The sequence below is a fragment of the Phyllostomus discolor genome, chromosome 7, assembly GCF_004126475.2.
Source record: "Phyllostomus discolor isolate MPI-MPIP mPhyDis1 chromosome 7, mPhyDis1.pri.v3, whole genome shotgun sequence".
Taxonomy (NCBI): Eukaryota; Metazoa; Chordata; class Mammalia; order Chiroptera; family Phyllostomidae; genus Phyllostomus; species Phyllostomus discolor.
In genome coordinates, this window is record NC_040909.2 from 104,054,577 (window position 1) to 104,126,665 (window position 72,089).

The window sequence follows — 72,089 nt, forward strand, 5'->3', positions numbered from 1 at the left end:
ATGGTTATGATTTTAAGCCACAAAATTTTGGAGTCGTTTGTTATGTAGCAGTAGTTATTGGAACATACATGTTTCCAGTTCCATGCGTGTAGTAACTATGTGTTGTTTACTACTCAGTCTTTGTCAGCTAGCAATAAGTAGTCCCCAGCTATTTGTTGAACAGTGCCCTATATTTTAAACATTTTTGGATTGTGGGGCAACTAGTTAGTTTTCTATTATTCTCAATGAATCCACCTACCACTTAAAGACCTGTAAGTAGAATTACTGAACCATAGGAGATTGTTAATGGTTTTGGTATGGAGATATTGAAACATTCAATTGCTATTATTGTCCACAAAGAATCAATCATTCAGAGAGAACCTGTCAAAGTTACATCATTAGCATGTATCTTAAAGAATTAACATATGCTAACTTAATGTACATGACTGATTTGTAAACCAGAATGGTGACGTTTGAACAGAATGCTAATATACTGACTTTAAAACAGGAGGTTTGCTAGCCTCGTGTTTCCCTACTTGATGTCTAGTAGCCCAAGAAAGTTGTAGAATGAGGTTTATAAACTGTGTCAAATATCCCTGCAAACCTAACTGATCTTATGTGTTCTTGAATTAAGGCAAGACGTTAACAAGGACAATGAGTTTTACTTCCTTTTGACAAACTTGTAAGGTATCTAGTGTTGCTCAGGCATTCTGATATTGAAGTCATAGCAATTTGGAGGCATTGTTGCTATAGCGTATACTGTCTGTGAGATATATATCAGATAGTTTATGAATTGAACACATCCCATCTGTCATTTGACCAACTTTGACAAGATAGCGTGGTAGCCAAAATTAAAAGTGCAGGAGCAGCAAATAGTACTTGAGTGTCCAAATACTTATATAAATCAATTGCTATTTAGCATCATAGCCATACCAGATTTATATGATTTCATAATATTACCGTGAGCACTTGCTGATTTTGGATCTTTGGGTAAAACTTAGATTTTGTAATGGATAACACATTACTTAATGTAACTTTTTTGGTCATCAAAAATCTTTCAAATGATGTGACTATAGGGACAAAATAATATAAAATGATAAAGACAGAAGTCTGAAAAATATGTATGTGGCAAGTATCCTTTGCAATTGCTCTAACACTGAAGAACCAATGAAGATGTTTAGAAGCATAAATTTATAACAAAGGGACATTGATTACTTTTTTCAAGTCTAGGGTAGCTAGAGAAAACTTTTTTAATCAGTGAAGAGTAAACATCATGGAATGCAAAAGCATTGGGACTCGGGGTCAGAGAACAAGGGGATTAAATTCTAGGAAGGTGATCTGGGCAGTTCCTGGGCATCTGTGCACCTCATCTGTGATATTGGGATAATACTGTCTACTAAGGTTTTGTGAAAAGTAAATTAGTTACCATCTGAAAGATTCAGTTGTAATGGGCATCTCACCAGTGTTCACTCTAAGTTGGAGTCCAAATTTATCTTTCTAGATATCTGTCACCGGCTTCAAAATTGGGACATCTTCTTCATTGGATAGTACTGTAAACATAATAATTCTATATTTTTCTAGCCATCAGATAATTCAACCTTATGTTGACTTGTAATTTTCTCTGTCAGGCAAGATTATATCTTTCTTTACATTTGTTGTATTACTGATGATAACAAGGCAACACCATATTTGAGAACTACCTTGTAACATGAGGTTACTAGATAAATGATGAATCATATCTGTTTTACCCTATGTTAGTGTCAACTTCAAAAGGTGGCTTTTTTCTGATTCTCTTCTTAACCTCTGACATTATATCACATCTTTTGGAACTTGCTGATTTTTATGCATTTAAAATACCCATGAATGAAAATGTACTTATGATATTGAAAGTCAAGTTTGAATTTATTTGGTTTTATTATAATTTCTACTGAATTGATTAGGAAACTGAAGTCCAAATAGGTCAAGGGAAGAACCAGAAGCAAATTTAGTGATAGTCTAATAAGGTACTTTTATTTTATATATTTAGAGGGCTAGAGCTTCAATGGTGTAAGACACAGAGACTAGCTCTCATGAATGTCATCTTTTAGTCTAGTGCTTTCCCCAGTAACTTCCCTGTAGTTTTGTGTCATGAACTTGATATTACCAAATTAATAATGAAAATGTAGATACCCAATTGCTAATTTAGAAAATGCCTCGTACTAGGTTTGAATAAGGTTCTTATTAAGACATTGGGCAAGACTGAGATCTTTTGCTATAAAATGAGTTATGAAGTTAAGACATTTTGAGTTGGAGTATAAGTGACTTTACAGGGGCAAATCATCACATGACTGCAGTAATCTTAGTGTCCTTTCGTATATCTTTCATTTTGTCTTGAGTGTTAAATCCATACAAAGTGACTGGAATACAAAAGAATGAAATATGTTCCTGGATAGAGTTGAAGCTCAGTTTGCCTGCTTATATGGATAAACCATATTAAAGCTCACATCTGCCTTTGGACAACAGGAACATAAAAATATACATTAAATGCTGATAAAAATTTGCTTATTTTTGCAAGAAAGATTTCATATTTTCTTGCTTACTTAGGCACTGAAAGCAAGTAGGCATTTAAATGTGCAGAGTTTATACCTTTCATCCTTATCCTAGAAGTGAATTACTTAAATAAAACTCCCCTTTTTGAGCTTCTCTTACAAAATGTCATTAAATCAGAACAACTTATCAATTAACTTTTGTTAACTCAATAACAGGACAGAATGTATTGTAAACTTACTGCTGACTCTTCACAGTGAATTAAAATCAACTAATTTCTTTGGTCATCTCACATTTTTATTATTCTCTTTTGGTTGTAGAATCTTATCATAAAACCAAAGGAAACTTACGTTATTTTTTTACTCCAGCAGTTCTCATTAATAACTTTCCTAGCACCCGTCCTGTTTGCAACAGTGAATGAGGCAAGTGTCCCCTTTTGGCTGCTAATGTTAACAACTGTAACTCTGAAAAGAGCTGAGATAGAAATGAGAATTTTACAAAGATACTTAGTTATGTATTTATTCTTTGTAGTAAAGGAACTAAAAAAGAAAAATACAAAAAAGATAGATTATATGCTAAAAAATGTTTGCCAGTAGAATGTTGCTGAAGAGCTGTCCGTGATATTGGAAATATTGCTTGATTGTTTTGAATCTGTTTCAAGTGTCCTTAGGTTGATTTCCCCCAACCCCCATCCCCAGGCTCCCTGTGATGTTTGCTGCATATTAATTCCTTGAGAGTGGGGAAGGGGGCTGTGGTGAGAAGAAGGAATAGAAATGAAAATGCTTTCTTTGCAAAATAAGGAACTTCCATTCAGTATTTCCCATTGTACGCATGTGAAAGGAAATGAATAAGACCACAAGAAGGTCTCAGGATATTGAAGAGGAATCACTCATTATTTCTAATAGAAAAGCCCCTATATCTATCTATCTATTTATTTATTTATTATTGTTATTCAATTACAGTAGTTCCCATTTTCCCCCATTACTCTCCCCTGCCCTACCCACCCCCCTCTCCCACATTCAGTCCTCCCCCCCCCCCCCCCCCCCCCCCCGCCATTGTCTTTGTCCATGGGTCCTTTAGACATGTTCCTTGGTGACCCTTCCCCTTCTTTTCCCCCTTATCCCGCCCCTTCCTTTCCTCTGGGCACTGTCAGTTTGTTCTTTATTTCAACATCTCTGGTTCTATTTTTCTTGCTTGTTTGTTTTGTTGACTAGGTTCCACTTACAGGTGAGATCATATGGTATTTGTCTTTTGCTCCCTGGCTTATATCTTTTTTTTTTTTTTTACAAATCCCTATATCTTTTAAATTATCTGGTAATTTTCTCTTTAGGTGGCCAGGTGTAGTTATTATCTAGTGTCTTTTATCCCAAGTTGCCATGGCATGATATACAAAGAAAGCTTAAGAATCAGGACTTTCTCCTACTTAAGCCCTAAAATATGTCAACATGATGACAGCAAATTGGGGAAAAGTCAGAGACAGGTGTTATTTTAATTTTTTTGCAATATTGTTTCAAATGTTTAATTGGGCTTCCTTTAGTCTGATTATTTGATTATTATGGGGTGAAAGGAAGGGAGAATGAGAAGGAAGGAGGCAGTGACCGCTGGGAGGTATAGAATGTTTCACCCTGATTTGTGTAACATGTCGTGGTAGAGGCTCAGTAACTCTGATTGAATCACACGAAATTGCTCTTTTAATTGGCCCAAGTGGTTACATATCAGCAATTTCATATGCTGTAACATAGTAAGTGAACATATTAGTGAACACTTATGCTCTCATTATTCATTAATATAACAAGTATTTATTGAGTCCCCTTTGCCTGAGACTAGTAGACTCTTATATTTTTCCTTTTTGATTGAGTCCTACTAGTCTTATAAGACTAGGCTCTAAATTACTTTCTCTGGTAGTTAATGTGTTTCTTCCATTATTATTATTATTATTATTATTTTTGCTCAACAGACTTCTTGATATTTGTATAAGGGTGACTTACTTGTATATATAATTTTTGTCTTACTTTCCTGTTTAACATATATTTATATATTTATAACATGAAAAAATAGTTTGTTATACAATTTTCATAACTATGTTTCAATAGTATGAAATATTTCTTTAAGTAGACAGTTTATTATCCATTCTTGTATTTGGAGAACACTTAAGTATTTGGGTTACTGTCTTTGTGCAGAGAGTTCTTTCCTATTATTTCAGGTTATTTCTCTAGGATAGAGTCCCCAAAGTGGAATTACTTGGTCAAAGGGTATGAACATAGAAAAATCTCTTGATACATGTCAACTGGAAATAGCTGCATTTTTAATACTGCTTGATATATGAAGTTTGACTCCTCATCAGTCACAGGATATGTTAAAAACTGTTTCAAACGACTTGCTTACATGGTGGTCCAAAGCCATATTCAATGACAATGTCCTAGTCTGGATAAAGGAAAAGGTTTGGAGTTGCTGGTATCAGGAGAACCACTAGCTTTTCTCCAAGGGCGTGGCCTCTGAATAAACTGATACTGAAAAGAAAGACCAAGCTCCCGATGCGTACAAAATTTCTTCAGGTTCTGTTTGTAATTATTTTGCCTGGAGGAAATGAGAAAAAAGGAGACCTAGTGTTAGACTATGTCTAAGAATTTTCTAAGGAATAAGTTACAATTTTTTACACTTTGGGAAAGAGGATATAAAAGAATATGCTGAGGTTTAGATTGCATGTTTTGGCTTAAAAATTTGATAAATCAGAGACAATTTAGTAATGGTTAGTAGTATCTATCAAACCTATTTTTAGATTCCCAGGTGTTTACTATAATGTATCTCCCTAAGATAAAACAATTGAGTAATTCTAATTAGATCCTAACTTCTCTGGGTCTGAGGAGAAACTAAGCCAATGAGGAATGAGTGCCTATATCCAATGTCATAGCAGTGGGTGAGACAGGCAGTGAGGAGCTTGGGGAGGGTAAGGGGACCACGGAGCCAAGGGATGACTGCAGTGGATGTTGCTCTCTGCTTTTCAGATGATGCTCTGAGACTAGCTTACCTGAAATCCAGAAACAGGGGCCAGCAATAATCAAGCCATGAGTTAAACCATTAGCTTCACGTGGGTCACAGTCACATCCAGCAAGGAAAAGTGCTTGGACCATAAGAGAAGAGGTGGTTGTCAGGGCCTCTCAGAACCATTTCCATGGCAGGCACTGGTGGTTTGGAGCATGGCCTGTGGATCCAGACAATTTATATTAGAAACTAGTTGCTACCCTGTACTAGCTGTGTGACCTTGAATGAGTTACTTAACCTCTCTGGGCTTTAGTTTATTCATCTGTAAGATGGGGATAATAATAGTCCATACCTCAGTATGGCTATGAAGATTATGTGATTTGATACACACTAAGTGCTCTGAATGGTGCTTGGTGTGTTGTTAGTGCTGTTTATCTTTTTCTTTCTCATATATTAAAATAAACACTCAAACAGGGTTACAAAAATCTTTTAGTATATTTATATGTGCACGTTTAACAAATTCACTGTTTACACACACAGTACATTTATTGTGTGGATAGCTTCACGGGGGGGGGGGATCAAGTCAAAATTTAAATTCAAGGTTCTTCATGATGTGAGCTATGACAAATGGGCCTCCTGGTGTGTCTCATGCAAGACCTGTGGTTATGCCACTTTTTTCCTTGATCACTGCACTGATTAAATAGGTGTCTTTTCCTGTTTTAAGTAGCTCACACTGAGAGTGCTCCACTCAACCAAACCATTTGTTGATAAAGTGTCTCTGCTTCTCCAACTTTTCTAGCAATTTCGGACCAGCCATTTAGTGCAGAAAACATATTGTTGAGATTTCACACATTAGCAATCTTGAGATCTGGGTGCACTGAGCCCAGAACCAGGGAGGACGCAGTCAGACTGGGGTCATTCATGGACAATCGTGCTTTTCCTGTTTCCCTGACCCTGTGCTGTGGAATGGAAAATTTGACGCTGGTAATAGAAAATACGCAGAACAGGCAGAGGGTTTCTTTTGTTTCTCCTCTGGCCGGAGGCAAATGAAGAATCCACAACTTATCAGTACCAGTCACCCTACACTTTGGAAGGGGATATGGAGTAGCTAATCTTGAAAATCAACTCTAGGTTAACCAACTCTAGGTTAAAAGTAGGAGGAATTATGGGTCCTTCATTATAATTAGACGTTGGAAAGAATACTGTAAAATGTTCACACCTGTCTACGAGGTCTTTATAGAGGACTATAAGACTTTAAGTGTTGGTCAGACTTGCAAAAATCCTTGTGCGTTAAGAAGAATGGTGCCCGAAATATGGACCAAAGAGTGCTGGCACTTTCAATATTCCAGAGAGCAGACAGCGAGGGAAGGTGTGTTATTGCATCTCCGAAACAGGAACACCCCAAGTTTGGGCAAAGAATGGCTATTGAGTTGAGGCCACTTGGATGCGCCTGTAGTACTTAAGACCTTTTGCCTCTTTTGACAATTCGAGTTAGCTATTATGTAAGCCGTTTCCATAGCTTTCCCCTCTCTTGGATAATCATTTTTCCGTGTTGCTCAGTATCAGTGTCTCACAATAAAGCATCTACTTACAAGATGCCAAAAGTAACTTATCTTTTGTTTTTCTTTAATATATACTGATATATAAAAAGATAAAATTTATAAACAGTGTTGGCTTTTACTTAAATTATATCCTTTGACCAAAAATGAACTCTACTAGACCTGAAAGATGTAATTACTTAAAAATTGACTTAAGGTTAAACAAAAATTTAACTATCTGATTCCAGGGCTATTAGCTATGTGTGAAAGAAAAACTGCAAAATGTTGAGTTGAAAAGATTCATTAAAATTCATGGCAAAACTCACTGGGAATGAGTCAAATTGGAAAATATTGTTAAAACCATAGCAGAATGTGTGCTCTGCCTCTAGGGTCATTTATTTGAAATCTTTCTCTCACACACATGCCATATACATAAATTTCTATCTGCTCCAACTGTACTTAAGCTTACAGAAAGCATATTAAATCTCTCAAAAGAGAATTTCTCCATTGTTCTGGAGAGTTATTTCTACTTTTGCCTCACATGTGTTCCCGCCAGGTAGTTCTCTCAGCTGTCGAGATCACTCAGTTGGTGCGCTGCTTTGTGTCTGAGGGGAAGAGGAGCCAAACAACCCCACAGATAGGGCCCAGGTCGAGCGACTGTGGAAGATGAAAGACAACTGGAGACTCGCTGCAGCGGCGTGAAAAACAGATTACCCTAGTGAAATAATGATTAATGAAGACACTCCTAGAAACTCCTGAAATTTGTAGAGAGTGTTCTGAAATACTTTTAAAAGTGCTTCTCTTTTTTGGTTTGTTATATGCAGAGAAATATAGTGTAACCTAACTTATACTTTAAATCACCAATTTAGAAATAAATTTTTATTATACTTAAGAAAATTGGAATATACTCTCTCACCATTGCAAGATTCTGACTTCGTTTTTTTATGTCTTGCCAACAGCTTTTTGAAGTATGTCAGTTTCATCATGATGTAAAGGATAATTTACTGTATTGTCAAAATTTATTCCTGGCATTAGTAATTAAAATAAATTGGTGTGCATTAATAACTTTCCTCTGTGGATTATATTGTTCACATAAATAAACACAATCAGCATATTTTTTTTCAGCTGATCAATGGAAAGCTTTGCTCATGGGGAGATGTAAGCAAAAATTTTGTAAGCTGAAAATATTTAACTTAAGTACATTTATGGAAAATGGAATTTCTAAGACAAAGTTCTTAGATCAATATCATATATTTCAATTTTGATGAGGACAGAAGCAGAGGATGGCTAAATTTAGGTGTATAAGTTGGGAGGAGGAGTTAGTGGTTTTAGGAAAAAAAAATACCCTTCCATTCCCAAATACCATGATTCATATTAAAGTAATTTATCAGGAAACTATAAGTTATACATATTCAGCTTATAGTTACAGCAAGGGCCTCAGCCTGAACATGACTTATGTCCTCTCTGAGATTCCAGTACATCTGAAAGGTTTGTCATGTGCCTGTCTGGGGACTATTTGAGAAAGGTCCAAGGAGTCTCTGGAGGAGCATTGAGTCATCTTAAGAAAAAGTCATCCTAAAGCAGCAAAGAAGTAGAGGAACAAGGGACTATATGAATGAGAGGCAGTTTTCATGTGTTACTCATCTTTGTCTTCCATGGGCCCTTATTTTTCCTAGGGGTTGTTCCAGATCCTGGTGGACAAGTCTCAACAAGAACTCAGAGAGCTTTTTCAGTTTTTTACTGAAATGTCTGAGATACCAGGGAGCAGAAGGTGGCTCCACCTCTGTGAGTGAGGTAGCAGTGAGGAGGGGGAAGTGGGGCTCTATATACAACTGAGCAGGTGGTGTGCAGTGCGCAGCTCTGGGGGTGGGAGTCATTTGCTGAGCTTTAGGCAAGGGCCCTCAGAAGAGGTATCCCTCCACTTCATTTTAGTGGAGGGGTCTCTGGTTTAGGGTGACATCACGAACACTTGAGACTGCTACAGCTTTGGCAAGATGCAGCTCTGATGTAGTACATGCCTGGGGCGTGGATGGCTTGAGAGGTTGGAGTGGCTCTGGACAGTTAATAGCCTCATACATGGTAGGAGGTGTCACTGATCCAAGTAGCAGGAGAAGAAGAAGAAGAGGAAGAACGTAATGTGGGAGCTGGCAGGAGTGTGGATTGCCAGCCCACTGCAGCCATCCGCCAGGACTCCCAAACTGGTAGGAAGTCACGCTGGGGGAAGGAGAGAGAGTGTGTAAAACTAAAGAAGAAACAGTGTTTTGTGGCTTGTGCTCATAGAAATACCCCTTCAAGTTCACATGCTTTCTGGAAAAGTGGATACTCTGGCTTATAGTCATTTTATATTTCTGAAAAGAAAAACCAATAACCCATTACATGGTAATAATGACTGTAACTGTTACTACTTATGTCATTAAGTGTTAGGAAATATCAACAGTCCCTGAAATGGAAGTGCATAGACTATTAGTCGAGTTTCTTCCTCAAGGCTGACAGCAGCCCAGGTCTGGGGGGTGGTGGGAGCAGAGGAGATTCTCGGGGTTGTCCAGGGAGGCCCTCCTTTGTGTGGACAGTGTTTCAGGCGGCTGTGTCCCTTCTGTGTGTGCACTTCCGCTCTGCACAGCCACCTCATTTCTACTAGAGTTGCTTTACAAATCCAAGGCTTAATCTGCTCTCAGAGTGGTTGTATGTCATCTCTCCCCCCTAGTCTTTTACTCTTTGAAATGACTCAGTAAGTGTCTTCATACTCATCTGGTAGATGGCAAACCTGAGCTTCATAAGAGTCAAACAGATACTAACGTGAGCAACAAGTAGAAGGAAGATCTTAATTTAGGCCCAGATCAAGGTCTTGCTACAACCAAGGATCTGTAAGGGGGTCTCAAACTCCTGCATCTCATACTGGGTAGGGGTAAAATACCTTACACATTAGAGATTTTCTTTGTAGTGAAATTGCTGCATTAAATGGTAGAACGTACCATGGTGTTTTCTCAGATATAAGAAGCATGATTGCAAGAATAGTCAGATAACTAAATCATCAATCTAATATTCCAGTTTGACAAATCTTTAAGTCACAGTTGATTCCTTTGGTTTAACCCCACATCTAACATTGTAAGAAAGTTATAATGATGACTTTGTGGCCTGAGAAAGAACACAGGCTCTAACTGAGGTCTGTTCCTTTGCGAAGCTAGACTACATAGGATTCATCACAACTCTGAAAAAATGTGAACCCAAACCTGGTTTCTTTCTGTGGTCATCTATTAGGACAATTGCTTTGTTCTGGATGTTGTTATATTTCATCAAAAATAAACAAATGGAAAAACTTAACAAGAATTATACATGGGTATTGTCTCTTGTGTAAATACACCGTTAACAAGAAGAGTTGCAGAAAAGAAAACTGGGTAAGAACAGAAGAGTGATTCATAGTTGGTTTGGAAAAGCTAGAGATTCTAGCACTGACCCTAATTCTGCCCTGTCTTTTTATTTAGCTGTCATGTATGTGATTTTTACTGTCTAATTAAATTATAGTTTCCCTGAAGATAAACACCATCACTTCTTCTTTGTACTCTCTGCAGTGCTCGAGTGTGGTGCAAGCAGAGTAGACAACCGGAAAATTGTTTTTGTGTTGAAATACAGACTTACAATGAACCCAGATCTCAATTCCTGCTAGGGCTTATGTTCTAAAACCACCTCCTCTGCATCCATTTTATTTGAGCTACAAAGTGGCCATGTGCAGGAAATGAAGTTACCATTTCATTCTGCAAGGCTCAGTCCAAATGTGAGCTTTTCCAGGAAGCCTTTCCAGGCTCCTCGCTTTGGGTTAGATGTATTTCTTTTCTGTTTTCTGTACATGCTGAGTATGAAGCACTTCTCTCACTATTTTAAAATTGACTTGATTTGTTCATTTTCCCTCTGGGTCTGCAAGCTTCTTGAAGGTAAGGGCCACAGATGTCTCCATATCCAGTGCACTTGCCCCAAGTCCTACCACTGCATAATACGTGCTCAATAAATGTGTGTGACCGATCGGTCCTCACAGTCCTTTTTAAAATGACAATTTATTTGTATATAGAAATATAGTCATTTACATATGGAAACATTTATTTTTGAATGACCCAACTAGTTTTGTACTAATTTGGAATCACTAAGAGCCATTAGCTTTGATTTAAATAAAGGGTGAGACAACTCTTAAAGTGAAAACCATAGAAATTAAATCTAAGTCTTCAGCATGACCACGTCACTAGAGTATCACATATTCCCATCTCTACTGGCTTCTTCCATCCTAGGAGGCATTGGGAAATGTTCCCATTCAGTATGTATGAGGAGTGATTGGAAAAAATCAGAAGTTAACAGCTCTCTCCACGATGTATAAATGTGATTTTATTTATTTGATTCTCATCCAAATATGATATTATTTATTTATACAGCTGCTGTATAAAAGTGCTAGCAGTGGACCACAGGTCAGAGCCCAGTGAGTCTCCCCTGACTAAGATGGTGGCAGGTGGAGGTTCTTACACTGAGCATGCGTGAAGCTAGCGAGATAGCTGGGTAGAGGGACAAAGCCTTCCTTTCCACTTCTAGTACCAGATTTGGAGTGGGACCAGGGGAAGGCAGGAACATGTGCCATGGCAGTCAAAATGGCAGTAGGGTGAGGTGCTGGACCAAAGAGACCTGTCAGTCATGCCTGGGGAAAGAAAGGATTGGTTGGAAGATGGACTCCCTGGAAGCACTCAAAAGCACCTGGTCTGTTTTACACACAAAGTAATATAGTCCCAGGTGAAAAAAAGAAACTATTTTTTTTCTCTCCCTCTCTTCTGCTCCTTGCTCTTGCTTGTGACCTCAACGTGCAAGTGAGTACACTTGTTCTCTCCATGGTCCATGTGGGCCATGGCCTTCAGGAGGAAGCCTCTCTGGCTCTTTTGCCTACCTGGTGATACATTGACCAGGACGTTCGAGCACTCTGCAGCTCTGGAGTATGCCACCTTGCAGCCCCAGCTGCCATATGGCCCAGTGCCACACAGGCTCCACACACAGACTCCAGGGGGGAGTCTGAAACGGACTGTAGCCAGGAACAAGTTCAGCTACAGGGATGACTACGTAGCAGCCGCCTGTGGGCTCTGACTTTAAATTGGAGCCAGAACTCTGGACACTGGTCTTCATGTTGGCCTTGCTGAGAATGGCTGGACTTTCTCCATGGTTTTGCAGAGGAGATGGACTTTGACATGGGGAGTGTGCCACTCTTCCAGATTGCACAGCATCTGAATAAAAACACTTTCCTATTTTACCAGGACCTGTCATCTCGAGTTCGGCTTTTGTGGCAGCAGGCAAATGGCCCCCCTTTTTTGTTTGGTAACAAAAGAACTGTTGAATTTTCTTTATACATCTAACTTAAGTGATAAGACTACTTGAAAAATGCATTTCTTTTTTTTATTCACCTCTCTATTGCTCAGCGGGTTGCCCTTAGCACCCGTGGTTTTCTGTTTGTTCTGATACCACTTTGATTAGGGCTGTAGCTCCCTGAGTCCTTGAAAGGTTACTTCTCTCCTCCCCTGTTCAATTTTAAGATAATAGAAATGTACCTACTTATTTCTTAACATTATGAAAGTACTTTCAATGGGTCCATTGTTTGGTCCTGTTTTTAACAGTTATGAGACATTTGATAACTATATTATCAGGTCTTTGTTTTCAAGTATCTGGATGTTACTGTTGAATTGTCAAAATGATTTTCTGAATTTGTACATAGTTTTGGCCTTTGGCCTACAAATCACAATATCACCATACAATTTTGGTTTTTAGTATAAGTAAAATGTATGTTTCTACAGCCACATTCTATGCATTTAGAGAAGGGATTTTTCTTCTTCATTTGTAATAATCACCATAGGTGCTAGTATGTTTCTGAAGCATGGCAATGGGAAAAGAGCTGAAGGGTTGTGTTGGTACAACTTACTGTAGCTGAGTTTATGAGTTACAACTGCTAATCCAAATGAAATACAATTTTATTTGAGGTATATCTACAAGTGGGAGAATGACTATTAATTCTGCAAATTCCAAAATAACTAATGTACTTGGTTTGAAGCCAGGTACACTGTGAGTTCTGGATTTAAGTGCTCTTGTGGGAAATACAGAGAGAGACTTTAACATATGGATTCTCAGAAGAAAATGCAACTGTTCCATACAAGAAATATTGAGTTATTCTTAGTACTTTTTAATGTGTGGTTGACTATATATTTTTGAGCGGTGCCATTTTTAACACTTGGAAATTCAAGCCAAAGATCTTCATTTCCTGGGGGTAATTTTAGTAACTTACCCATTTATATAGCAAGCATTTAGTGAGGATTGATGGGATATCCCTGTACTTGATTTGATGAGAAATGCAAGGAAAGTAGAAGCGAGATCTGTCTTCATTGAATTTAAAGTATTGTTAGAAAATAAAACTGATACATGAATACATGTGTGTATATTTACACACACACATTAGTGGAAAGCAAAATGGTACTGCATGTTAATGTATTAAAAAATACACTGCGACTCTTTGCTCTGCTATGATTTAGGCAGAGCTTTTGCAGCACTGCCTTTGAGGAGCTCGTAACCTGGGGGCATGTCGGGGAGAGTAGATGGGTGGGGTGATGGTCAGGGGACCGGCCAACGATCTGAGTTGTCAGGAGAATGCTGTTGACACAGCTACAGGTGCTGCCTTTCAGACCTGGGGAGGCTTCAGAGAAGAAGAGGAGTTTGAGGAGGTTCTTGGAAGAAAGTGCAGGCAAGCTGTGTGGTGTATACGCACACACTGAGAGAGGGCAGGGGAGAGAGTCCCGTGAGGTCAGAAAGCCTCCTGTGAGAAGGGACCGTGAGAAGTTTATATACTGCAATGATAAATATTTATAATTTACATTATTTGATGTATACATGTGAAAGAGAAAAGTGGGAAGGGAGCCCAGGTAGGAAAATTGTCATGGACAAAGGAGCAAGATGTGGAGATATGTACATACAAGGGGAAGATTCCGCTGGAATGGGTGCTTTTAGTAAAAAGAGATCAAATTAGGTGGATTTAGGGGTGAAAAGTATCTGACTAAAGGGTTCAGTCAGATAAAAGCTGTTTAAAAAATAAAATCTTACATGGGTGTTAGTTGTTGTGGGGTGCGGCCGCATGGTGTATTTGTTAAATGCGCAGACTGGGCTCCATTCATGACTCCATCAGTCTCTGGCTCTGTGACCTAGGGCGAATCATTCATCCTCTCTGTGTCAGACACACGCACACACACACACTGAGTGATAGAAAACTATTATGGGATCTTAAGCAAGGCAGTGATAAAATAATGTGTGAGGAAGATTATCCAGGTAATGACATACAGGGTAGATTTAAATGAGGGATATTTCTGGAGGCTGGAAGATAAGATGGGGAGATTGCCTGGATATAAGGGAAAAAACAGTGGGGGATTGGAGCAGGGCAGAGAAAAACTAATAGATTTGAAGAGAAGACATATTTCAAAGAAAGAAAGCACTGTTACAACTTGAGGGGTGTATGTGGAGACGTGAGTGGTTGTAGCCAAAGATGACTCTAATGTTGAGGTTTGAGAGGCTGGGAAAAGAGTGGTGCCATAGACAACAAATGGGGAAGTTATGCATGGATGGACCTCAAAGCTTAGTAAATGAAATCTACTGCACTTAGCCCGAATTTGCTTGAATAATAATAATCATTAGCTAGAATTTCATCTTCCTTTGTGCTCTGGTGCAATTCTTTTGCCATCTGTTCTAGGAACAATTCAGGATGTCAGTGCTTTTCAAATGGAAAGCAAATTCTAAAAGAAGAGGTTTTTATTTGAAAACATGTACTTTGAAAGCATTTACTTAAAATAAAAATAAGAGAAAAATAAGGAAAAATGTAACTTTTCAACCTCTTGGAACTTTACAGAATAAAGTTGAAAAATTATTTCAGTTGGGGATAAAAAAAAAACCAGTGAAACAAAATAAAACAAAACAAAAACTAGGTTAAGAAATGACCCTGAGGCAAAGTCTTAAATCTTGAAGGTCAACAGGTCAGTATACTTTAAAAACTGTAATTATAGCTCTTAATTCTTCAATGGGCTTACTGTGTCATGTTAAGGTTATTCACTCCCATAAACCATAGCCCATAATGTCAATCGAGGTATCCTTATTGCTTCTCCAGGTATTAAAGAAGCTTGATATGTTTTTGTTTCATTAATCTTTTTGCAGAGGCCAGTGATGAGTTCATCTGACTCTTTTCCATCAAGTTGAAAATTCTTTTCAATTAAAAACTCATCTCTGCAGATGGTATTAGCATTAGGAGTGGCCTATTCTGTCTAAAATAACCAATATTGAGATATTTCAGGATTTTCTCTATAAATCATTGGAAATAGAATTGACTAAAGGGTTTCAGTTGTGTGTGTGTGTGTGTGTGTGTGTGTGTTTAAAGCGAGTAGAAGTTGAGTTGATGGGAATTTGGCTTGTGTGCTTTATTGTTGCTAGAATGGATCAGTTTCATCTCAGTGTCTGGACAATTTTGTTGCACGTTAGTGTGAAATATTGTGAATGTTTTAACCAAGTTATCAACTATGAAATAGTTTATCCAAAACATTATGATTACAAAAGCGATAATAGAAACAGTTTAAACTAGGAGAGAATGCTCTGTTAAAGAGGATTAGAAAGACCATTTATTGAATAGTATGGATTTCTTCCAAGCCCCTGTGTGCAGAAAGCATGCAATGCGTGAATAATTCATCTAGAAATTCTATCATGAAGTTGTATCAGTTTCCACAGTAAAACCTGGCCATGGAGGAGGAAAATACATCAACATCTGTGACAAGCTCTATGAAGAGACAGTGGCAAAGCCTTTCAGGCACCAGGAGCAAAGCAAAATATAATAAATTCACTTAAGTGTCAAATTTGTGTCGGCTGAATAATGACACCATATGTCTGGGTTGCTATGTCACTGTAGGCTGCTCTGAAAAAAACACATGGCTTTATAGAAACGGCTGTCAGCCTGGGGAAAAAAACCTTGCTGGCTACTGCCTTTCTGTCAAAGAAAACAGAGATTGTCGAATAAGTGCAGTGTCCAATTCTCAGAAATAATAGGAATTTTTCATTTGTTTTAACTAATCTGTCAGCATCGAGGTTAGCTTGCTGTTTAGAAATGGGTGTGTATAGTTAGGCTGTCTTAGGAGTGTTTCTTCAAATCCTTCAAATGATTCGTTGCAAGGCTTTGAAACTCATCAGTTGGCCTGCTCTGCATGGGTTTAATGATACACCTTGTCATCATATAGCTCTCTGAGTAACTCTCCTCACAGGACTTTATAAGCATTGTCTCACTAATCATCACAGCATCCCTTGGAGGAATCAAGGACTCAGATGTTGTTTTGCTCCAGAGCAAACTGAGGCACAGAAAGGTTATGGTCACATTAGTACTTAGAAAGCATGATTCTGGAGACAACTCAACATTCTTTACGTCAGGTAGTTGGCATTCAACCAGGCGTACCAGACACTCTTTATGTGAAGGGGGATTTGTCTTTCCCTCCTGGGCCTCTTCCTCCTTTCTGCGGACATACACAGTGCTGGCCTGGTGCCTGCTTCCTGGCTGCTCGGCCACTGCAAAGGCGCTGTGCCTGGGTTCAGCAGCCATGTGAGTGAGGGTTCTACAGATTGTGCAATGGGGTGCTGTTACCAGAGGGTTCATGCTTGGACACAAACTCTGTTGTATGATGATTATGTCCTGAGTAACTGCTCTAAACAGGCTGGGGCTCTGCAGAGTTCACAGTCCCACCGTACACTGGAATCAGCAGTACCATCTCAGCTGTACACAGTTGGCTTTGTGTGTGCTGTGCTTGTCCATCACAATCAGTCCAACGGTACTTAAAGTAGATTGTGGCAAAGATAAAGCATTTGGAATGGGTTATAGTTAATTTTGATCATAAGGGCATAGGAAGGACAGATTGTGTGAATCAATCTGTTATAAGGAAAATTACATATATAGTATATTAACTTTTCCACATAAGAGCCTTCCCCCCAAAGAATTTAAAAGCACTAAATTAAGTTTTAACCAATGGCCATTTTAAGAGAGGTTCCCACCAAAATGGTGAATATCTGGATCACTTGGAGAGCTGTCCTGCGTGTGCGCATGTGTGCACTCTCAGAGACGTGGATTCATCGGACCTGGAGTACAGCCTGGGGCTAGAAAACCCCTCCCTCGGGGAAGCTGATGTGAAGTCAATGATTTTTCAGAGGGCCTCACATTTCCAGTTCTTATAGCCTTGCCACTTGGGAGCATGAAACATCAAGTGTGAAGTGAAACAGATAAAATAGATTTGTGGTTTCCTGACTAGACAGAGGTGTTTCCCTTTCAGCAGTGCAATGTAAAGAAATGGAGAAGACACTGGAAATGCACCAGGTCTGACCGAATCTGAAGGATGGAGTAGGAGGCATGTAAAGGAAGCCTGGGGAGCAGCCAGAGTCCGTGTGTTTCTGCTCATTTCTCTGTCCTACCACCATGCTAGTCCCATCCCAGTGGTTTGTGGTAACAACCCAGTTCTCTGTCGGCTGTTTTACCCTCTCTTCCAAATCAAAGGACAGAGCTTATTCAGAGAAAAGATAACCACAATTTCAGAAGTGGAGCCTGTTTCTCCACCCCTTAAGCCTGGGTTCAGCCTATGCCTGCTTTAATCAATAGAACATGTCAGAAATAATGCTGTGTCAGTTTTCAGACTATACATTTGGAAGCACTGGCAGCTTAGGCTTCTTCTCTCTTGTAGCACTAGCTCTGGGGTTGCTCCCTCTTGAAACCCAACTGCCATGCTCATGAGTAGCCCAGATAACATGGAGAGGCTGCATTCAAGAATTTCATCCAACAGTCTTAGCTAAGCTCCTGGCGAAGAACCAAGGTAAACTGTCTGCCATCAGAGCAAGCCATCTTGGACATTCCAGCCTAACTGCACCCCAGGTAACGGCAGCCCCAGTCATCCCCATGTGGAGTGGAAGTACCACCCAACTGAGCCCAGTGAAACCACAGATTCACAGGAATTAACAAAATGGTTGGTGTTTTATGCCTCTATGTATTGGGGTGGTTTGTCATGTACCTATAGATACGTGAAAAAAGTGTTGATATATTCCCCAGTCCATACCAGTATGAAAGTAAAAAATTGAATCACAATTATAATTTTAATCTAGTATTTTTGGCTGTACCTTCACCTACTTTGTGGTAACTTCCTTCCCCGTGTATTCTTCCCTCATGAGTTCTGTAAGGGATATCTAGAACGTATTATCTGTGAACAGTCCTTTTGCCACCATGTGGCATTTGCTATTTTCTTTTATTCTTGTGCTGATGACACATCTGCTGTGAAGTGATGTCGCTTTTACCTGCTGGCACGAAGAGTAGGAGGCTAGTGCCTGATGTTTCTAGAGCAGTACTGCTGTCGATGGCCATGGTGACTGTAAAGATGACCATGGACCTGTCAAGGCCCGAAGGTGAAGGTCCTGGTATCTCTGTCAAGGTGACATCTTCATTACTAATTACTGACACAATTGTGGTTGATGTTTTGAATTTGGAAGGTCCCATGGGATATTTTAGGAAGTAGTTTATTATTATAATTGTTGACATGAGTGCCCATATGCTCATACTTCATAATTGTTTAATTGAAATAAAAAGTTAAGTCATACTGCTCAGAATCTTTATTATTTTTGGTAGGGAGGATTCAAATCATCTAAATGAAGGAACTTAGATCATTGTTGCTAAAGTGGAAACAGCCTACAAAGAGACTGACTAGACAAAATGTTATAATAGGGTCCCATTGGGGATGCTTCTTTTAAAAAATTTTTAAAATTAAATTTATTGGGGTAACACTGGTTAATAGAATCACATAGGCTTCAGCTGTACATTTCTATGGTACAAGATCTGTATGCCCACCACGCAAAGTCAAATCATCTTCCATCACTATATATTAGTCCCTTCTACCACCCCACGCCCTTCCATCTGGTAACCACCACAATGTTGTCTGTGTCCATATGTTTCAGTTTTATATCCCACATATGAGTGAAATCATATGGTTCTTAGCTTTTTCTGGCTAATTTCATTTAGCATAACATTCTCAAGGTCCATCCATGTTCTTGCCAATGGCAGTATTCTGTCTTATGGCTGAGTAGTATTTCATTGGATATATGTACCACATCTTCTTTATCCAGTCTTCCACTGATTCACACTCTGGTTGTCTCCATGTCTTGACCACGTGAATAATGCTGCGATGTGTGTAGAGGTGCTCATATTTTTGTGAATACATGTTTCTGAATTTTTTGGGTAGTGGAGATGCTTTTCATTCAGGTTTTCCTTAAAAGGAATTCATATTTTATTTGGGTAAGCAAAGAATTTGACTTGTTTTTTTATTCTTTAAATAATATGAATAGAAGAAACATTCCTTCTTTAGAGTTCAGTGATAACCTTAATAGCATCCTAGCCTAACAAATAGGAAATATTTAAGAAACAAAGATAGGCAATCCAGAGGAGAATAGATTTTCATCTCTAAGGTACTGATTAGGTAAATCTTTAGTATCACATGTATTATTTCAACATTTTGGGTTTGTTTCTTAGATATGGTTATATGTTATATATATTTCCTTTCTGTCTGTTCTAAAGGGACTGTATCTCCCTCCAGGATTAAAGTTGAATCAGATGGAAGATATTTGAAGTATAGGGTCACTGATTAAAAATAGGAAAATAAATACAAATTAATGAGTTGGAAAAATGGGAGAACAAGAGAGAATAAGTAAACAATGAGCAAGAAGGTATCAAAATGGAATTGTCATCTGAGATTATGTTCCTCAAACATCTTGATTCTCTTGTTACTTTGGAAAATTGGAGGGGAGAAGAGAGTTCTTGTTTCCTGAGCATCTAGGCATCGAGAGATTAATGGGAAAATGAGGGGACCTTTATGGTTGAAACAGAACCCTCTTTGATGTTCTCCTTTGAGATCCTGAGAGAAATAGGATCAGAAAAGCATTCTACTAACTGATTAGGCTAGTTCCTACAGTAATGCGGTGATTGGACAAAGATTAATCTCATGTGACATTGATGCATTTTCAGTGTCATGAAATATCTTAGAAAAATGGAAAAGTTGGAAAGAATGTACTTCCATACTTTTTAAATCAAAAAATAAAGTTTTGGGATACATCTTCAAAAAATTAAATACTAATGTTTGAGAATTATTGCTAAATAGTTCTTAATGTAAACTGAGTTCATCTGAGTTATGTTAAAGTTGCTAATTTTCATAGTGCAGTATAAATAGGCCCTTGCTTAGTGACTTGGCTGTTTTTCCTCATAATGCACATCTGCTTAAATTCTTATACACCACTGTGAAGGAATTATGTTTTCTGGAGGTACAGCTCTAAGAGTCCATTTGACACTTGGAACACTCTATAGCCTGCCCAGAGATGCTCTGATAACTTCCAAATTTGAGACTCACTTTGTCAGACGTGTTGGCAAGAGGTCTACATTTGTGGGGTAGCACTTTTAGAAGTAGGACCCATTAGCCAATTTGGAAGATTGTGAATTTTTGTTGGAACAATGAAGTTGAGTTCTAAACCCTTTCACCACATGTTATAAATATTAACAATGAAGGTACTGTGGGTGGTGGAGATGTTTTCTGAAATGGGGATTTCAATAGTGGCTCAGATGATAATAAAGTCATTCACTGAGAAATAGAACAGGAGGTTGCTTTAAATTTTATACTTTCCTTATTTTTCATGAAGGAAAAAGGAGTAAGAGACAGTTTCAGCATAGTAATCAAGTTTATAGTCAATACTAATGGATATAATGGGTTAGACCAAATTATACAAGTATTTATAGTTTGAAATTTTGAGAAGGTACATTGCTTAGGAGCTAAGCAGGCAAGTGTTATGGCCAGATTCCTTGGGCTTAAGCAATAGTCCTGCCACTGATAAGCTATGTGAACTTGAAGCATGCAGAAATTAAGCAATTTGCCTAATTTTATCACCCTAGTGATTAATTGTAGACTAGAGTTAATAATGGGACTGAACTCATAAAATAGTTGTAAAGATTTATTTTTGTTCTTGGCACAATATCTAGGGGAAAAACACTAAGTACTCAATAAATATTAGGTGTTGCTATTACTAATTTTGAAGAGAAAAAATTACACAAATAAATTTATTCACTCAGGGAGAAAAAGAACAATAATTGGTTAGAATTCTATAGTATCTTTCAGGGACTGGGAAAGACTGTGAGGTAAATGAGCGAATTTCCACAATTATGCATGTGACTTTAATGAATTATTTCTAAATGAAAGTCTTATTTATACTCCTTAATATGTTGGTTTTTGGGTTTAACCCCTTTTATACCATTCCTTGAATAGATACTGTTCTCCTACCTTGTTGGACTTGGAAGATCCTCTAGTGTCCCCTTCATTTTATTATTGAACAAAATTATTTCAATGAGAAAGATGTTCCAGGGGCACAAGAAGCATTGGTGGCTCCAGAGCATCTTGCCTTTGCCACTTGGCTGGTATCCTGGGGTACCACACTGATGTAGCAGTCAGGAACAACAGAACACAGCCCCAAATTTGATGACTATGAGAAGAGAAAACATTATGGATGAGTTTGTCATTTGCTCATCTGCAGAGGTAAGCCCTTCCACTGGAGTCTAAGTTGTGTGCTGCCCGTGGAGCTAGTATATTTCCAAGTTCTCATAGAGGTAATGCAAAATTTTCAACCAAAGGCCCTGGACCTTTTCCCTGAGTCTTGTCAAAGTCACCAGGGCATTTAGTTATTTTTTTTGTTTGTTTTTTTTTCAGGGACCATATCTACTCAATACATATGTATTACATATTAAAAGGGATTATTGCCTTAACATTAAGGGATGGTAGTGGTTTACCTGAATTCTAGGAAAGCATTGAGAGGCTAATTTATCAGGGTGTCAGCACTGACCACAAGATGGTCCCTCCTGTCCTCCTTGAGAACTATTCCTGGCAGTGGAGTTGGGTAGCACAGGTTATCACCCCTTGGTGGTACTTCCCCTTAGTGTAACTTTGACACTATACTCAGCGAGCTGCCTTTTAAATGTAATTTAGATGCCAGTGTAACTTTTCTTTTAAAGGAAAGTATTATCTGATCATGCTAAAGAGCCACTCTGTGCCTTTAGGAGTTATGTTTATCCCTGTGAATTAATACATCGGTGTTTTAAATCAGTCTCCTGTCAATCTCTAGAAGCCAATTGCCCTGGGTCAGTAGAAAAACAATGACACATAAAACATCACAGAACTGGACCCAGCATGGGCTGTAGTGGACCTTTTCAAGATTTTCAGGATGCAGCAAGGAAAGGCAGTCTTGCACAATTGTCACCCCTGTTTGATCTTGTTCATCTGCCACAAGCAACAAGAAGATCAGGGAAATCAAGTCTCTCTTTCTTCTATCTTCTGTCTACAGAGACATATATTACCACATTCCCTACTTTTTCCTTCTTTACAAATTGGCGAGAGTAGGAGGAAAGTAGTTAGATTGACTGTGGAATTAGCAAGTATAACAGCTGAGATCCAGTGAGGTTTCCTAAAATCAGCCCTAATTATGACGTCATTGGTGCATCCTCGGAGAAGACACTTGATTTATTCTCTACATATTTTTGGCCCTGATCCAATTCTGTTAAAAACTGAAGGTGAGTTATTATTTCTTCCATCTCAAATTCTTGGCAAATATCCAGAGAAGTACACTATCAAAAAGTAGTCACTGTGTTTGAAGCCTGTCTTACTTAGGGGGGCGATACAGGCCGCCTACTAAGGTGACATGTCTGATAGCTGCAGAAAGCTGAAAATCTGTGATAAAAACATGGCTAATATTGACACTTGTTCTCACCCCCATGCCGTTTGTTACTTAACATTTTGAATTTTAATGTGGTTACACAAATTCTTATCCTACAAGAAATAAACTGACTGCCAAAGTTGTTAGAGCCCAGAGAACAAAAGTTTTTTAATTAGACATATCTTGTTTGCTCTCATAAAATCTAAAAAAAAAATCAGCTATTTTTCCCTTTCCCATGTGACTTAATTCATTGAGAAATATTGTTAAAGAGAATCCATATACCTTTTGAAAACCAGTTTTAAATGAGTCATACTTTTCCCCGACTTCAAAAAAAAAAGCGTCAACCAAACAAAACCTTGGTACGTCAACCCTTCCCTGAAAGAATCTGCCCTCTGCTTTACCTGAGGAAAGAACTTCAAGGCCCTGTGCGCCAGCCCAGGAAATGCCTTCAGGCACCAAACCTGCAGTCTCAGAAACCACTAACAAGGTGATTTCTTTTCACTGACACTCCCTTACCCTTTGCCAGAAATGTAAGGAAGATGAGCTACCTCATAAACTCCTGGCTACCTTTGCTCCTCCTGAAGTCACAAGTTCTTTGTTTATCTTTTCTTTTTGAACCCTGGGAAAATTATATCAAGGTGATTTGTTCTGCCAAAAGTGTGTGCACTTAGGAACTGGCGCTGTGACAAATGCCTGCAGAGAAGAGAAAAGATTTCTGTGTTTCTTAGTGTTATTTTCTCCCTTGAGATGTTTCCAGAGACTTGAAAGGAGGGCTGTGCCGAAGAACTGACTAAAGTTGCTCGTATTAAAACTGAAAGTCAGAGTGAACAGCCGGCTCCCTCTGCCCCTGCCTTTGGCCCAGCGGCCCAGTGGCCCAGGTAACTGGGATTCCTTGTCACAGAAATCAGAGCTGGAAACCCCCAGCGCAGCCCTTGGACCCTTTTACCTGGCAGGGGAGGTCTGTGCCCTGTGGTCTCCATTGTTTAGTCTGCTTGAATCTTAAAACGTGCTCCAGGAAGAGAGTGCCTCAAATTCCCTTCGAGAGTTTTTCCCTAGATGAGAACTTGGAAAACTTGTTCAGCTAATAAGTTGAAGGTTTCTTGGGGTTAGGCTCATCCCTTTATTTTGAGAAGTCCTTGCCTCCTCTGTGCTTTGTGGTCTCATGAAATTATTCAGTTCTCTCGTTTCTCCACATCTGAAGGGGGGGGATTGTATCATCATTCAAATACGGTTTGGAAGAGACTAGAGAGCTGGGGCCATAAAGTGTGTTTAACCCATCCTCTCCATGACTAGTTATATATATGTGGCCACAACATTTCTTCAGAAAATTCGAGTTTTTCCAAAATCTAGAATCTTGAAGTTGTCTTGCTGTGTTATGGAAATGCTGTGCCCAGAACCTAGGGAGTGACCTGCACTCTTCGGCCCATGCTGGACCCTGAGCCTAATGCGGCTGTCTGACGTGAATGCTTGGCCAAATGGAGGTCAATAACGTTTTCAGGGGACACCCAAGGCTATTCTCTGACTTTTCTTACAGCCTCCCCCAAGTTTTATTGACATCACTCCACAGCAACTCTGTGTAGGGCTCTCACCTTCATTCGTCATCCCTAAAATTGTCATTTGGGAAAGCATTTGCTAAACAAATGCAACTTCTGAGCATTTGGCTCGGCACCCCTTCTCCTGGCTACCCCAGGGCATTACAGTCAGCAGTGCACACCGCCTTTAAAGTGAAGGAGGACTTTTCTAACTCCGGAATTCCAGATGCGTGGGATTTTCCCCTTATGGAGATATTGAGGAGAAGGGTGCTTATCAGAATACTTCAAATGGCATCCCACATAAATGAAATGGTAGACAACATCTGAGAGTTAGCTGATACATTTATTTAAGTTACTCTTTACTCTCTGCCCCTGTTTGCAATACTATTATCATTCCTATTTTATGATAAAGTAAAATAAGTCTTGGAGAGTTCAAGTAACTTGCCCAACTAAGAGATGGAATTGGGTTTGCACTTATGCAGTCTATGTTTGTAAATTACATGAAGTGTTAGCAGTGGTAATGGTGGTGGCACTAATCATAGCCATGAACATTTATGGAGGGTTCATGTACCAGGCATTGCGATAAGTCCTTCCTATGTGTTGTCTTATGTAATCCTCACCACCCCATGAGGTGGGTAGTTTAATATATCCTCACTTTTTTATATACAAGGAAAATAAAGCACAGAGAGGCGAAGTTTACATCCATTTAAAGTTATGTCATTCAAGAGTGTATTCCGGGTTACATTATTTAATAAGCTGCAGAGTTGTGGATTTAAACTCAAGCACACTGACTCTAGAGTCTGTGTTTTCCCTATATCCCTGCCTTCCTCCATGACTCCATTCTCACCTTCATAGAGACAGAAGTGTCCCTGCCATCGTAGTGGCTGTTATGGCATGCAGGCCTTCAGACATTGCTTTAGAAACTGATTCACTCCTCCCTTACCCAGGAACTCCTGCACCTGCTGAGGACAGAGCTGGCACCCACAGGAGGCAGGAGGATGGCAGAGTGAAATTCTAGTCTCACTCATCCATTCCCAGTATCCTCTCTGTGCTCTCTCATATAATTGTCTATATTTCAGGCAGAACCAAATTTACCTCCCTTTAGTTTCTTGCCCCCACTACATATGTAAAACAATGATCTCAAAGCCAACCCAATGCTGTCTTTAAAAAGGTCCTCTGAATTGACATGACACTGGGCGATGCTTAGAAGGAAGAATTTAGTTCTAGACAGAAGAGAAAAGAGAGAGCAAGAGCATAGCAGGGAAGATTCTAGCCTAAAGACAGCTGGGATATGGATGCCAGGTGTCTACATTCCAAGGGAACAAGAACAACTCAGAAGAACCACTGGCCTGAGGGAAAAAGGAGCGAGGCAAGATACCCCTCAGTAACAAAGCCTGGCCATTAGTTGAGAAGATGAGGTGACAATTCTGAGAACAGCCTCGTGTACTTACAGGACTGTGAGTAAAAATTTAAAGAACTCTTACTCATAATCTGTAACACTGTAGCATACACAACACGGCACGATACTCACTGTCAGAGATGAAAGAGGCATTCTTCCCCGTCTCCCCATTTCCCAGGCATTTAGCATCCCTGAGCTCACTGTGCTCCCGTGGCCAAAGTGGTTACTTCAGGGATGACCACACAACCAACTGGAACAAGTGCCTGGTCTTCTGCAAAAGCAAATGGCAGGAAGGGAAGCTTATTTCTCCAGAAATTTAAATATGGGAGAACATAATTTCTTGCTACCAGTGACCATCTTTTCATCATAGCACGTCTGCGAATGAAGCCATCATGAAGGACGGCAGATCTGAGAGACAGGGAGAGACATCACTGGAGCCTCTGGATTACTATCCCTTCCAGCTTAAGCCAGTCAAAGGTGGATTTTCTGAATTTTGCCACCCAAACTTTCCACATGGGGATTGATTATGATGGATTGGGTCATTTTTAACTTTATATTTGTCAGGAAAAACCTCTCTGAGCATCTGGAGGTCTGAGGATCAAGGTGTTAACAGTGCACCATTTCCCCAGGATGGGATTAGAGGTGATTTTTAAAAAAGAAACAATTATTTCTTTGTTAATGGAAAAATATTGTATATACCAATTTCGACATTTCCTAATATTCTGTGACGGTCAACTGATCACACTGCTTCTTTGTCTGCAGTCACTCAGTATTTGAGGTATGGCATTTATTCCTCTAAACTCACAGGGATAATTTGTGAGAAAGCTCACAGATGTGCGTTTGCACGTGTGCACACCTCATTTGTCCTCCTCCTATGAGGGGAGGTTTAGTCTTCTTTCCTGGAGCTTGGTTTAGCATCTTTCTTAACCCGACATGTTTCCAAATTCTCTAATCTTTGGGGTCAATTGTGGAGTTATTTGTCAAATAAAATAATGAATTTATTGTGATATTTGCAAACTGGGAGATGATGACTAATAGCTTCCAGAAGTAAGATGGTATTCTCCAAAGAGACTGGAGTGAGAAGGAACCAAGTGTGTGACCAGATTTGTTTTCCTGGCCTAGTTACCTTCTGCTCTCACACACACTCATACCATTCACGCCAGGGGCAGAAGGGGAAGCTTTATTTGAATAAAAGTCCCTCAGGTGAGTGGGGGACTCCACTTAAACCTAAGGTCACATTTGTCCTCTATTTGGCTGCTGTGCTTCTGGGTAGGAACAAGAATTGCACATGAGGGGGAGGTGAGGGGGAAGCTTGGGGCCCTTAAAATGACTGAATTTACTAGCTACTCTGAATTGGCTTCCTGTATTTCATCTTGGGGAAAAAAAGAGTTCAGAGCAAGTGACAAAAAAAACCCCACAAAAAACTACTGGCTTTCTCAATACCCTCAGGGGGAAGGTTTCTAACATTTCAAAAAGTCTTTCAAATTGAAGCTTAAAGAGAATGCACGCTGCTCTCTTGTGCTCTGTGCACGGATTCTTTCAGTGCCGGGTGCATGTGGACTCAGTCCTCCTGGAGCTGCACCTCCTCATCTAGTGCAGGTCCCTAGCTGGGTCGTGCCAGCTGTTGAAGTCCTGCTGCCTACTGCACAGCACAGGGCTTGGCGTCAACAATACTGTGTTGTATACGTCACATCTGTTAAGAGGACAGACCTCAGGTTGTGTTGTTATCACAAAACAGTAATAAGAGGGTGGGAGGAAAGTTTGGGAGGCGATGGGTAGGTTTACGGCACAGACTGTGATCACCACAGTTCCTAGGTGAAGATATATCTCCAAAATCAAGTTGTATATATAAACTACATGTAGTATTTTTTTGTATGTAAAAAAGTAATCAAGCTGGCCCATCCTACTCAAGGAATTCTTATTTTCTTTTTCAGTTCTGAAAATAGGGAGAGTTACAGTTGCTCCACATCTACTGACCAGTGTGTCCTCCTAGCAGCGCATGCAATGAGTGGATGTGCTTCTTTAAGCAGGCACGTGTGCGTCGTTCCTCTTGGTCGCCTTACACGGCCATTCACATGCTGTTAATATTTTGCTTTCAAGTTTTGGTAACTTCATAACAATATTCTATTATTTTTATTATGAAACTTTAGACATATCTTTAGACATAGTATCTCTAGAATTAAAAGTGCATAGAATGGTACAATGCACCACCATATACCTGTTGTTGAGATTTAATACATGTTTGCTTTATTTTTTTGAAGTATTTGAAAGTGAGTCCTAAACCTATAACACTGTAGTCCTAAATATTTACTTCTATGTGTATCTCTAAAATACTTCTATAATAGCACTAGTGTCATTATGATATATAAAAATTAATAATTCTTACTAGTAAAGATAAATGCCATGTTCTTTAAACTTTATGTAACAGTGAAAACATACATGTTAAGTTTCAGAATTTGTATTCAGAATCATCTAGAAATTAATATTGTTGTTAATAGACAATATTTTTGCTTTTTGTTTTTGGTAAAACCTTGATGGAATAAAACACATGGAATAAAAGATTTCTTGTGTTCCATCTTAGAGGTTTTCTTGAAAAGTTCCTTGAATGAATCTGTGTCAGTTTTCACTCTTAAGTTCTTTAGCATAATGTTTTCTTGTTCAAAATACATGTGCTTTTGGCACCATGGATAATCATTTAATTCCTTTATTTTATTATTTTTTTTTAGGACTTGATGGCTTACTGTGAGAACAGCTGAGTCTCCTCTCGGGCTATACCCCTGGTGCACATGAGAACAGATGACATATTAAACTGTTTCTGTTCTACGGGGTTTAAGTCACTATTGTTTTAGATGGTCAAGTATGAGAGCTATAACGTTAGACTTTCATAGGTCTAGCTAAGGACCTTGTTAGGAGCTATATGTTTTCACAGTGTCTTTCGACGCTTTAAAAGGAAAGCTACTAAAACGTGACCACTACAAAAGGTCATCTTGGGCCTTGGGAAAGAACTCTAGAATCTGGATTAAAGGCGTGTGTTGAGTTCCAGCTTGTATCTTACACAACCTATGGGCCAGCCGATTTTCTTTGAGTTCCGGTTTCTCAATTTGTTATTAGAGAAAAGCACAAAGTTGTAGGGATGAAATCATTTTATATATATAAAGTATATTGAAAAGTATAATACTCTTTATTAACATAAAATGATAGGGGTGTATTATGGTCTAACTGTGACCTCCTCCAAATTTATGTTGAGGTCCTGACTCCCAATGCAACTATATTTGGAGCTAGGGCTTTAAGGAAGTGATTCAAGTTAAATAAATTTATAAGGTTGGGATCCTAATCTAGTAGGATTGGTGGCCTTAGAAGAAGAGGAAGGTCTCTCTCTTGGCACATGCACTGAGGAAAGGCCTTGGGAGGACACAGCGAGATGGCGGTCACCTGCAAGCTGGGAAGATAGGTCTCTCCAGAACCCGGCCATACTGGCGCCCTGATCGCAGAGTTCCAGCTTCCAGAACTGTGAGAAAATACATTTCTGTTGTTTAAGACACAAAGTCTGTAGTATTTGTTGTGGCAGCTCAAGTTGACTAGTACAGGGTACGAGAAGAGCACATGGTCTCTGTGCAGTGCCCTTCTTTATTCACCTGAAAGGAGATCAGGAGAATGGGTTTACTCTGTCGAGGCGACAGCAGGTTAGACCTGATGGAGCATGCAGGGAAAGAGCATTGGTCTAGAATGACAGTATTGTGCTTCCAGTGTTGACTCTCTCGTCTCTCTGTGTGACCTTGGGTAAGTCATGAAGATTAAAAGACTTTGGGATCTTAGTTTTCTCATTTCTAAAATTAAGAGATTTTTAACAAAAAGTTATTCGACATCTTTCTTCCCCTTAGAGGTTTGTTTGTGCTCCATGCGCTTTTTCTCCTTCCTCTGATGAAATGATGGAACAGCTGAGAGAAAACAGCCAGAAGGTTTGTGGAGGTTACATTTTAACCTTACTGGTCTTGAATAACACACTATTTACTGTACCTGGGAATAGATTTGCTAATTTCTCTCTGAAGTTCTGTGCAGCCACCAGGTTTTCTGGCACCTGGTTTTAATTTTAAACAGTTTACAGATAGAGATAATTGATTTTTTAATTTAATAAGCAGAAGCTGTAGTAAGACTAATAATCCAAGAAAAAGTATGCTAAACCGCACTTTACACTTAGAGGAAATGCTTATTTTGAGCTGGGCCTTATCATAGTGATTTCAACACACACACACACACACACGCACACACACACCATAGTGCATTGAAAGGTGGCTCCTCAAAAGATATGTCCACCGGAAACCATGAATGTGACTTGACTTAGGAAGAAGTTTTTTGCAGATAGAATTAAGAATTTTGAAATGAGATTATCCTGGATTATCCAGGTGCATCCTAATTCCAATGACAAGTGTTTCACAAAAGACACAAGAAGAGAAGCCGTAGAAGGGCACATGTCTACCACATGAAGACAGAGAGGCAAAGACTGAAATTTTGCAGCCACAAGCAAACAGCACCTGCAGCTATCAGAAGCTGGAAGAGGCCAGGAAGGAGTCTCCCCCAGCGACTTCAGAGGGAGCATGTCCCTGCTGACATCCTGATTTTGGACTTCTGCCTCCAGAACCATAAGAGGATAAATTTTTATTATTTTAAGCCACCTCGTTAGTAGTAACTCATCGTGACAGCCCTAGGAAACTAATATACATACTCCCTTTTCCCTATACTTTTATTATATACAATTTCCCAGTAGAACCATTAACTAGGTTTAAATAATTTTGCATCTTATGGAAGACAGTCATGTTTCCAGATTTAAATACCTAAGTTATGGATGATTCCTGCACTGAAGGCGAATGGTTATTAGCTGCCAATATGTTTTGGCTGATTATTGAGGGGGATCTTCTGGGTAATGAATTAGCTCAGTTTTAAGAGATGGAAAGACAGTGGTAGTGTTGAGTGAGAGAAGTTATTTTAGTGTAAACATAATTTTTCAACCTCAGCACTGAAATCTGGGGCCTGATAATTCTTTATTGTGGAGACTGTCCTGTGCATTGTAGGGTGTGTAGAAGCACCCCTGCCCGCCCCCCGCCCCCTGCACTAGATGCCTGGTCTGCTCCTCCCTTCGCCAGTTGTGCCCACTAAAAATGTCTCCACACATGGTCACATGTTCCCTGGGGGAGGGGAACATTACCTCTGTTGTGAACTACTGGTTTAAAAGATGACACAAGTATAGACTCTGTAATAAGGATGAGAAAACTGCCTATGAGAAATACCGAGCAATACATGAAAAGCAACACGGGTTTTCTAAGGAAAGCCATTTTCCTAACAATAGCAAATGACTCCTTTAAAACAAAGCAGAAGTGGGTTTGTGTAGAACAGATCTATCATATTTGTGATTCTTGCCCTGACAATTTTTAATATTAAAGATGATCATCCTGTGACAGAAGAAAGATCTTTCTTCAGAGTGGAAAATGATATACATGTACATATATGTGTATCCATTTATAACAGATATACACATGTGTATATATGTGTGTGTATAACCATGTGTGTATATATTTGGGCATATGTTTAAATGCTTATTAATAAAGAGGGCTGCAGGGCTTAATAAACATCTTTGTCTTTCTTGGGAATTCTGAAATTTCAGGACATAACGAATCATTCCTGATGATGATGAAGCGGAGTGGCAGCCTTTGAAGAGACTCTTCTTCAGAAAGGTCTACAAGTCACATTGTTATAAGTGAATAATAATGTTGCTATTGTTTTCAGAAGCCCTCATTTCTCTCACAAATAAGATTCACCCAGTTAATACGACGAAAAGAATTCTGTTCTTTTATTTTGTTCTTTACAAAGTGCTTATTACCTACTAGGAACTTTGTAATCTTCAGTGTGCAATGCAGTGAGTCACCCAGCTGAAGATCTTCTATTTACTGTCACACACAGTTGTCCCATGTGTTTTGTGACATGTGTAATTACAGTGAACGCATCTTTCTAAAGATACACTTGTGGTAAGCTTGGGTTTTCCTACTTCTAGAAAAATGTTCACATGCAGCAAAAAAGCATCCTTTGACGATCCCTAACTTCTTCTTTAGCTAGAGAAATATTTATGTTTACCTTTAAAATACACATTTCAAAGGACGCAGACAGAGACTGAAAGTTGCTAAGAGCCGTTTCCTGGCTTGGGACTCGGACTGAACTGGCTGGTCTAACAGTTCACTGAGATCACATCAGAATGACACCACTTCCCCCGGCAGGAATCATGAGATAAGCTCTGGAAGCCAGTCAAGGATTTTTGTGGAGAAACTCCTGTGGTCTCACAGAGCAAGAAAAATTGTAGGGAGTATCTTCTTGAAATTGGTTTTTAAAATGGAGGTTCATAAATCACAAGTGTTTCTCAGATTGTCTACAGATGTTAAAAGTACTCTAGTTTAATTGACAAAAGGTAAATTAGCATAGGGATATAGAAGGAGGCCAACAAAGAGCTAAAAGGTTTCCTTGCACAGGGTTATTTCCCCTTTGAGAGAAAAATATGTTTTGGCAATTAGAGTATTCTGTTTCTGCTGATAGCACATTCTCATTTCTGCAATTATTCGCAGCCTACTTGAGGTGGGGGCAGTGTAGTCACCCGAGGCTGTAGACCAGTCTGGAGCTGCCTCCCACAAACATGAAGCTTGAGAAATACTCCTGTTTCTGAAATAATTTGTAAGAGGCCCGGCCCTGGCTACAGAACACACTAGTAGGCTTTGCGAGGAAATGGCACCTGCTCCTGGCCCGTGGCCCGAGGCAACATGATTCGCCCCTTCAGGGCCAGGATGTCAACCGCTGTGTGGATGTTGATGGCGTGGGCCCGGTTTTTCCACAGTTAAGTGGGACAAGAACTCATTCCTTACATACACTTTTGCTTGTACAAGTGCTGGGGTTTGCCCACACGAGCAAATCCAAACCCAAATATGTAAGTCTCATTTGTGGTTACTAGGATGGAACCTGATGGAAAATTTGACTATAAGTACAGAAAAAGTCATGTGAAAAAAAAATCCTCTGGTAGAGAAATCAGGAAATAATTTAAAAAACATATTGTGTAACCAACACTTGCACCCTTAATTTTCACAGCAGCCTGCCAGGGGTGAGGGGGACAACCCCTCTACTACCACCTCCCCTGTGATCTGAATTCTTGCAGTAGAATCCCTGGCGTCTTAGGCCCGAGCCCCTGCCAGGTGTGGGGGAGACCCCTCTCTCTGCCCATCGTGAGTGCTCTCTCAGGCACTGTGGGGTCTGTCTCTGCCTCAGAGTCTCATCTCAGTGGCTCTTGTCTCACATCTGCTCCAGAGGCTACTTTTACTAACGTCAGGGCACGGTCCTTTTACTGGGGTGGATGTATTCCTTCCCAGTGTAAGCCCTGTTGGGCCCCTCAAAATTCTCCTGCTGCGCCCAGGTTATTCAACAACAATGGCATTTTTTTTTTTTAATCCTTTGACAGGGACAGTTACTGTTTGTCTTATCTTTCGAATAAGATAAAAGATTTTAAAAGATTATGATACTTACGATAAGATACCATTTCTTTCAATCTTATAAAAGATGGTGCATGTCCTCATGTTTAGAAAACTTTGCTATTTTTATCAAACTGACAAAGCCTAAGGCAAAAGTGTGTGTTAGAATACAGACTCTGTGCACCTCAACCCCCAACCAGGAGGCTTTCTGGAAATTCTGGCACTTGTTTCTTTTGGAGTGGCTTGTGTTTGATTTGTGTTTTCAGCTTCTTAAAAACCGTTCTCTAAGGGAATTTGTGACAGACTTCCTGGGAGGATGGCCCTGCCACCTCCGCCCTCAGTCATGGGTCTGGAATTCAAACCCGGGTCTATCAACAGGGCACATGCTGTACTTGCTTCCCGAGTCCCCCTCCATTTCACCTGCACGTGTCAGCCACCACTCTCCACTTTGTAAATAGAAGTTAGCTCTTTTTCACTGTTTACTTCTCTTTCTTTTTAATTTTCTTCTTCAACACTTTGAAATGAAAATCTTATCCTTAAGGGAGACTGTGGACATTGGGTGGAGGGATGTGGAGTTTCGGTTCTGGAGGCTGACTCACTGCTTTATTTTTAATTTTTTTAAGTATATGTTATTGATTATGCTATTACTCCTGTCCCATTTTTTTCTCCCCTTTATTCCCCTCCACTCTGCACCCTCCTCCCACCAGTATTCCCCACCCCGCTTAGTTCATGTCCATGGATTGTACATATAAATTCTTTGGCCTCTCCATTTCCTATACTATCTTAATCTCATCCTATCTATTTTGTGCCTACCTTTTATGCTTCTTATTCCCTGTACCTTTCCCCCCAATTCTCTTCCTCCTCCTCCCCACGGATAACCCTCCATGTGATCTTCATTTCTGTGATTCTGTTCCTATTCTACTTGTATGCTTGGTTTTCTTTCTTTCTTTTATTTTTTTAGTTTTGGTTGTTGATAGTTGTGAGTTTGTTGTCATTTTACTGTTCATAGTTTTGATCTTCTTCTTTTTCTTAGACAAGTCCCTTTAACATTTCATATAATAGGGGCAAGTTAATAGAACTCCTTTAACTTGACCTTATCTGGGAAGCACTTTCTCTGCTCTCCCATTCTAAATGATAGCTTTGCTGGATAGAGTCATTTTGGATGTAGGTCTTTGCCTTTCATGACTTCGAATACTTCTTTCCAGCCCCTTCTTGCCTGCAAGATTCTTTTGAGAAGTCAGCTGACAGCCTGATTGGAACTCCTTTGTAGGTAACTGTCTTCTTTTCTCTTGCCGCTTTTAAGATTCTCTCTTTATCTTTAATCTTGGGTAATTTGATTCTGATGTGCTTTGGTATGTGCTTTCTTGGGTCCAACTTCTTTGGGACTCTCTGAGCTTCCTGGACTTCCTGAAAATCTATTTCCTTGGCCCGATTGGGGAATTTCTCCTTCGTTATTTTTTCAAATAAGTTTTCAATTTATCGCTCTTCCTCTTGTCCTTCTGACACCCCTATAATTCAGATGTTGAAATGTTTAAAGTTGTCCCAGAGGTTCCTAAGCCTCTCCTCATTTTTTTTATTTTTGTTTCTTTATTCTGTTCCAGTTGAATATTTATTTCCTCCTTCTGCTCCAAACCATCGATTTGAGTTCTGGTTTCCTTCCCTTCACTGTTGGTTCCCCGTATATTTTTCTTTATTTCACTTTTATATACCACTTTTTCCTCTATTTTGTGACCACACTCAACCATTTCTGTGAGCATCCTGATTACCAGTGTTTTGAACTGTGCATCTGATAGGTTGGCTATCTCTTTGTTGCTTAGTTGTTTTTCTGGAGTTTTACGTGTTCTTTCATTTGGGCCATATTTCTTTGTCTCAGCACTCCTGTTACATTGTAAGGGGCGGAGCTTTAGGTATTTGCCAACATGGGGCAACCTATGTCACTGTGTTGTGGCATTGTGTAGAGGGGAGGGATTCAAAAGGGAACAAAATGCCACTTGCTTGGCTTTCAGCCTGTTTTCAGTCACTTCCCCCACTATCCATAAGTAAATTGGGCCTTTCTGGTGCTGATTCCCAGGTAGGTGGACTTGTGTATATTCTAGGACCCTGTGGGTCTCTCCAGTGATCTCTCCTGTGAGCCTAGAAGTTTTCCTGCTGCTGCAACCTCCACAGGTTTTTATAGCCAGAGGTTTTGAGGCTTTATTTCCTTGCACTGGAACCCAGGGTTGTATGTTCTGTCTTGCTCCCCAATTGTACCTCCCAGTTTATCCACACATGAATACGTCCCCCCAGTCTTCCAACCACCACCTCGCCAGCGTGTCCTCTCCACTCCGGCTGCCAAACTCTGCTGTCTTTGCCCCTCCTACCAGTTTGGATGAATGCTTCTTCTTTAACTCCTTGGTTGTTGGACTTCCATACAGTTCAATTTTCTGGAAGTTCTGGGTGTTTTTTGTTTTTACATTTGCTGTTGTCCTCCTTTTGGTTGTGTGAGGAGGCAAAGTATATCTATTTATACCTCCATCTTGGCTGAAAGTCCTGACTTGCTGCTTTGAAATCTCCACTTTTCACTACAGCTGCCACTTATTCCCTAGGTCTCAGAGTGGCAGAGGATTATGTTACCTTATGGTTGTGGGGGCTAAAATAGTTTACTCACATAAAGCATTAAGCACAGTCCATGCTTGGCAAAAAGAGAGCTACTGCATCCCATCATCATGGTTACCATTAAAGAGCTGAATTGCATTTTTGATGTCAGACTGATAAAGGGCTTTTAAAAATGGCTGAGGTGGGGAGAGGAGGAAACAGGTGGTAAGCATGCCTCATTTCCATCCAGCACATTTTTTCCTTCTTCATCTTGGTTTTTCCTGAATTAGATGGTCTTTCTAAACCTGTTGGTGGCTATAGTAACTGTGATAGAGCAGATGCAACCAGAGGAGAGTGTTTTTTTACATACATTTTGAATCCACAGATCTTATAAAATACCTGGACCAGGGAATTGGAGCTGCCTCCATCTTCCTTATGTCTAGAGATATATTTTAGCTTCAAAATGAAAACCTGGGGCATAAAAAAGGTAATTTAATCACTTTATAATCACTTCTCTTTTCCTTTTAATGTCTTGTCTTTTATACAAAGTCTTTATGAAAATTCTTAAAGCTTTAAAATGCTTCTTAAGTCCCAATGAGAATTTTTTACACTTGCCTCTAATGCTATCACAAAACATGGTATTATGGGAATGGGGGCTCTGTCAGTGAACTCTCCAGTTTTGTCTAGCCACGGATATTTTATAATGTTAATATTTTACAAAATTAATACCACAATATTATTTTTTCTGGATGTGATTATAAGATATAAATATTAGAAAGGTTTAGATTTTAATTAGTTGATTTTCTTAAAATATTGGTTAAATTTTTGAGTAGTAATCAAAAAGATTAGTAGAAATTTCTCAGTGCTGGTTTGCCCTGAACATGGCACCTAACATCTACTAGTTCCCACCAGGGAATGACCTGAACTGTACTCTTAAGGTTAATATTCCCATTTCTTTCATTGGATAAATGGTTAGCCTTGGGAGAAAAGGGATCAGATAGTATTTCCTTCTTGATACTTTAATACGATCTTTCCAGGGAACTTTACATTTAAACACTTGAGCTTGGTAAACCAAAGGAATGGGTCTGTAGCAGTAGAATGGTGAAGGAATTGTCAGATATGCACCTTGTACTCTGCAAGTGAGGAGTTCCATTGCTGTGTGTAATAGGGATGCCACATCCCCCCCCCCCCCCCCCCCCCCCCCCGGTCAGGAGAACTCCAGTAGCTTTAATAAATTAGGGGTGAATTTTATCTCATGCAAAGGCAGAGTGGAGATAGGTAGTTCAGGACTACCTTGGCAACTTCAGGATAAATCAAGCAGTCCGACATCTTCAGGATGTGTCCCTTGTCCTCATGCTCCCCAGATGGCATCTGGAGCCTAAGCTAATCTGTGCATAAGTCAGGTGGAAGAGGGGAAAGGGAAGAGGTAAAAAGAACATGTCCCAGTTGTATCAGTAGCCTACAGAATCTTTAAAAGCCCTGTCCAGTCCTTCTGCTCACGCATCATGGCCTGAATCATGGCATGACCACTCCTAACTGTAAAGGAGGCTGGGAAATGCAGCAGATTCTGCAGTTCTTTGTAACTGAGCACATTGCAACCCTAAAATGGGGTTTTACTGGAAGGGAAGAAGGGGAGAATATTGTTCATTGAAGAGGTATTGACAGTTCTGTATTCTCCTTATCCATCATAAAGAAGAGCACATAAATAGCCTAGTTAGAAAAACACTTTATAAAACAGTCAAATCCTAAAATCCCAATGAGAATTTTCCCACTTGTCCTTTCTTCTGTCTATCCCTACTGTAGAACATGGTTTTGTATGGTTGGGAGGTCTCTCATACAGTAAACTCTTTGGTTTTGAATATACACAGCAATATTTGAGGCACTCTCCATCACTAGGGCCATTTATGTTTAAACCCATTTCTATGGTAAAACATCCAATCTAACAACATTGAGCATTAAACACCTCCTTAAAACTACTCATATGGTTTACTCTTTAGCTTAGAACATGGCTTACACCATCCTCCCACAGAGGCTGTCAAATTGATCACAGCCACCTGTTCCCCCACCCGCACCCCTGTTGAAAGGCTGATGCTGTACAAACACACAGCACCAGCCTTTCAACCAACATAGCACTCACTTTGAAGTCACAGCTTGCTAAGCCAGCCTGGTAAAAACAGCAACAATTAAGTTTGTCTCTTTTAACTGAAATATTTGCCTGTGAATTTCTAAGTTAATACAGTTTGACACTGACCTGGTTTTTTAGCCTTGATTCTCTTCATTTCAGATTTGTGCTCTTAACTCCTTAGAAGTTTTCTGAACTAGTTTTTCACTATATAAATGGTGCTACCTTTTCATTGTAGACCCTGGGCTGTTGTCTTTACCATCCCATTGCCTCCAAGAAAAGTACTGTAAAGTGATTTTCCTGCCACATCAGCTGTAAGGTAAATCACTCCTTTATTCTTACCCTTGCTAAATTATCTGCCTTTGGCAAGAGATCACACAGAAACTACAAACGGGTATAAGCACACTGCCTGCAGTCCCACAGGTCTGGCCAGAAACACTTTCTCTTCCAGACCCTATCCCCTTTCATGTAACTCTCTTCTCTAGGAGGTTCACTCTGCTATCATTTGCATCATGAGTTTCTCCCTCGTCTTTATATTACTAGCTTACTCCCTTACACTCATATCATGTCACTGAAATTATTTTAAATGATGAAATAAAAGAGAAGTTATGAACAAAGTGTGAAAATGATTTTATCAGAGAGAACCACTGAACGTTTTGATGTAATTTAGTCAGGTAGAACTTCCCTTCCCCTCCCTTCCCTTCCCTTCCCTTCCCTTCCCTTCCCTTCCCTTCCCTTCCCTTCCCTTCCCTTCCCTTTCAATTCATGCATCCATGAATTTGATGTAGTTTCCACAGTTACATCTTCTATACCAAATAAATTTAAAATTCATTAAATTCCAGCTTTGATGGAGGATTGAGCTCTGAAACATGATTGTTTGGAGTGAGGCACAGATTAGCAGAATGATTTCCTCTTCTCTACGCATGGAAAAGATTATGCCACATTTAGTAAGTACCTACTGGAATTCTTAACTGCAGTTAAATCATGTTTGTATTTTCCTTCGGGTAGAGGCAGAGTAGTTAAGCCTGCTGAATGATTCCATATAGGTAAAAACTTGGCATGCAGCCTCATAACCTCAGGCAGTGAATCTGAGCTCAGCCACACATTTCCACACATCCCCCAGCATCCCTTGTAATACATATGAGGGACTAAGTTTTAAAGAAGTAGTGGAATTATTGCTATTTACCCAAGAACTGAACAGAGCTATTAGAAAGAAATCTTCGAGTCTTCTGTGGGATGAAAATAATTCTTCCACTGCAAGACATTGATGGAAGTTTTGTGAGCCAGGAGGAAAGCAGCTGAAAAGGGCTAGAAAAATCATCATGAGTGTTTTTCCACTCCTTTAAGTCATTAAAATTGGCTGAAAATCTTGAAAGTGATTTTTTGTTCAAATGGCTGCTGCTGCCATACATAACCTGTCAACATAATGGTTCCTGTTATTTTGTGATTTTTCAGAGTGTTATGTTGAAGCAAGGTAAGTTTTTTCAGAAACTCTAGTGTGCTGATATTTCTAAAAGTGTTAATACTCTCGGATGTTCCTTTTCCTCGTGGTGTGTTTAAAAGAGAACTGGTTTTGAGAAAGAGCCTTGGACTTTGACTCTGCGTTCGTCAGCCATGACCTTGACCCAGTGCTATACCTTCTGAGCCTCAGTGTTCTTGTCTGAAGAAATGGGGAAAATCATATCCAAGCTGCAGATTTGTTGAAGATGTTACACTAAAGGCCATAGCATGGTGCTTGGCATATAGTAGGGACTCAATAAGTCTTCATCGCTTCCTCTATGCTAGTGATATTATATATTTTTTAAAGATTTTACTTCTTTATTTTTAGACAGAGGGGAAGGGAGGGGGAAAGAGAGGGAGAGAAACATCAATGTGTGGTTGCCTCTCATGTGCCACCTATGGGGGACCTGGTCTGCAACCCAAGCATTTGCCCTGACTGGGAATCGAACCAGTGACCTTTTGGTTCACAGGCCAGAGCTCAATCCACTGAGCCATACCAGCTGGGGCTGTGATATTATGTTACTTTATTAGTAAGATTACTTTATTATTTATGGTGGTATACTGGTTTTATAAAGAACTAAAAGCTAGTAAGTAAGATGAATGCAACAAAGAAATTCATTTTTAGAAGTTAAATTTATTGGGGTGACATTGGTTAATAACATTATACAAGTTTCAGGTATACAATTTTATAGCACATCATCTGTATACTCCATTGTGTGCTTACCATTCAGAGTCTAGTCTCCTCCTGTCACCATATAAGTGAAGAGTTTCTTAGTAGAGACTCTTTATTTTGGCAGTATACATTTTATTGGCATATATTAGTAGGCATAGCATGTCTTCAGGGTTAATTTCCCAGTAGTGAAATTACTGAGTCAAAAGGAAAGTACTTTTTTATTTGATAATTCTTATCAAAGAATTCTCTCCAAAAAGACTGGTCCAATTTTGATTCCTCCTGAAGGTATATAGGAGTGCCCAATAATCCATGCTCTGGTCAGAGCTGGATATTTTCAAAGTTTTAATTTTAGGGCCACCATGAGAGGTAAGGTCATCTATCACACTGACAGATCATTAGCACAGGATTTAACCCTAGAAGTGCTGAGAGACTACCAGAAGTCTAAGTCACGAGAGCTACCTATATCTTAATAACATGACCCACTTTTCCCCTTCTATTGGCCTGTACTTTTTTCACTGTTAATTGCTGGGTTTTGAAAATACCCTGCCTTCCTTCTCTTCACCCCCACTCCCCAGCTTCTTATTTTCCTCCAGGTTTTTTCAGAGAGTTTTGTTTCTTAGCCCAAAGAACACAAACGAGGGATGAGCAGACCCTTCTTGCTATAGAAACTTCTCTGGACTAGTTGCATACAAAATCAATAGAAATTGTGATACTTAAAATTGAGTGTGAGTAAAAATCAGAGCATTGTGGGAAATAAAGATTTATGTGTTCTCCTCAACAGATTCCTTCTACAGATCTGGGATGAAGCCTGAACATTTGTTTGTAACAACACCATCAATCAGAGATTTTCAACCTTTTTCATATCATGACACATATAAACAAGTTATTAAAATTCTATAGCACACCAAAAAATGTATTTTTTTTACCTATATGACAAAAAATAGGTATACTTTTGATTCATTCACACTGGAAAGCTATTGTGTTGGCCATTGTCATTTTTTTATTTGAAAGTCTAAGGAAAGAGAGGTCAATGCCCCTGACTAAATAGTCAGGTACTGCATGTTTTACAGATTCCTGTGTCACACAGGTTGAAAATCACTGTCATAGATGATGCAGGCAGCCACTAAACCACTCTGTTTTAGGGGGTTGCCAGCATTGACCTAACCAGAGTTAGTCTCTCTGAAGATGTCTTTGTACTAAAGAGTGACAAGTAGGCCTGAGACAGACAGTTGAGCTTCCCCAGTTATGTGTACTCTTTGCTTTGGGGCTGTGATACAGATCCTGGGGAAGCACAGCTAAAGAGCCAACCCTTTATGGTAGTAAAGAAAGTATTTACTTGACCTTGCTTTGGCTCAGTAGCCTGAAAGCAACTCTCCTGTGCCCCTTGGCATGGCAACATCATACATCTTACCCACTGCTCTCTGCACTTTATTCCACCTGGGCCCTTGTGACCTCTGCCAAACTGACAAAACTCAATGGTATAGGAGTGTGGCTTGGGATGGGGAAGAGGGAGAAGGTGAATCCAGAATGACCTCTTGTTTGTCTTTGAGATTTCAGCAAGCCTGGCTCTGATGACTTCTGATTCCTTTTGTCTGCCTGATCTGCACCTAGCACAGTTCCCTGTGCATGGCCTGTAGTCAATAAGTGTTTGTTGAGTGTCCACATGTGCACACACTCCTTCAACAAATTTCTGTTGGGAGTTTGATTCTGGGCAGACGTTTGGGTCCTGGCCATATACTGGTAAACAAGATGGACTTGTCCTTGCCCTCATGGGGCTTACCTTCTAATAGTCAGGTTCACTGACAACTATAGTTCTATCAAGTGTTACAAAGAAGAATGTAGGTGTTTTAGTGGGAATGTGCAATTTAACTGGGAGATCAGATTTTAAAAAGCACTCCTTTAGAGAAGATCCAAAGCCAAAAAGAAATAAAAAGGTGATGAGTCTTTTTGATTAATATAATAACCTGTTTTGGGGTACTTTAAGTCAAATTGTTTTGAAAAAGAGCTTACCAGATGGACAGGTTTGTCTTTTATAGTAGTTCTATAATGTATGGGGATTCTTAATCACAGGTCTTTGGTTCATTCTTCTAGGCAAGTAGATATCTTTGGTTTCCCCACACCCCCTGCTATATCCAGGTGTGTGCAAAGTTCCCTGTGATTTTTCCAGTATCAGAGCTAAATTTAAGCCCCAGACATGGCTTTTGGCCAGAGTGTTCATGTGACCACCTTCTGAATATGCTCTAGGAAGCATGATAACTACTGACTAGAATGATCTTCTGGTTTCTCTGAGCAGTGTGCTTTATAGACAGATGTTACTGCCTGTGATGGATGGTTTACGAACAGCTTGAGCATCATTAGGTGGTTGCTTTTGTGGATACCTTTTCATCACCATATTTAGGGACATCTGCTGTTGGGGATCCTGTGAAATAAATTAATTTGTGGTTTGATCACTCTGCACATGTAACCTGGATACTCTCTCTTTTTTGCCTCCCCTATACAAACGTGTAGTTATTAATACTCATTAATGTACTCCAGTGCTGCTGACACAGTGACATAATTAAAAATGCTCTCTTATCCTCAGGGAAAAGGCTTATAATATGTTCATTATTAGTACCACTGTCACGGCAAAAGCCCAGAACTGGTTGTGGAGTTGCTAAGTGAAACGTCTCTGGGCTAAAACCATATAGAATCAGTAAAATCGAGCATCACTCAAACTTGAGTTTGCAAAAATTGGAGTATTTGTAAGGAATTGATGCTTTCTGTCATCATAAGGAAAAATGTTAAGAAGCAATGTGGAGGGATTGAGCAAAAAGGAAAAAGGACTCAGATATGGACAACAGTGCAGTGGTTGCTGGAGGGAGGGGTGTTAAGGGGACTAAATGGTAATGGAAAAAATACAATAAAGATGAAAAAAAAGGAGCAATGGTTTAAATGCATCAAAATCTGATGGTACTTGTTTGGTATTCTGGAGAGTGGTATTATGCTTCCTTAGAATTCCTGAAGTGATTTAGCAATGGTCTAGGTCAACTCAACCTATACTTATTAAACACCCAATCTGTTCCAGGGACACTGTGCTGGGTGCTGCGAGTCAATGAAAGAATGAACAAGCTGAAGTCTCCATCCTCAATATTTCATTAACATGGGGAGTTTGGGTGTGTGTCATGATGCAGATTGAACAGTGTCAACATAGTTAACGATAGTGCTATTTTTCAATGGGACACTGTGGAGTCTGTGTGGCTCATCACAAGGGGGTGCATGACACAGTAACACCAGCTTTGATGTGGCCACTCATTTTATATCTTCCCTAACATTGTCATACCTAATATAACAAGGCAATTTGGAACTGAACAAAATCCCTATGAAACTTATTTTATTGACTACTCTTCACTTCTTAGCATCCAATGCCCTTGTTGCCTTTCATGCGTGGCTACCCTGCCTGACCTTTCCCTTTTATTCCTTACATCCCTTTCAGATGGTACCCTTCATCTTTCCGCAGCTAAGAAGGCCCAAAGGAAAGAACTTTGCTTTCTGAGAATCAGAACTTTTGTCTATAAAAAACATCACCTAAGCTTCCTTCATATAGACTCTGAATAGTGTTTTGGATTCAGTCAGCTATTGCACTAATTTACTCAAAGACAGGAATGTACCTTTGGCACCAGGCAAAAGTGGGCCAGGAATCTCAGTCTGAATTAAGCTGTCTTGTATGAGCTTTACTCCTTTAGGTGGCCAACACCAAGTTGGCCTGTGTTAAACCTCAAGGTGAAGTGAAAATTTAGGGTGACTTCTTCTGGGAAGTGAGATGGAGCAACCTGAAGCAATACTCATACAAATGTCCAAATAATTGTTCTGGTTGAAGAACAACCTTGACAGACTTATTCATAGAAGACTGTCGATGCTCCCACTGTAGATGTCTAAATGAAGCTACCTCTGGCAGGAAGTGAGATCTGAACTCCTTCCCCTGAGGAGTTAGTTGGAGTTAGGACATTGGGGTGGAGGCAGATGGGAGGCTGTTCCAGGTGGTTATAGGTGCAGCTGTAGAGTTAATAAATGTTGCTGCTGAAAGGCAAGGGCCTAATCCTGGGGGACTTTTATACCATGTCAGGGAGCATGACTTTCTTGGGGATATAGGAGGAGGCACTAGTTTTGGGGGGTGGATAGAGAATAATAAACAATTAACTCTTTACTTTGCACCAAAAACTAAGCTACTGCTTTACATGGATTATATCATTCAGTTCTTAGAATGATAAAGTGAGTGAAGCATGGAGAAGCTAAGTGATTTGTTTACATTACACAGCAAATAAACTGTGGTGCTGTGATCTGAGTTCAGCCTGACTCAGAGTTTGAGTTCCTACTCATCCATCACACAGCTGGGTAGCATTTATGGGCTTCTCTGCCACATGAATAGTTATGATCACCCAGTGTCAGGTAATGTGAATGCCTACATTTTCTGGACTTTGTTTTAATGAATATGAGTGTCATATTTTCTCAAGATGATGCTTCCTATTTTAGAATGTGTATTTCATAGAGGGAATTTGATGAAATGTGAAGGCGTTGGAGTCAAGTGGATTCCAAAGTGGGATTTGTCCTCAAATCACCAAGGCATTTAATAGTGGTGGGACTTTGGGGCAAGATACTCAGCCACTCTGAGCCTTAGTTTCCTCATTTGTTGGGTCAAGAGGAAAATGCTCACCTTGTAGGGATATAGTGAAGATTTTCAGTAATATACATAAGGCATCTAACATAACATCTGGCCAAGAGCAGGCACTGGATAAATTATTACATTATTATTCATTTCCTTGAATCTGCCAGCAGGGCTTTGGAATAATCCTCAGTAGTCATGGTCAGGGCTCAGCTGTCCAAGTGCAGTTACAGATGAGGCAGAGAACACCTTTCCCTTATTTCCATGATCCTCTGGGTGAGCTTGCTGTACCTGGGTCATGGGCAGAAGTATTCCAGAAGCTGTTCTTTTCATTTCTATGGCATGTGCCTTAAAAATATTGTGAATGCTCAACTGTTTATAAACTGAACATGCAACAACCTCTCATGCTATCTTAGAACCTTCCTAAGTAAGGCTGTGATTGGTTGCCTAAGCAGTAAGGGTGCCCTATCCAGGTTGTGGTTTTACTTGTGAAATTTAAGTCTCTGAATTGTAACTGAGGATGGTAAGAACTTCCTTCAATAATGATGCAAGTTAGTCAAATGTCTTAGCAGCAGGTAAAGCAGGGTTTCATAGGGTCTTACTACCATATGTGTTTGGGCTATCCAGAGTGGAACTCTAGACCTGTTTTTGTTCAGGACTTTCTATTTTGTTTTTGGAAAAACAGGCAGAAATTCTTGGGTATGATTGGCAGCAAGTGTACAACTGTTAGCACGCTGCTTGTATGTACCTGACATGTCATTTCATGTACAAGGTGGCCCCAGTTCCAGAATAAAGAGCACGTCCAGTTGCCTGCAAACCACACCTGATGGTGAACTCACACTGTCTGCTGTTAGCTTGGTTTCTGTTTTCATTTCATCACCTCAGTATTGACTGGTTACAAAGGGGCCCGATACTTCAGGGAATGCAAAGGTGACTAAGGGCTTCCCACATCTGTACCCAGCTCTTGTGGGAAGACATGGAGGGGCATGCCCCTTGTGTATGAATACCTCCTTTACAAAATACTGGATGAGGAATGCCTTAAGAGATACCACAGCCAAGTGCCATGGAGATTCCAGGGGAGACAATGTTAAATCCAGGGATGGAGAGCTGGGGAAGTTTCAGAGAGAACAACTCCTTCCTGGTAGTTAGATGATAATGTGTCAGTAGCAGTAAAACAGGTAAAAGGCAAATAGGTCTTAAAATAAAACCATACGCTGTTACTGCAAAAATGACTGAATTAACCCGACCTTCATTCACCTTAGCATATAAGAACAGAAAAGGGAAGAGTGAACTAGGGGTCCCCAACATCTGCACCACAGGCTCTGTTCCAGGAACCAATGTGGGAGTTTTTTAATGCAAGAGGTTGCAGCTTATTCGTTGAACCTTAAATATACAAATCTAAATACATCTGAGTGCCTAGATTTCTGAAGACCACACTCTCTCTCTAGAGGGCAAATGGATGTTTTTCTAGAGATGTTACTGGTGTCAGTGAATCCATAAACCTATCATTCTGTGTTTAGCTCGTAACACTTTCAATGCTAAAGCAAAGCACACCTGGTTGTATAACATATGCCATGACTGGTTTAAAAAACACCTCTCTTTTTTGTTTAAGGAAAGATCTACTCTTTCTTAAATTATTTGTTGCAGAAACATGGACAGACAAACAAAGTAAAGTAGGAACCACAACCCCATTTTATCCAAGTTTTACTGTGGGCCTGGACCAGCCTTCACAGTTCTCTTCAGGGCTTTGAGTTCTTTTGGCTTGGCTGAAATTTTATAATTGAAAATTTTTCCATCTGACTTTGGTCCTTCAAGTAAATGCTATATAAACCTTTCATTTTAAATCACTCCAAGTTTGAAGGGAGTCAAAGCAGATGTTCGGTTCCTGTCTCGGCCTGGAGCCTCCCCCAGGAAGCAATCTTGGCTGCCCCTTTCCTGATCTGCGGGGATCAATTTAGATAAAAAGTGACTTGTTACCATTTCCTTCATTGCCTACCCATGTTGCCCAAGATACTCAGCATCTGCCAGGAACATCCACCAAAGGATCAGAACTTAGATTGCTTTTTTTTTTTTCCAGAATGAACATTGGATGGATCCAGCGACATTCTTCCTTGTCTTCCCTTTCTCCTATGATGTCCTTGTGCTCATCTCCTCCCCCTTTTTAACCTTCCCTTCTCTCTGAAATCTGAGTTGTTGCTTGTCACTCACTTGCTATCTAGGTGTTTTTTCCCCAGTCTCCCTTGTGACTTCTCCAAATGTCCTCCATTGTCCAGCACCAATAAATGCCCTTTTTCTCTTTTGTATCTGCAATCTGTCCCTCCCCACTGGCATGTCCTTCCTTATGTTCACAAACATCTTTTTGGCACTGGCTGGTATGGCCCAATGGATTGAGCACTGGCCTGTGAACTGAAAGGTCACCAGTTTGGTTCCCGGTCAGGGCACATGCCTGGGTTGCAGGCCAGGTCACCAGGAGATTGATGTTTCTCTTCTTCTCTTTCTTCCTCCCTTCCCCTCTCTCTAAAAATAAATAAATACAATCTTTTAAAAAAGCCACCTTTTTGTTTTCTCATGTCTTAACAACAAAGACAACAAAGATTAAAAACAAAGAAACAACAACAATGGAAAACTTTTCTAGATGTGTTATGGTTGTTTCTGATTTGTTTGATGTTCAGGCTCCTTGTGAGACTAGGGTATGTTTCTAAGTTTTTAGTTCTTTCACCAAATTCTGCTTCCCTCCCTACACTCTCTAGAAAAATCACTCCCTCAGAGGTTACCAGAGGCATCCTACCATCAAATATATTGGCAGTTTCTTGACTCTCATGTTAATTGACTTTATGTAAAACCTGACATTGCTAACAATCTCTTTCTACCCTCTTGTCCTTCTGTTCCTGAGGGATTCTCCCAACTACTCTTCCATCTGCCTCTCAAAGCCAAGTGTTTCTCACTGCTCTGTGCCTGATCTACTTATTGTTAAACTACATTTTCTCCTGGGTCATCCTGTGTAGGTCCAAATCTTTTGCTATCATGTCTATGCCAATGACTCATAAATCTGAATTTCTAGCCCTAATTTCTCCCCTGATTACTGAAAAGTACCGAAAAATTCTGCATGTGGGTATGTATCCAGGGCCCTTAAACTCACAGCTCCTACATTCATCTTCCTGATTTATTTTTTTCCTCTAAACTTGTTTCTTCCCCTGCATCCCTCAAGTTTTGTTAATTACATTCCTCTCAGAGCCAGGCAAGCTGGACAGTTTTGACATGTTCTCAACCTTCATTTTCCTCATTGTTCAATCCCAAACCCTGGCAATTTCACTACCAAATGTATCTTAAGTTATGTCTTCTGTCTTTATAGCATTACTGTAATGAGAATTTGGATTATTTCATTTGTCTCTTGGGTTCTTAGTTCTTGCCTCTCCAAATCATCATTTCCACTGATTCTAAAGCTCTCTTTTTAAAACATAGTCTAAATCATCCTGCTTCTTACTTCTTGCTTTCAACAGCTTCTCACTGTCCAAATGATTATATTTCAGCTACCAAGCATGGCATTCAACGTCTTTCATTATGTGCAGTCAGACACACAAGAATACACAGTAGGCACCTTCAGATCCCCTTGACCTTTGCTCTTGCTATTGTTCATGTCAAGATGGCCCTATGGTCCCTTTTGTCCCTTGCTCAGATACTACACCTTTCTTAAGTCTGTCCCAATACTCCCAGCAGAATGCTCTACTCTGAACTGTCCAGCATAATAATAGACACAGCAGTACAGGAGGGGAAGAGCCCTGATTTTTGCATCAGACAACTTGAATTTAAATTTCTCCCTACCTCTTGGAAGTTTTGTAGCTCTCTGTGGCTTCCAAGCAGCCTGGAGAGACTTAGCCACCCCCATGTTGTACTCTCAGGAAATGGCAATTCCATTCTTCCAGTTGCTCAAGTTACAAACTTTGTAGTTAACCTTGATTCTTCTCTTTTTTTTCCTGCACCCTACATTTCATCCATCTGCCAGTTATCTTGGCTCTGCTTTCCAAATAATTCCGAATCAGGTCACTCCTCTGAACTTCCGCTGTTACCACGACTTTCTTCCCTGTTCTGGCTCCCATACATTCTCAACTGGGGATTGAACCTTCAACTATGTCTGTGCCCTGAATGGGGATCAAACCCACAACATTTTGGTGTACAAGACAATGCTCCAACCAACCTGGCTAGGGCAGGAGGGGTTCTTATTTGATTCTGTAGCCCCAGTCCTCACAGGTACTTCATTTCATATACCAGCACACTCTCTGAATGATTCCTTTCTCCCTTTGTGACCCCTGTCTAACCCTCCCCCCACACACTTTGGCCCACTTAGTACAAGATGCATCCTGTCACTTCTCCACTATTTTCTCATCCCAGAATAAGCTTACAGACCTTCTGAGATACCAATTCAGGGCCTGATAAAATTCCCTTTCATGCTGTCTTACTCTCCTTTCCCATAAAAACCCTGTTGGGGAGATAGTCAACATACAAGTGTGGACATTTGTGCATATTGTTAAGGGACTATAGAATTGCTACTACTTCTGGTGCTTTAATCTATTGTAAATCCTCACAATAGGCCCATGAACACAATGAGTGCCCACCTGTTATAGAGAAGGAACTGAGGCTCATGAGGTGAAATCCCTAGTACAAGATGAGGTGTTTAGGGAAGAAAGACCACAGAGGAATCTCTGCTGAGTTGCTGGGCACCCTGGATGCCTCACTCCCAACTGTGAGCAGGGGAGGCAGGGAGTCAGTGGCTAAGGGGCAGTGATGAGCTTGAAGGGATTAAAGGTGATACAGAAATCCTAAATGTTCCCCTGTCCAGAAACAGAAGCCCCAGGCAAAGTGGGATCCACTCGTGGAGGGAAGGGACGTGTTGCCTGGGGCTTTCATTTTCTTTACCACCTTCCCCTTCATTTTCTTTAGATTTTTGAAATTGTTATTCTATTATAGTTCTCCCAATTTTCCCCCTTTTGCCCTTCTCTGCCCATCCTACCCTCACTCCCATAGTCAATTCCCACACTGTTGTCCATGTTCATGGGTCATTCATACATGCTCTTTAACTAGTGCCTTCCCTTCTTTCCACAACTACCTCTCTCCCCCCTCCCCTCTGGTCACTGTCAGTCTGTTTCATGTTTCTATCCCTGTGGTTCTCTCTTTTTTAAAAATTATTTTATTGTTGTTCAATTACAGTTGTCTGCATTTTCTTCCCATCACTTACTTTGTTCCTTAGTTTATTTTGCTCATTAGATTCCTCTTACAGGTGAGGTCATATGGTATTTGTCTTTTACTGACTGGCCTGTGGATGGAAGATGGAGATGGAACTCCCGTTCCATCCATGCTCTTGCAAAAGGTAAGAGTTCCTTCTTTATTTCTGCTGTGTAGTGTGCCGTTGTGTACATGTACCCCAGTTTTTTCATGCACTCATCTACTGGCGGGCACTTAGGCTGTTTCCAGCACTTGGCTATTGTGAATTGCGTGGCTATGAACATTGGGGTGCATAGGTTCTTTTGAATTGGTGTTTCAGGATTCTTAGGGTATGCTCCCAGCAGTGGAATTGCCGGATCAAAAGGCAGTTCCATTCTCAGTTTTTTTGAGGAAATTCCATACTGTTTTCCATAGTGCCTATACTAGTCTGCATTTCTACTAAGAGTGCACTAGGGTTCCCTTTCCTGCACATCCTCACCAGCACTTGTTTCTAGATTTATTAATGATGGCTGTTCTGACCTGTGTGAGGTGACATCTCACTGTGGTTTTCCTTTGCATCTCTCTAATGGCTAGTGATATTGAGATCTTTCATATGTCTCTGGGCCCTCTGTATGTCCTCCTTGGAGAAGTGTCTATTCAGGTCCTAGATTAAGAAGATAGGAGTTAGTTCTTCCTTAAATGTTTGGTGAAATTTACCTGTGAATCCATCTGGTCCAGGGCTTTTGTGTGCTGGGAGTTTTTTGATTAATGCTTCAATTTCATTAGTAGTTATAGGTCTATACAGGCTTTCTGCTTCTTCTTGATTCAGTTTTGGAATGTTATATGTTTCTAGAAATTTGTCTATTTTTTCCAGGTTTTCCAATTTCTTAGCATATAGCTGTTCATAGTCAATTCTTACATCTGTGGTATTGGTTGTAACTTCTCCTCTTTCATTTCTGATTTTATTTATTTGGGTCATCTTTTTTTCTTGATGAGTATAGTTAAAGGTTTGTCAATTTTGTTTATTAAAAAAACCAGCTCCTGGATTACTTGATCTTTTGAATTGTTCTTTTAGTCTCTATGTCATTTAATTCTGCTCTGATCTTGATTATTTCCTCCCTTCTACTTACTCTGGGCTTTGTTTGTTGTTATTCCTCTAGTTCTTGCAGATATAGGGTTAGATTGTTTATTTGAGATATTTCTATCTTTTTTAGGTAGGCCTGTATTGCTATGAACTTCCTTCTCAGTACTGCCTTTGCTGTGTTCCATAGGTTTGGGGTTGTTGCATGTTCATTTTCATTTGTTTCCAAGTATTTCTTGATTTCTTCCATGATCTCATTTTAACCCATTCATTATTTCATAATATCTTAATCAGTCTTCATGTATTTGAATGTTTTTGAGTATTTTCCTTGAGGTTAGTTCTAGTTTGAAGACACTGTCATCTGAGCACATGCTTGATATGATTTCAGTTTTCTTAAGTTTGATGAGGTGTGTTTTGTGTTCTACCATGTGGTCTATCTTTGAAAATGTTCCATGTGCATTTCAAAGAATGTATGTTTTGCTTCTTTGGGGTGGAAGATTCTGTATATGTTAGTTAAGTCCATTTGATCTAGAGTGTCACTCAGTGCCACAATGTCCTTGTTGATTCTTTGTTGGGAAGATCTACCCACTGTCGACAGAGGGGTGTTAAAATCCCCTATGAAGACTATGTTACTGTAGATATCTTTCTTGAATTCCCCCAAGACTTTCCTTATATATTTAGGTTCTCCTATATTGGGTACATATATTTACAAGGGTTATATCCTCTTGACAGACTACTCCCTTAAGTATTATGTACTGACTTTCTTTGTCACTTTTCTTGGCCTTTGTTTTGAAGTCTTTTTTGTCTGATATAAATATTGCTATCCCTGTGTATTTTCATATCCTTTTGCTTGGAATATTTTCTCCATCCCTTCAGTTTCAGCCTGTGTATATATTTTGTTCTGAGGTCGGTCTCTTATAGATAGCATATACGTGGGTCATGTGTTCCTATCCATTCAGCTTCCTATGTCTTTTGATCAAATCATTTATGTTTAAGGTTATTATTGATGGGTAGTTATTCATTTCCCTTTATTCCATACCTGTGCTCCTCTTTCTGTCTCCCATTTTTAATTTTATATCAGTCCCTTTAGCATATTTTGCAGTGCTAGCCTGGTGGAGATTCACTCTTTTAGACTTCTTTTGTCTGGGAAGTTCTTTATTTCATCTTCTATGTTAAATGAGAGACTTGCTGGATAGAGTAGTATTGGTTGTAGCTCCTTGCTTTTATTACTTGGATTATTTCATGCCAAGCTCTTCTAGCTTGTATAGAGAATCAGCTGGTAGCCTTTTTGGACTCCCTTGTATTTTACTAGCTGTTTGCTTCTTGCTGCCTTTAAGATTCTCACTTTGTCTTTAAATTTTGCCATTTTAATTATGATGTGTCTTGGAATGGGCATCTTTGGGTTCATCTTTATTGGTACCCTCTGTGCTTTCTGAGCTTGCATGACATTTTTCCTCACCAAGTTAAGGATGTTTTCTGTCATTATTTTTTTTTCAAAAAGCTTTTCTGTCCCTTGCTCCTTTTCTTCTCCTTCTGGTATTCCTATGATGTGAATGTTGTGATGTTTTATGTTGTCCTGAAGCTCCCTTAAAGTATCCTCATTGTTTTTGAGTCTTTTCTCATTTTGTTGCTCTGACTCGGTGTTCCCCCCCCCCCATTTTGTCTTCCAGCTCACTGATTTGGTCCTCTGCTTCATAGCCTTGTTTTGATCCCTTCTAGTGTATTCTTCACTTCAGATATTGTATTTTTCAGTTCTTCCTCATTCCTATTCATAGTTTCTACATCCTTTTTCATGCTGATGTAGTTCTCACTAATTTCCTTGTAGTTCTCAGTTCCTTGAGAATGCTTGTAACCATTATTTTGAATTCTGTTTCTGATAGATTGCTTGCCTTAATTTCATTTAGCTCTTTTTCTGGGGATTCCTCCTTTCCTTTTGATTGGGTATTATTTCTCCATCTGTGGAAACATTTTAGGTAACTCTTTTTGTTTGTTTCTGCATCTCAGATTGCTCTGCTTTGCCTGCCTGTCTTCATGAGTTCAACTTACATGGTAGGAGTTCTGTGAGACTCAGTGATGCAGTCTCTTTGATCTCTTGATCTGGATGCTCTAGGGATACTTTACTTAGTTTACGTGAACTCTTTGGTTGTGCTTGGGCTTTGATTATTCATGGCCCTTTTGTTGGTGGGTTTTTCTCTCCAGTTTGATGACTGGGAATAAAAACCCCTACCATGTCCTGTATGCTGATGCACAGGTGCTGGTTAACAAAGCAATACTATCCAGAAAACAAAACCCACACCAGCAAAAATACCCCATATCATGTCAGCAATATCAACAGCAAATGAACAAAGATATATAAAGGTGGGAAGAGATTAAAAATATTATAAGATAGCAAAAAAGAATATGAGATTACTAAAGGAGAGAAAAATAATTTTGAGAGGGAAGAGGGAGGAAAAATAATAAGAGTAGGGAATAAAAACAAGGTGAAGAAAGGGAGAAAATAAAATTGAAAAATGTAAGTAAAAAAAGAGAAGGGTGATGGCAAAATGGAGTAAGAAAAGGGAAGAGTAAAGGACACATAGACAAAGCCAAATGGGGTAGGCTCCAGGGTGGGGGTCAGGATGGCTGGGGTGCAGGGGAGTGGTGGGGGTAAATGGAGACAACTGTAATTGAACAACAACAGAAAAAAATAAAAAAAAATAAAGAAAAGAGAAGAATATAATATGAGGTTTGAAATTAAAAAAATACAGTGAACCAATCAAAGCAAAATTGAAGAAAAACCACAACAGGGCCAACAATGAATCGGCAAAGATTAATAAAGGCAGAAAGGAATAAGAATATTATAAGAAAGAGGTAAGAGAATATGGGATGTCTACAGGAAAGAAAAATGATTTTGAGAGGATGGAGGGAGGAGCAATAATAAGAGTAAAGAATAGAATCCTGGCTAAGAAAGGGAAAATATAAAATTCCAAACTCAAATAAGCAAGGGTTGAAGGAAGACAAAATGGAGTAAGATGGGGGAGAGTAACTTATGATATTTGAAATAAGAAAATAGTGAACAAATAGGAATACAATAGAAGAAAAACAGCAATAACCACAATACCCATGTCAAACAAGCCACAATTAATAAAGGTAGAAAGAAAATGATAATTTTAGAAGAAAGTGAAAAAGATTGTGAGCTGAGTAAAGGCAGGAAGAATGATTTTGGGAGGATAGAGAGAGGAGAAATAATAAGTGTTAAGATTAGGAGCAAGGCATTGAGAGGGGGAAAGATTTACAGCAATAACAAGAAAGGGCAGGAAGAAGGCAAAATGGAGTAAGACAAGGGAAGGGTACTAAGCGAGATTTGAAATAATAAAAAGAAATTTAAAAGGTATAAAAATCTAAATAGAAAGAATGAAAAATAAAAGACAAAATGTAGTGCATTAGTTGGAATATACTTGAAGGAAACAAAGGAATGTTAAAGGGCTATGTGAGAGAAAATAAATAATGTACATTATGAAGAATAGGGTGGAATTCATCTCAGCAGAGTCTGGTGTTTGCCTTCTGTCTTCTTCTGGACCCGCCTTTGGCTTTTTATCAAGGTCCTGAGGTGGATCATGCAACTTCTAGCTGCACCACATGCACCACCTTTAGCTGCCCATAGAGGGGGCTTCTATTGCATTGGGGAAGGTGGGGTCCCTGGGTCTCCCCTGAGAAGTGCTATCTAGTCTTCTGGGAAAATTGTGGTTGTGTTCCCCTGCCCCTGCGCCACCCATCTTGTTCTGTCCCAGCTTATTTCTAATAGTGTGTAGTTTCTGGTATACTAGCTGTCCGTTTCCAGGGAGGGGCCAGCCTGTGTAAGAGGGTCATCTCTCTTTCCTGCTTGGTGCTGGTGGCAGCTCTGTGTGAGAGCCAAGGCTGGGTGGGGTCCTGATTCCCCCTTGCTGCACAGATATCTGATCTCCTTGCTTCTCTGGCCTCAGTGGAATAGGGCCCCAGGAACCAGTATATTTTGTCTCCCTGAGAGAAGTTCAAAATCGGTCCTTTGGGAGATACTCTTCCTGCCTTTCTCCTGCAGATATGCACTCTGCAGGGGGTTCTTGTGCCTGACCTGCCTGTTCTGATGATCCTGCAGGAGGTGCGGGCTGGGTAGCCCTTTCCTTCCCGGAGGTTTGATTTCTGCTGGGGAAAGGGTTTCTACCTGGCTATATATAATCTCAGGTGATCAACTCTTGCCCATCTAATTCCCAGCCCACTGCCCTCATAGTAGGCCCAATCTTGAACCCTTCCTTTTGCGTAGCCCTCACTTGCTAGTCACACAGGCCCACCACCAGAAATCCATTTCTGTGAAATTTTCTGATCTCCCTGCCCAGCTAACCATGCTTTCAATGTTGTCCCATTGTTGGCAAGGCAGCTGCACACAGTGTCACTGCCCAGCACACTTCAGCTCCCCTTGTAAAAAGTCTTTTTGTGGCATACCCACTGCAGCACCAAGTCATTGTCCAGCTTTCTGCTCACACCACCTCGCCACAAAGCCAGAAGTCTCTCATGGGCAAGGCTGGCTGAAGCCTGCCTCCACTTGATCCAGATGCAGATAGAGTCCCTCTCTCGCTGGCACTCTCCTGGTTGGTGTTGGGTGCTGTGGCTATGGATGATGAGCTGCCTGCTCTGTGTATGCAGCCTCTCACACCCCTCAAGTCATTTCTGGCCCAGGTTTGTGGTCTTCCCACTCAGGACTGGGCCCCCTGTCTTGGGAGGGGAGGGAGCCACAAAGCTATGATTTCTGATCAATCTCTCCACATTTACTGACACCATGCATGGGCATTTCCCCTTCAACTTATAAAATCTCCTTACCGCATATTGTGAAGCATCTTTTGTACTCTTTGGCTCAAAACTTCCTATCAGCTAAGATTCCATTGATTATTCAGGTTGTCAGAGGATCAGCTGAGAATCTGAGTTGGGGGCTAGAGAAGGTGGACTCAGCTTCCACCCACTTGGCCTCCATCTTCCTTGCTCTTTACCTTTCATTTTTCGCACTGCTCTTTCTGCCACTGCAGACTCTCTATGTTTTTATTTCAATAAATTTTTAATTAAGTTAATGTGGAATTACATGAGTTGTAAGAAATAAGACAGAGAGAGCCTATGAAAACTTTACCCAGTTTTCCCCAGTGGTTAACCTTTTGCAAAACTATAGTATACCATGGCATTGAAATACTCTAACAATCTTACTTAGATTTCCCATTTTACTTGTATTTGTGTGTGTGTGTGTGTGTGTGTGTGTGTGTGTATTTGGGGTATGATATGTGGGTATATTTAGTTCTGTACACTTCTATCATGTGTAGGTTTACGAATCTACCACCACAATCAAGATACTGAGCATTTCTATCAACAAAGATTCTTCCTGTTGCCATTCTGTAGCCACACACACTTTCCTCAGGAGAGGGTTCTTCAACCACTAGTCTGTGCCGTGCTTCTAAAATTTTATTTCAAAATGTTATACAAATGGAAAAATTCAGTATTTCACCAATCAGCTCTTTTCGTTCAGCATAATTCCCTGGAGATTCATCTAGGCTGACCCCCTTTTGACCATGTGGTAAGGTGGGAATCACCGGGCTAAGGGCAAATAAGCAGTCACCCCAAGAGTGAGTTTGTGGGTGGTCAGATGAGAAAGCATTTGTTTGTCAGCTTGTGCTTAATGTAGGATGACCTGTCTATTAGGTATCTATTTAACCCTGAGAAGTGACTGCATTTTCATCTGTAAGTTATGTTCTTGAATCAAAGTTCCCAAGTGCTAGGTAGTGTTTTTGCTTTGTGGTACATTGAAAAGTGTCCAAATGTCTACAAGGTAGTGGTCTTTAGGGCATGTTGAAAGGAGACCAAGAAGATTGTAGTGATTTTGAGTCACTTTGGGACTCTTCGGCAGTTGGTGATTTAAAAAATAGAACAAAGAAACCAAAGAATATGTTTGAAAGTTCATTCTATTCTCGCTAAATTCTTACTAAATATCTTAGGTACCAGTTTTCATGAAATTTTAAATGTCCAGTAAAATTTGAAATTTTAAAGGGATACAAATTTGCTTTACTATTTAAACATTTTAACTTTCAAAACACTTTAAAAAATCTATTTGTTTCTGTAATTTACGGAGTTCATGTTAGTTTATACAATATTTTTTCTTTTCAATTTTGTCTTAATAGAAAAGCAATGGTTTTTCAAACTAAAGGAATTAAGTACACAATACAATATACAGCTCATGTATCACAGAAATGTACCTTTGCAACCTATATAATCTTATTAACCCCTGTTGCTCCAGTGAATTTAATTTAAAAATAAAGTTTTAAACATGGGAATGAAATATAGGGTGATGGGAGGTGGCGGAATGAACTAAGAATGAGTGGAAGTTTTAACTAGACTCTATGACTAATTGAGTCAGTTCAATGACTCCATCCTAAATAGGGACAGAAATGTAAAAATATGAATAACTTGTACCTTATATAAAATTTAAATGGCAAATTCTTTTTTTATAAAAATTTAATCAAGAGTGTATGTGTATGATGGCATGTGACCAGAAGCAGAGGCTCTGGGGTCACACTGCTGACATTTATTAGCTGTGTGGCCTTCGCAAATTTCAGAGCTTCTCTGCCTCAGTTTACTCATTTTTAACATAGGGATAATCCTAGCAGCTATCATTGTTTTGATAATTTACTATATGCTGGCACATTTTTATACATTTACATGTATTATAGCAACTAATTTTTTAGTATATTCTTATTTTGTTGATGACAAACACAGAACACAGAGAGGTTAAGGAGCTCACTTGAGCTCACGCAGTTTGCTAGGGGTGTAGCCACTCCCAGTTCCTGTGTCCATGCTTCTCGATGCTTAACCGCTAACTCTCAGAACATGTATCCAAGGGTATCTACCTGGTAGGTTTGTATGATTAAAAGAAAATCCATGTAAGTGAAATTGTCCCATTAAGTTAGATGATCTATTCGAAGCCATAATGCTTGGCACTTAAGTGTTCAATAAATGCCAGCAGATGAATTATTATTATCACAGGATCATTATTTGGCTTTTTCACTTGGCTGCTGAGGTGTATCTAAATAAGATGATTCCCAAATGTCTTGTACTTTATCATTATAAGATCTATTCAAAAGTATGCAGTTATTTCTAATTCAAAAATTTCCTTCTGGTATTTCCAACCACAACATTTTGGAAGTAACAGGTACTTTGATAGGTATAGTTTCTACACTGTGTCAGCAAAAAGCCATTCTGGGCAGTTTTTAAAAATGTAATGTCTAGCACAATTTATTTTCCCATCTTGCAAGTTCCTCAAATGTATTAACAATGAGTACACCTTAAGGACCTATGAATTCAGTTTTAATAATTAATGTGAAGCAGTGTTGGTAATGAGAACATGCACAAGTGAGACGGAATATAAAAGACTGTGCTCGCCATAAAGATTGACACATTTAACATTTTATATCTGTGCTGAAGGCTTCTTCAACAGCAGCTGTATGTCATTTAATACAGCAGCAACATGAAACTCTGTGGGGGGTGAGTGTTCAAATACTTGATGTTGCCTCCTCTGCATGTCCTTTTCATGTTAGCTCCACGCTGAGCAGCAGCCTCCTGTTCAACCTGTCTTAAGGGCCACAGTTACTTAAATCAACATCTCAGTTGTCATTAACTTGATTTGTCTTATAACATGCCCTAAGAAGACCTTTGCTTGGTGGATTTTTGGTTTACTGAGCTTCCCTATAATATGAAAAACATCTTTCATGTTTGGCTATTTTCCTATTTCCAAATCCACAGCTCCATTCTGAAATCTGAGTTTCTTCCCTAGAAAAGCTTTTATTTTTCTTCTTTATAGCTGGCTTTATCTTTTCTAACATCACCACACCTGTGTCATATTATCCTGTAAATGCATATTGAGTGCAAATGTATTTTTCTCTTTGAGGGATATAAAGTAACATGCATTCAGAAATATGAATCCATTTCTGCAGAGTATATGCAATCAATCATTTCATGAATGAATGAAACTTTGGTACTGTTCTGGTACTTTCAAACAGCTTCTTTATAATAATTCTAGATATTGATAAATTAGTATGTCATTAACCTGTATGTATATGGCTCCCTTATGTAACAAGGACATGTTTTATAACAGTCCCCCCCAAAAAAAGATTTTAAATGCAATTAGAGAATGAAACAGGTATGTGTGGATAAATAAATAGCTTAGAATAGATGGCTACTATGAATAAAAATCAGAAATAAATTCTACAACTAGTGAGTATAGTTCCCAAAAGCTGTTGTTTCAGGGAAATTAAGGGTTTGTCTTCCAAAGATGAACCAGCTATTTCTTACCTCTGGAGAGACTGGGAGCATATGGCAAAACTCAGTGGTTTTAGTATATAGCACCTTTCACTCAGGCATCTCCAAAGACTTAATAGATATTAAGCTCCTGTTAGACACTAACTCAATGGCACTTTTCAGAAATAAACCACGCTCAACCACCTAGATAAATCTAAAGTAAGATTTCAGAGGATGAACTAAATGCTGCATAAACAGGGTCTCAAAGATTGCTACAACATCCCCCAATGTTAGAGGTATGTGCATAGCATACTCATTTCGCAGATGGAAAATTCAAAGCCTCTGTCTACACGTGGATTAAAAAAACCCAGAATCTTAACCCCTCACTCCGTTTCCCATTTAAACATAATTAGAACTTTTCCTGTCTCATTCTTAAGCTGCTCAACAGGGCTGCTCCCTACTATTGAAACCCTCCTTCTCCCTGGGACTGCTGTTTCCCGATTATTGTTCAACCACAATTGCTCATCCTCATCCAGGGAAGTCTATACTACAATTACCCCATACTTTTTCTACCTTTCTCATCTACCAAAGATGAAATAGTGCTCATTTCTCAAGGACTTCAGCACTTGCTTTCATTTAACAAATATTTATTGCAGCTCTACTGTGTTTGGGCCAGAGAATGGTGGTAGTTACTGTGCTGCCTGCTCTACTAGAGTATGGGCTGGCAGTCTAGATTGTTCACTCACCCATATCTGCATTTCTCTTGGATTCAGCTAGGCATAATTTTCACATGATCAACCAGCCTCTGTAAGGAACACTTATGTAAGTGTTCCATGCTTATAAAAGATGTTGTTAATTTATAAAGGTTGATAGTGACAAGTCTCAACTTTTAAAAATTACATGGATTTTGGAGTCAGTAATGGGAACACATTTGAGAATCAATCTGCTTTTACCTCCCAAAAGCTGTATCTGGTCATAGATAATATGTTGCTCTGCCAATCTTTGGACTTTTTAAGGATTGCATTTCAAAGTGAGATTATTAGTCATGTTTTCAGTAACACTCAGAAATAAACTAGATGTGCTAGTACTTTGTTAACTACTAAGATCTGCCAGAATGGTGTGTGTGTGTCACTGAAAGCATGTAGCAAGCATTTACCTGCAAAAGTCAAGGACTGTCAAGGAAAATCTCAGGGCTGATGAAAAACATGTGTAGGGCACCTGACCTAGTCAGTGAGCCAGACCCTGGTGCCCCAAGGAGTGAGACAGCAAGGAGATTGGATGGACCTAGCAGGTAAGAGGCAAGCAAGAGTGATTCTGACAGAGGGAGCAGCACATAGGAAGGCACATGGGTGATGTCCCGTGTAGGCCAATAGCACCCGGCCATAGAGAATAAGGAGAAATGTTTGAGGTACTCTGAGGAGGTGGGCAGGGTTGGGTCATCAGGCTTTTGGAGTCACATGAATGATTTTGGCCTTTGTCATATTGAGTCACCATTTTCCATTCTCTTTTATCTTTCAAAATGATTTTCAAGGACCCCACTGGCCTTATGATTTCTTGGTGTGGATATAGCAGAGAACTCAGAAACTGTTCATCTTGATGCTATATGGAGCTCTGCAGAGAGAGCTAAGGCAGGGACCAAATAGAAAAGGCTTCACAGAGGAGCTGACATTTGACCATCAACATTTCTAAAGGCTAACATGGGCATCGTATTCAGGCCATCATGAGAAGCCATACCCAGATGTTGATGTTATTTTGTGCAAAGTTGGCCATCAGAACTTTTAGCAAGATGTGATTAATTTGATCTCTTAGATACCTCTTAGAGGTAATTTGGAAATGGATTAGAGCTGGGAGGAACAGGAGACTGAGAGTTAATTAGGAATAGGTCTCAATAGTTTAGAACCAAAAACTCAGGAACTGAGGCCTGGCTGATGTGGCATGGTTGGTTAGAGTGTTGTTCCCTGCACCAAAAGGTTGTGGGTTTGATTCCTGGTCAAGGCATACACCTAGGTTGTGGGTTTGGTTCCCAGTTGGGACACATATTAGAGGCAACCAATTGATGTTTCTCTCTCACATTGATGTCTCTCTCTGTCTCTCTGTCTCCCTCTCTCCCCTTTCCTCTCTCTCTCTAATAATCAATGGACATGTTCTTAGGTGAGGATTAAAAACCAAAAACTCAGGGACTGAGTTGGCAAAAATTGTGCTGGGTGGAAGAGATTTCTAAGGAGAAGGATCTCTGAGATTAGAGGACCAAGGAAAGCCAAGAGTGACCAGAGTTTCTTGGTTAATAGGAATAATGAAGGCAATATAAGTGGTGATGATAGAAGGAAGAATATATTTGGGGGTGAGGAAGGATGAATGAATAGGTATGAGAAAGAAGAAAGAATTTATAAGCTTTGGGATAGGCTGAGTTCAATGTCTGTGATTAACAGGAAATCTCGACTATCTTTAGTTTTCCATCCCGTCTCCACTATTTCTCTGATGTCTCACCAGTGACTCCTTTTAGTCAGTTCTAGGACTTAGGCTGGAAAAAGACTTCCACATTTACATTTCTAGTTTTAAATTCTCTCCTGAGCTGTACATATACATTTCCAGATCCCTAATGTATATGTACATCAGAGTGTCCTGGTGTACACTCAATGTGATTAATTGGAACTTCTCATTTCCTCCCAAATCCATTTCTCCTCCAAAGACCCCCTACTTCATTTGAGGAATCCTCCTTCACCTAATCCCCAGGACTCAAAAACAGGTGTTATTTTCAGTGCCTGCTGTGTCATTCTCACATCCAAACTATTGACAAGATCAGATAATTATATTTCTGTGACTTGTTTCACTTTGGTTCCCTTCTTCCCCACTTATGCTGCCATGTCTTAGTTTGTGCCTTCATGTGTCTCAACTGTCCTTTCTATCACCAGTGTCTCCTTCCTTTACTTATCTTACACATGGGTGTCCAACCCATTCTCTCAAAGCTCAGATCTAATCATGTTTCTTCCAAACAACAAAAACCAACCCACCAAAAGACAACAATGGAAACACTCACATACACAAAACTTTGGTAATTCTCCTTTGCTTTGTAAAATTTCCAATTTATTTTCACAGAATATGTGTTGTTTCATGCTTTGGCTCTAGTCTACTTTCCCCCCGTCTTCTCCTATCATGCTATTTCCTACACCCAGTGCTTGATTTAAAATTATCTGCTTGTTGTTTTTTTTCCTGTTATTTGTTCACCTCTATAACCTATGTGGTGCTGGGAATGCTGCTCAGAGCACAGTAGGTAGTCAACAAATACCTTTGAATTTTGAACTGAGGTAAAGATAGCTATGTCATAGTAGATGGATAACTTTAGTATTTTTTAGGGGAAGTAGCAAAACAGTAATAAAAAAGGCATACGATTTAGATTTTTCTTTTAAAAGATTCATTAACACTTAAAAAAAGATTTTGAAAGATGTTGTTAGGACATGTGCATCTCATCAGAGTGCAAAAAAGTGTCACCTTGAAGCTTGGGTTAACATAAAGGAGAACCTCAGGTTCTAAATGTTTCATTTGTTTATAAATAGCTTTCTAGATTTGAACACATTTGTTTATAGGAAAACATGGGCAGCTGAAGGAATGTATTACCCTGGAATTTGTCACTTCATTCATTCTTAATTCCCCCCTTCTTCTTATTACTATTACTGTTATTATCATTAACTATAATGTACTAGATTCCACTCCTCTTATGAAGAAGTTAAAATCATTCATAAAATCATGCCCAACATTTACTTTGATCCCTTCAGAAATACTCTATGTACAATTAAATTTTTAAATGTCCTTAGATATATGAGATAAAAGTACAGATAAGAGGAATAGTAAATCCCTAAACCCCATATTATGACATATTAGGATTTCCCCTCATACTAAACATTTTAGAAGTTCTCTTATAAATAGTGGAATAGTATGTTTTTTACCTTAGTGTCAGGTAAATATAAAATTATAAAATAGAATTAGAAAAAAAGCCATTAGTATTCTAAAAAATCGGGTATTTAGGTATTGATCCAGTTGATTGTAAGTAATAGATTATGCAAAAAATGTTTTTCTTATTTTCATTGAACAATACTTGTTTAGAATCCTGGAATATTAGGGATCTTCATTTCCTGGCAACATAAAGAGTGACCCAGGAAGTGGGGTGATTGGCCAACATCCCTTAGTTTCCCAGTGGCATCGCTGAAGTGTCACAGATAGGTACATGGATGAGCATGAATTTCTAACTTGATTTGGGATGGCCATGTACATGACATTCCCCTGAGCAGTCTGGTTTTGGGCCCAGCTTGTGGAAGAAGAGCACCAAAGATGATGATATGCACTTATAATTATGCTGCCTACTTTAGATCACCTGGAAACCTTGCCCATGTTTTCATATTTGTCTTCGGGTCAATGGGATGGTAATGGAGATAGACAGAAACAACTGCCATCAGAACGTGTTCTCTCCCTGAAGTTTCAGAGAACCCCCTTTTCTACATTATATGCTTCTGATTATATGCAAAAACTGAAGCTTGTCTGACAAAAAATAGAAGTCTAGAGCTCTTTTTCTCTTTTCTATTTCTGGAGTATGGTCAGTTCTTCTCAGTGATCTCATAACGGTAAATATTTAATTTCTTTTATTTTTATTTTTAAGAATCAGTCTAAGGAGTGTGATGAACTCATGTTCAAGAGGCTCCTATTAAAATCTTTCTAGAGACAAGTTCTTGCGTACTTGCTAACAAGAGACTCCTATTAAAATCTTTCTAGAGACAAGTTCTTGCGTACTTGCTTAGGAAAATAAATTAATCATGCATGTTGGCTATTTAATATTGTAATTAGGTATATATATAGATATGTCATTGATGTGACACTAAAACTTATTGGTAATGAATACATCATTAATGATCATTGATACTTAGGATCTTGCTTCATTCTTATTAATGCTTTATTGTGGAAAGGTGGAAAGTTCATTAGACCATATGTATATGTGTTTATTTTATATATATATTTAGGCTAAGCTCAATGTTTCTACATTTTCTTCCTTAGTTGTTTTCTCAACATACATCAATACTATTTTGTAGATTTAGAAAGAATAAAGGATGCTGTTGGGGGAAGAAACTGCATTATAAGGAAGGAGACTTGGGGTCATGTGAGGAAAAGGTGCATGAGGACAGTGAGAAGCAGAGGTCAGTGGCTATGTGCCTGAGAGACCTGAGAGTGACCCATGGGGCGTTTGAGGTCATTACCCCACCGGTTACCTCTCATCACTCCTTCCGTATCATTACACAAAATTCAAAATTAAGTAGCAACTAAGGTCAAACAGGACTAGAGCAGGATGCTGTCTTCTTTCCATTACGGTAAGGTCCGCTTTCCTTTGTTGCTCTTCTCCTTTTCAGCTGTTTCATCTTCCTATTGCTTGAAGCTATTTTTTTGTGTTATCTGTGGGGTAGAAACAGCAATTAAAATTTTAGAGTAGAGCCCTGGTCATACACAAATGAGCACAAAATTGGCTATATCCATGGTTTTAAGGGCAATTAATCTGGCAGGTAAACACTCGAGGAATAGTGTTCCAAAAAAAGAAAAAGAAAAAAAAAAAAGAAAATTCTCTAATTGCAGGGGTGTTATACTAAACAGAGAAAAACCTTTTATATTTAACTTTTAAATCTCATTTCATTCTCATTATTTTGAAGGAAAACTACCACATTCTACAGGATTTCTTTCTCCAACAGAGTATGTACAGAATTCAGAAGTACATATTATATTTTTCAAAAATATGAGTATGTGGGAGGGGGATGGGCAGCGAGGATTCTAATTTGCTATGCTGTTTAGTTTTAATGCCAAATAGTTTTATGAAAATCACATTATTTTGAATCATTCATGCAGAGTCTATTTGGTTGTAGGTCATGTTGGTTTACATTAGCATTATTTTGATTTTTGAATAAATCAGGTTCTTTTTAGTGTTTTAATAGCCTGTCTTAAGGAAGCATTCTTCCAAATATACCTCAAAGGCTTATAGGAATATTATTTTTCATGTGTGGTATATTTATTTGTGTTGGTTTGAATAGATATAGCAGTTATTTGCATGGGGAAATGAGGAGATTTGTTAAAGCATCCATCTCTGTTAAGCATGGTAATAAATGTTTTTTCAGTTACTTTTTTCTCCTTAGTAAACACAGATTGCTATGAAGAAATTTAATGGACTGTGTTGGTCATCATGTGAAATTTTGAGTATGCTCATTTCTAGCCATTTTTCTCCAAAATATGTCCTGACTATTAAATTATCTTCCTCCAAAAGAATTCTTAAAGACATAATCCTCTTGAATCTATAAAAGCAAATAAAATGTCTTTTGTTTAAAACATAAGAGCATAATAGCCCCAATAAAGCATCTGTAAGAATAGAAAATGAATCTTTAAAATTAATCTAGGAACAGAAGATGGATCAAATGTTTCCAATTTATTTTGGAATTTGACATATGGCCTATTCACAATAGAAGATAATTGGGGTCAAACCCAATGGCCTTGCGGGTTCTTTTGGCCACCCACCTTGCTCAGTGAGTAGACCTCACAGTGTCAGGTAGCAGGTGCTATGGGTGGGCAACTAGCTACAAACTTAGGGTTTTTAACCACTTTCTGTAAGGCACATCCCATGCATTTAAAAAATCTTGCTGTATTTCCTGGCCCAAACATTATGAAAGTTTTACACAACCATGACTAGAATAATTAACCCCTAAATGGTTCAACATAATATTTGAATTTAAATATACCTCACTAGACAGAGTCCTTTGCCACTTGTGTATTAGGATATTGAAATAGACTGAAATGTACACTTATAATGTTTTTGAATTTTTTTTGTTTTAAAGAGGTACTAGATGAATAAATGTTTACTTTTGTGACTGAATTTTTAATGGAAATTTGTTTCAAGTATCAAGTCCTGCATGTACCTCCTCCATAACACAAAACACAGCAAACTCTAGCTCTACCTTTTTCTTATCACTAAAGAAAAAGACCTGAAGTCTTTCAGAGAGCTACTGTTATTCAGAGAACTACTGATAATGGGAAATTTGACTTTCCCTGAGATTGGCATGTTCACACAGATAGCTTTAGAGGTGTACAAGTTTGGGAGACATGTGGATGTTGTGTTTGACGGTAGATGGAATTGCATCTGTTCTCTTCTTACTAGAATGGCCACCTATGGAGGCAGAAGGACTGCAAAGATACTTGGGGCTGGTAACCATTAGCATCATCAGAACCTCTTCCCTGCAAAGGAAGCACCACTGGGAGAGCCTTTTGTTGTGGTGGTGCTAGCCTGTGCCCATCTGCAGAAGTGTTTTGCCCTTGAGCTAGCCTCAAACCCCATACTTCTATGAACACATATTTAGCTCTGAGAATCTTTGGCCTTGCCATTTTCTAGATAGAGGTATGAAGATTTCAAGTGAGTTAGTTTCAAATAAAAGACCTGAGAGAATACATCTGACATAAAGTATTTGTTAGGATTTTGTGAGCTAGTTGTTTTTTCTTTATTGATTCCATGCTTAATAATGAATTTATATGCAGCCCAATTTTTATTGAATATGGATGAAAGTTAAACTCCATGGTAAAATGTAACTGACATCATCCTTTTCTTCTTGTTTGCCTTTTATATTCATTTAGCAAGTATGAAATTAATGTCTACTAGTGAGATGGAAAAACAGGTGGCATGCATGCCACTCCCTCCTCTTCATCTCACAGCAGGCATCGCTAATCAATCACCAGCAGTTTCTCTTGGTGGAGTTTAGTCATGAACTCATAATTTTTCTCAGTGTGCTTCCCCAGGTAGACTCTGTCACTAAATGGGAGATGGGAAACAAGACTTATTTGTCATTCCTAATCTGTTAGGTTTTTGGCATTGGACTAGGTATTGTAGTGAAACATGAGTATAAGACATAGTTCTTTAAAGAGCTTGTAATCTATTTAAGGAAGAATAAAGAGAGATGAAACAATTAGCCTCATAAGGCTTCAAAATTAAATTTTAAATAAATTATAATTAGAAGAGGGAAGTATTTGAATCATCTGTATATATTTAACTAAACAGCAGCAATAATGTTTGTTTATTCTGATCTAGTAGTTCCATTTTTTTTTTGTTCATTTCTTTAATTTAACATTAATGCATGGCATTTGGATAGCACCTGGGAAACACCTCTGTATCCTTCAACACAATTTCTTACACATTTTGAAGATGATTTTCTTTTCTTGGTTTCTTTGTGTTAGCTCTATTTTACTATTAACTTGGCAGAAGATAGCCTAATAAAAGTTATAATATGTTAACAATTTCAAGGATTTCAAGTGTTTATATTCAGATATGTCTGTGAGTAACTAATGAAAAGTTGAACTTATAATAAAATATCTTTAAATCAGATTATTTTGGAATTTATGCTAATTTGGTCAGTGCCTGGGTGGATAGTTACCAGTATGCTAAGTATCTGAAAGGACTTAGAAAAAGTTAATGCTGCAACTAAAAAATTATAAGATAAATTGCTTAATTATGTAAGAGAACAAACTATTTTTAATCAGTTTTAGAAGCATGTACTGTATTTTTTACAGTGTAATTGCGTGTAATCAGAGACTTGCCTTTTGAACACTCTTGAAAAAATAATTATAATCCATATATATGCATTAGTAAACTATGACCTTTTCTAGGGATTGTTTCTTGGTTTCATTTGAGTTTCCATTATGTACTTAGAAATAACATCACATTCTATTTAAAAATTTACCATTTAGGAATTATGCAAATTCATTTGCTTCTTACATAGTGTGAGATACTATTTTGGTGTTGGTGGATTCTTTTTCTTCCTTTCTTTTTCTTCCATTTGCATGAAATATCTTTTCCCATTTCTTTACTTTAAGTTTGTGGTATCTTTTGTTTTGGGTGGGCGTCTTGTAGACAATATATATATGGGTCTTGTTTTCTTATCCATTCGGTGACTCTATGTCTTTTGACTGGAGCATGTAAAACATTTATATTTTAAATGATTATTGATAGGTACATATTTATTACCATTTTATTCTTTATGTTCTTTTTTCCCTTCCTCTTTTTAAAGAAGACCCTTTAACATTTCTTGTAATACAGGTTTGGTAGTAATGAACTCCTTTAGCTTTTCCTTGTCTTGGAAGCTCTTTATTTCTCCTTCAATTTTAAATGATAGCCTTGCTGAGTAAAGTAGTCTTGGTTGTAGGTCCTTGCTTTTCATCACTTTGAATATTTCATGCCAATTCCTTCTGGCCTGAAATGTTTCTGTTGAGAAATCAGCTGACAGTCTATGAGAGCTCCCTTTGAAGGCAACTAACTGTCTTTCTCTTACTGCTTTTAAGATTCTCTCTTTATCTTTAACCTTTGGAATATTAATTATGATGTGTCTTGGTGTGGGCCTCTTTTGGTTCATCTTATTTGGGACTCTCTTCTTCCTTTTCTTTAAAAAAATTTCTTCATTTTACTTTAAGCTCCAGGAAGAGGTATTGCATCTTAAAGGTCCTTTGGAATCTACTCCAGTGTTCTGACCGACTTTGTGTGTCTTCTTATTAAATCTGGAAACCAGGTGTCTTAAAATTAGACATTTATATGAATGATGGTCCTAGCTTCACTTCTTTCAGGAGTGAGGTAATAGAAAAAATATGAATTTTGAAGTCAATTAGACCTGAGGTCAAATCTCAGGTTGGCCACCTGCATTCTATATAAATGAAAGAACTGCATTTATTTCCTCATTTATGAAATGAACACAGTTCCTGGCATCACAGAGAGTTGTTAAGTCAAGATTTAGTGTGATAACTTTCTAATGAATTTGGCACAGAACCTGGTTGTAAGAAAATCAAACCAATTCTGGGTAGCTTTAGGTATAATCAGTTTATTGTAGTTTCTCTTTCTCTCCCTGTCTCTTTCAGAACTGAAGGTATTATTAAATCCTGGGCAGGGCTCATACCAGGGCAATGTTGGGGTTTTTAGCAGTACGATTGCATGAAGAGTTTCTTCAAGAGGCCACATTAATGAGACTCAGCTTCAGCCATTCTCTGTGTTCTATGTTTAAATTTTCCAAGGAAGGCAATCCAATGAACACATCTTGGGTTGGATGTAGCTGAATCAGCTTTGACCAGGAGGCACAAATACCTACTGCAGACAACAGACATAGCTACTGGGGTCCCTATACATGCATAAGATGGGGCTTACTCCCAGAGAGGAAGCTAGGCAGTGAGCTGTTTACCACAATACAGCCCTTTGTTCCTGGTGTTTGCTTGTGCATATCTGTGTGCATATCACACAAACATACTCTTTCTTTTCTAACTTTCAGATATACTGGAATGGTATTTTGTTAGAATTAAACTGACTTATCTAACTTCTCTCTTGGATTTTAAATCAAGGCCAGGCAGAAATATCTAGCACACCACCAGTGTAGAATTCTCCTTAATGAAGTAAATGTTCCATCTGAGCACTCAATATGGCAGACACTAGCCACATATGATTATTAAACACTTGAAATGTTGCTAGTGCAATGATAAACTGATTTTTAAATTTTATTTAATTTTAATTAATTTAAATTTAAAGTACCAGCCCTGGCTGGTGTGGCTTAGTGGATTGAGTGCTAGCGGGTGAACCAAAGGGATGCTGGTTCCATTCGCAGACAAGGCACATGCCTGGGTTGGGGGCTGGGTCCTCAGTTGGGGACACACAAGAGGCAACCACACTTTGATGTTTCTCTCCTTCTTTTTCTGCCTCCTGTTCCCTCTCTCTAAAAATAAATAAATCTTAAATTTAAAATACTAGTTGTTTAAAATGCTAATGAGTCTCCCTTTTGTGGTCTTTGTGTATCTTATTTTTACTTAATAATATGAAGTTCTAAAAGTCTTAAAATTAAATGTAAATGCTATAGACTGAATGTTTGTATCCCTCCCAAATTTGTATGTTGAAGACTGATCCCCAATGTGATGCTGTTAGGAAGCAGGTGATTTGGGAGCTGATCATGTCACGAGAGCAAAACCCTCATCAAGGGAGTTAGTGTTCTTATAAAGGAGATGCCAGAGAGCTCCCTTGCCCCTTTCACCATGGGAGGACACAGGGAGAAGACCGCTGTCTATAACCCAGGAAGTGTGCTCTCACCAGACACCGAATATGTTGGTACTTTAATCTTGGATTTCCAGCTTCCAGAAATGTGGGAAATCAATTTCTATTGCTTATAAGCAACACTACTTATGATATTCTGTTATAGCAACCCAGATAGACCATGGCAGTAAAGAATAAATAAATTACAATCCATATGTTAAAAAAAATCTGGTCCTTTTCTTCCACACACAACAGGAACCTAGAGGAATATATGGGGTTGGAGAGGCTGGTAAGGGAGGCGGTGGTGTCCAGGGGAAAATATGAATTTAGCATGGGGCAGGTCTTGCAAGCACATTAATCCAAAGGGGCAAGTGGAAGTCTTAGAGTCCAGTGATGAGTCCAGGGGTACTATCAGAGACCTCAGGGATGATTGTGGAGGAATTCCCCAACCACAGGGCTATTCATGGGTAAACAGGGAGTTAGGAGGGTTCGCTACTCTCGGGTGGTACACTGTCTGATACTAGACATTAACAAGAGCCTAAACTGAACTCTACCTTGAATAGCAAAAGCCTAGAAAACTGATTTTTTTTGTCCAAAGTCACACAAGTTGTTACTGGCAGACTGAGAATTAGTGTTTCTCCAAACTAGTCAGTCATTAGGACAGACATAAAAATAGGCATTTGGTTTTTACTGATGATCAGCATGTTCACAAAGGCCATTCCAAAGAGCAATATACCAGCAGTGAGACCAGTATATAACAAAATGAAGCTCTTTCTGAGGTAATTAATTACAGAAATTGTAGTCATACAGTGTCTCAAATTTCAATGATCCCAAAATCAAATTCTCATAATCCCATCAGGCAGTATCGCTTTACATTTCCAGTGAACAATTTAGTAAAAAGAAATGATAGATGTAAAATTATCAAGACTTCATTGCCTTTACAAAAAGCATTAGAAAGCATTTACTGGCATATTCTGAAGTATCATAAATAATTAAAGTATAACTACTTATAAAGATATCAGAATAGATAGTGATGATATAGCCTTGTTGTTGTTTATTTCCTCATGGTCACTTGAAAAATTCAATAACTTCCGGAAGTTAATTGTCATTAGTGCAAAATGGAAAACAAATATGTGATTAATGGGTTGAAGAAAGAGAAAATGGGGCATTGACTGTATATTATACTGAAAGACAGGAATACCAATTAAGGTCTTCATTACAGAAAAACAATTTAGAAATGAATTGACATTTTTCTAACACTCCTTTGGAAGACAATTATTTCAGTTTTACTTATGAGCAAGTTATAGTTGTATTCAACTTTGAAATGTTGGTTGAATCTAAGTCTTCAATATCATCCAGGCTAGTTTTCAAATTTCACTAATAAGGCCATATTTCTCAAAATTGAGTGTGCATATAGATCGCTTTGAGATCTTGTTAACAAGCAGATTATGAATCTGCATTTCTAATAAGCTCCCAGGTGATGCAAATGCTGCTGTTGGAAGAATGACACTTTGGATAGTAAAAGCCTAGAGAACTAGAGTGTTTTTCCAAAGTTATATAAATAAAAGGAGAACTAGTGTTTCTGTTCCTCTCCTTCCCTCCAGCCTTCCTTTTTATTTTCATTTTTATTTTTGTATCTATTGCACAGTGGTTAAGAGTACAAACTTGTAAACAGCCTGGGTTCAGATCTCACCCTC